The following is a 72,089-nucleotide window of genomic DNA, read 5'->3' on the forward strand; positions in this document are numbered from 1 at the left end:
AAGACTTCAATCGGATGGAAGACCTCTTCTGCCCCGCTTGGATGAAGACTTCTACCGGATGGAGGACCTCTTCTTGCTCCGCTTGGATGAAGAATTTGGCTCAGCTGGGTGAAGACGACTCAAGGTAGGGAGATCTTCAGGGGCTTAGTGTTAGGTTTATTTAAGGGGGGTTTGGGTTAGATTAGGGGTATGTGGGTGGTGGGTTGTAATGTTGGGGGGGGGTATTGTATGTTTTTTTTTACAGGCAAAAGAGCTGAACTTCTTGGGGCATGCCCCGCAAAGGGCCCTGTTCAGGGCTGGTAAGGTCAAAGAGCTTTGAACTTTAGTAATTTAGAATAGGGTAGGGCATTTTTTTATTTTGGGGGGCTTTGTTATTTTATTAGGGGGCTTAGAGTAGGTGTAATTAGTTTAAAATTGTTGTAATATATTTCTAATGTTTGTAAATATTTTTTTATTTTTTGTAACTTAGTTCTTTTTTATTTTTTGTACTTTAGTTAGTTTATTTCATTGTATTTATTTGAAGGAATTGTATTTAATTTATTTATTGATAGTGTAGTGTTAGGTTTAATTGTAGATAATTATAGGTATTTTATTTAATTAATTTATTGATAGTGTAGTGTTAGGTTTAATTGTAACTTAGGTTACAATTAAACCTAACACTACAATAATTGTAATTATTTTAACTATTTTAGCTATTAAATAGTTCTTAACTATTTAATAGCTATTGTACCTGGTTAAAATAATTACAAAGTTACCTGTAAAATAAATATTAATCCTAAAATAGCTATAATATAATTATAATTTATATTGTAGCTATATTAGGGTTTATTTTACAGGTAAGTATTTATCTTTAAATAGGAATAATTTATTTAATACGAGTTAATTAATTTCGTTAGATTAAAATTATATTTAACTTAGGGGGGTGTTAGTGTTAGGGTTAGACTTAGCTTTAGGGGTTAATACATTTATTAGAATAGCGGTGAGCTCCAGTCGGCAGATTAGGGGTTAATAATTGAAGTTAGGTGTCGGCGATGTTAGGGAGGGCAGATTAGGGGTTAATACTATTTATTATAGGGTTATTGAGGCGGATTAGGGGTTAATAACTTTATTATAGTAGCGCTAAGGTCCGCTCGGCAGATTAGGGGTTAATAAGTGTAGGCAGGTGGAGGCGACGTTGTGGGGGGCAGATTAGGGGTTAATAAATATAATATAGGGGTCAGCGGTGTTAGGGGCAGCAGATTAGGGGTACATAGGGATAATGTAAGTAGCGGCGGTTTACGGAGCGGCAGATTAGGGGTTAATAATAATATGCAGGGGTCAGCGATAGCGGGGGGCGGCAGAATAGGGGTTAATAAGTGTAAGGTTAGGGGTGTTTAGACTCGGGGTACATGTTAGAGTGTTAGGTGCAGACGTAGGAAGTGTTTCCCCATAGGAAACAATGGGGCTGCGTTAGGAGCTGAACGTGGCTTTTTTGCAGGTGTTAGGTTTTTTTTCAGCTCAAACAGCCCCATTGTTTCCTATGGGGGAATCGTGCACAAGCACGTTTTTGAGGCTGGCCGCGTCCGTAAGCAACTCTGGTATCGAGAGTTGCAGTTGCGTTAAATATGCTCTACGCTCCTTTTTTGGAGCCTAACGCAGCCATTCTGTGGACTCTCAATACCAGAGTTATTTTAAAGGTGCGGCCAGAAAAAAGCCAGCGTTAGCTACGCGGGTCGTTACAGACAAAACTCTAAATCTAGCCGTTAGTGAATATAGCTGGACTCTCAGTATACAGTTGTGCTCATAAGTTTACATACCCTGGCAGAATTTATGATTTCTTGGACATTTTTCAGAGAATATGAATGATAACACAAAAACTTTTCTTTCACTCATGGTTAGTGTTTGGCTGAAGCCATTTATTATCAATCAACTGTGTTTACTCTTTTTAAATCATAATGACAACAGAAACTACCCAAATAACCCTGATCAAAAGTTTACATACCCTTGTGATTTTGGCCTGATAACATGCACACAAGTTGACACAAAGGGGTTTGAATCGCTATTAAAGGTAACCATCCTCACCTGTGATCGGTTTGCTTGTAATTAGTGTGTGTAAAAAAGGTCAAAACGTTTCTGGTATCCTGACAGACCCTTGCATCTTTCATCCAGTGCTGCACTGACGTTTCTGGATTCTGAGTCATGGAGAATGCAAAGGAATTGTCAAAGGATCTGCGGGAAAAGGTAGTTCAAACTCTAATCAAGAAGTGGAAAATGAGGGGTTCTGTTTGATAACATACTGCATTCATCTTGCCATCAATACTGAACAAATTTCCTGTGCCTTTGTAGCTCACACATCCCCAAAACATCAGCGATCCACCTCCGTTTTTCACAGTAGGAATGGTGTACCTTTCTTCATAGGCCTTTTTAACTCCTCTCCAAATGTAGCGTTTATGGTTGTGACCAAAAAGCTAAATTTTGGTCTCATCACTCCAAATGACTTTGTGCCAGAAGGTTTGAGGCTTGTCTCTGTGCTGTTTGGCGTATTGTAAGTGGGATACTTTGTGGCATTTGCATAGTAATGGCTTTCTTCTGGTAACTCGACCATGCAGCCCATCTTTCTTCAAGTGCCTCCTTATATGTTCTGTATTTCACCTGAAGTTATTTGTGGGTTTGTCTTTGCATCCTGAACAATTTTCCTAGCAGTTATGGCTGAAATTTGAGTTGGTCTACCTTACCGTGGTTTGGTTTTAACAGAACCCCTCATTTTCCACTTCTTGATTAGAGTTTGAACACTGATGATTTGCATTCTCAATTCCTTGGATATCTTTTTATATCCCTTTCCTGTTTTATACAGTTCAACTACCTTTTTATGCAGATCCTTTGACAATTCTTTTGCTTCCCCCATGACTCAGAATCCAAAATCGTCAGGGCAGCACTGGATGAAAGATGCAAGAGTCTGTCAGGAGTCCAGAAACTCAATGACCTTTTATACACACTGTCATATATTACATTCCTTTATGACCTGTTCTGTTCCTTTAACCAGGAGGTGTGTTATGTTCATACACCTGTATAAAAGTGCCTCCCACTGTTCAGTCACTGCTTGGTAATTTTGTTTCACTATGTTATTGCTCAGCCTGACGCTTTCAAGCTATAGGAAATTATCCTTGGTATTCCTGGAAGTCTGCTTACTTGTTTTCCACTCTGCTGCGGTTCCATGAACTTTTAACCTGTGCAAACCGCTGATCGAGTCTTTTCCTTCCAGCCGTTGCTGCCTGAAGCCTTCCTGTCAGCCTTCTCTCACACATGCGGTGACGTCACACGCCGACTCTTCAGAGCGACTTCGGCTCACTCTGCAGCAACAGCCTCATACGGCTTCTCCTACACTCCAGATCTAAAGTAAGACTTTTAAATACAAAGTGGTACCTAAATACCCTCCGGATTCACTATCTGTTAGCATAATACGTTACACTATCTGTTCATGCTCAATATTAAGTTATATCTTATATTTACATGTAAACCACTTAATAATTCCTAAGGCCTTGTTATATCACTTGCTATACATAATAGCTTTACTTGGTGCTATAGATGTGTGTTTCTGTCATTCTATGCTGCCTCCCAAAATGACAATAGAAATACCCATACATATACTTACCATACACTAAGGTTAGATTTGTTGCTTATTATATGATTTCACATATCATATGCTGCCGATATCCTTAAAGCAACATTTCTTCCACACCACTACTAATTATATCTTAAAGGATTGTTATCACAATAGTGTTTAATGCTACAGTTGGATTCAAAAGCTTTATCCTCATCTCTCTCTTTTAGGAACTATAAATAACAGTTCCACAACTCTTGACACACACACACAAATTACAAGCAAACAGATCACAGGTGAAGATGGTTACCTTTAATAACCATTCAAACCTTTTTGTGTTAAATTGTGCGTATGTTCTCAGGCCAAAATCGCCAGGGTATGTAAACTTTTGATCAGGGTCATTTGGGTAGTTTCTGTTGTCATGATTTAAAAAGAGTAAACACAGCTGATTGATAATAAATGGCTTCAGCCAAACACTAACCATGAGTGAAAGAAAAGTTTTTGTGTTATCATTCATATTCTCTGAAAAAATGGCCAAGAAATCATAAATTCTGCCAGGGTATGTAAACTTATGAGCACAACTGTAACCCATTGGGATACATTGGTATGTATATTGTTCTGGAGAGCCAAACCCTAGGACGTAGGTGAATGCAATTAAGTACTGGCTGTCAGGGTGCAATGGGATACTAAAGAATGCAGAGCTCAGATCTATCACTGAAAAATATTTGACATCTTCTGGTATGGATGAGATTATGGTAGCGGCATTGGGCACAACTGGGAAAGATGCTTTTACAGCAGCATTCAATGCCCTTAATTCCTGCACAAACCTGTACACAGGGGGGTCAGTATGTGGTTTGCAAACTGGGAGAATAGGAGTATTACAGGGGCTTACAGTTTCTTTTAGAACTTCTTGTTTTAGCAATTGTTGTATTATATGTTTAATACCTTCACTGACCTCTTTACTTAGGGGGTACTGAGGAATGCAGGGTAGTTTGGCATTGTCTTTGAGTTCAATAACAATTTCCCCTGATGATTTTATTAATCCCACATCATCACCCTCTTTAGCCCATAGGGATTCTGGTAATTGATCAAATTTAGGAGGGAGAGAAAAGTCACCATTGCTTGCTTCTAGCTGTTCCAAGACAGAGTAATCGCTGTCTTGCTCCCCTCTGGGCATATCAAGGAAGACTCCATCTGGTGTACAATATACTGTACACCCTAGTTTACACAATGGCATCTATTTATCAAGCCGTCAACCCGCAAATACGCTGGAATTCCGCTGCGTATTTGTGGTGAGCCTGATTCCCCTTAGTTATCAAACCCTACAGACCAGCAAAAGTAGAATTTTGTGACGTAACATACGATCCGCCGGACTCAGTCTGACACAAATCAATGCTTACGTCATTACACATGTTCCGAATGCAAATCAGCCAATCAGAATTAAGGTAGGAAAAATCCTATTGGCTGATGCAATCAGCAAATAGGATTGAAGTTCAATCCTATTGGCTGATACAATAAACCAATAGGATTGAGCTTGCATTCTATTGGCTGTTTGGAACAGCCAATAGAATGCAAGCTCAATCCTATTGGCTGATTGGATCAGCCAATAGGATTGAACTTCAATCCTATTGGCTGATTGCATCAGCCAATAGGAATTTTCCTACCTTAATTCCGATCAATCGGAATTGAAGGGACGCCATCTTGGATGACGTCTCTTAAAGAAACCGACATTGTTTAAGAAGTTTAAGACATTGTTTAAGAAGACGTCAGATGAAGAGGATGCTCCGTGTTGGATGTCTAGAAGATGGAGTCGCTCCGCGCCGGATGGATGAAGATAGAAGATGCTGTCTGGATGAAGACTTCTGCCCGTCTGGAGGACCACTTCTGCCCATCTGGAGGACCACTTCTGCCGGATTCGTTTAGGACTTCGGCCCATTTGGGTGAAGTCTTCTCACGGTAGGGTGATCTTAAAGGGGGTAGTGTTAGGATTTATTAAGGGGGGATTGGGTGGGTTTTAGAGTAGGGTTGGTTGTGTGGGTGGTGGGTTTTAATGTTGGGGGGGGTGTAAAAAATTTTTTACTCGTAAAAGAGCTGATTACTTTGGGGAAATGCCCCGCAAAAGGCCCTTTTAAGGGCTATTTGTAATTTAGTGTAGGGTAGGGCTTTTTTATTTTGGGGGGCTTTTTATTTTGTTAGGGGGATTAGATTAGGTGTAATTAGTTTAAAAATCTTGTAATTTGTTTATTATTTTCTGTAATTTAGTGGGGTTTTTTTGTACTTTTGATAATTTTATTTAATTATAGTGTAGTGTTAGGTGTAATTGTAACTTAGGTTAGGTTTTATTTTACAGGTATATTTTTATTTATTTTAACTAGGTAGTTATTAAATAGATAATAACTATTTAATAACTATTGTACCTAGTTAAAATAAATACAAACTTGCCTGTAAAATAAAAATAAACCCTAAGCTAGATACAATGTAACTATTAGTTATATTGTAGCTAGCTTAGAGTTTATTTTATAGGTAAGTATTTAGTTTTAAATAGGAATAATTTATTTAATGATAGGAATATTTATTTAGATTTATTAAAATTATATTTAAGTTAGGGGGTGTTAAGGTTAGGATTAGACTTAGGTTTAGGGGTTAATAAATTTAATATAGTGACGGTGGTGTAGGGGGGCAGATTAGGGGTTAATAAATATAATGTAGGTGGCTGTGGTGTAGGGGTGGTAGATTAGGGGTTAATAAGTATAATTAATGTGCGGATGGTGTATCCTGCTAAAATAATAGTTGAGTACAAAGGAGCTCGCCTGGTCTTTACGGAGGTGGGGGAGGTGAAAGATTTTCTCAAAGATAAATGAGACTTAGTTCATTCCCTCCCACCCCAGGTTATATAAGTCAGGATTGGCATTTTAAAATTGTTATTTTTTTTGTTTCAGGTACTCTCATATATGTATTCCTCCCCCCTTTTTTCTTTTTTTTTTTGTTGTTGTTCTTCTTCCCCCCTCGGGATTTCTAGAGTTTTTATTGAATTGTAGTTTATGGAATTGAAGTTAACTTCTTGGAATGTGGGGGGGATCTCTTCACCCTCTAAATGCAAATTAATTGTAAAACTCTTAGCTAGACATAAACCCGACATTTCTTTCCTACAGGAGACCCAACTAGAAGAACGGGAGGCTAAAAAACTCAAGTTCAAATGGGTAGGTGAGGTGGTCACTTCTAATACTGGAGGTAGGAAATGTGGGGTAGTGATTCTTATAAATAAGAACCTAGACTATAGGATTACACGGACAGAAGTGGATCCAGAAGCCAGATTAATTATTTTGCACATTTTTATAAATAACATAAAATTTGTTTTCTGTAACATTTATGGCCCTAATAAATTCGATAGGAAATTTTGGGAGAAGATTAAGTGTAAATTGTTTCCTTTGGTGAAAGAAAATTTAGTCATTGGAGGTGATTTTAACATGACTTTACACCCGGTACTGGATCGTCTTGTAGGTAGAAATTTTTTAGAGAATGTTTGGTAGGTTTAGACTGTCTAGCTGGTGGGGAATCTAGCACACCTGAAGTAAACTTTATCCCAAAGTTTAAAGAGTTATAGTTAGTTGTAGTAGGTGGCGCAAAACAAGTTGCTATTCCCAATGTGTCTTACTGTAAATATGTGTGATAATATGTGGGCTCAATATATGTTAATGTTTTGATGAGTCCTAATTTTATATTCTCTTTTGGAAAAAATGGATGTCGAAACTATTTAAGAAATAAATATGATCCTTTATTTGATTATGGTAAATTTACCCAATAGTAGTGATGCTAAAAGTACAGTTAAACAAAAATTATTACAATTCCTTCAAAGTTTAAAAAATGACACCGGTGTCTCTATGTATAAAAATGTACATAATATATAAAAAATAAATTAAATTAAAATAATAACGTTGAAATCTTATAATTTATACAGTTTTGGGTTTATCACAAGTTGTAATTTCTAACAGAATGTTTGTAGATACAATTTTATAGTGGATAAAACAATAGTTGCTGTATAGTTCATATAGGATACTTTGTTTCAGGTTCAGCTATGCAATTGAGATCTTATCTTAGGCAACTATATATCAAATGTAGAGGTATGTTGGTGCGATTTTTATCACACTATAATATAAGTATAAAAATTAGTACCTTAAAGTGTATCTGTTTGATATCACTTTTGTGAGATAATTGCGGTTAAATAAACGCCGCTATTCCAGTGTTTTGATTAAGTTTCAAGATCAAGCTGGTGGCAGTTCTATATGAGCTGCTGGCGGTTAAATAAATGCCGCTTTGGTTTCCTCTTATTAGGTGGGCTTATCTGTTTGCTGCGAGAAAATTCACTTTTATATAAGTGTTTGGGTAGTTGTCGTGGCCGCTCAGTTACCTTATCCTTTGTCGGTCAGTGACCGATCGTGCTCTTAAGGGTTTCTTGGTGGGATCTTCGTTGCGGTTAAGTGCTAACCGTTTGCTGATGTTTTTTCCAACAAACACATTTCAGCACCCAGATCGGTCACTGACCGACATCTAAGAAACCTGGGAACAACAGACCGGAAAGGCACGCAAACATTTCACATCAGGAGGTTATCCAACAACCATACCATCGTGATTGGTCACTGACCGACAGACAAGCCACAGAATAGAAAAACCGGAGATACTTAAAAAACATCAGCAAACGGTTAGAACTTAACCACAACGAAGATCCCACCAAGAAACCCTTAAGAGCGCGATCGGTCACTGACCGACAAAGGATAAGGTAACTGAGCGGCCACGACAACTACCCAAACACTTATATAAAAGTGAATTTTCTCGCAGCAAACAGATAAGCCCACCTATTAAGAGGAAACCAAAGCGGCATTTATTTAACCGCCAGCAGCTCATATAGAACTGCCACCAGCTAGATCTTGAAACTTAATCAAAACACTGGAATAGCGGTGTTTATTTAACCGCAATTATCTCACAAAAGTGATATCAAACAGATACACTTTAAGGTACTAATTTTTATACTTATATTATAGTGTGATAAAAATCGCACCAACATACCTCTACATTTGATATATAGTTGCCTAAGATAAGATCTCAATTGCATAGCTGAACTTGAAACAAAGTATCCTATATGAACTATACAGCAACTATTGTTTTATCCACTATAAAATTGTATCTACAAACATTCTGTTAGAAATTACAACTTGTGATAAACCCAAAACTGTATAAATTATAAGATTTCAACGTTATTATTTTAATTTAATTTATTTTTTATATATTATGTACATTTTTATACATAGAGACACCGGTGTCATTTTTTAAACTTTGAAGGAATTGTAATAATTTTTGTTTAACTGTACTTTTAGCATCACTGCTATTGGGTAAATTTACCATAATCAAATAAAGGATCATATTTTTTTCTTAAATAGTTTCGACATCCATTTTTTCCAAAAGAGAATATAAAATTAGGACTCATCAAAACATTAACATATATTGAGCCTACATATTATCACACATATTTACAGTAAGACACATTGGGAATAGCAACTTGTTTTGTGCCACCTACTACAACTAACTAGAAATTTTTTAGAGAATAGGAGAAACGCAAAATTCTTTTTGCTATTCTGCCAGAAGTTACAGGTTCATGATATATGGCGCAGGCTGAATCCAGATATTCAGAACTTTACATGTGAATCCAAAGCCCATAGAACGTTTTCACGTATAGATTTATTTTTGGTTGCAGAATCTATACCAGCGGTAAAAATGGAAGCAGAGATTGGTGAGATCTTGGTTTCGGACCACGCTATCATCTCTTTAGGTATTTCCTTCCAGGATAGGAGGGATATTTTATCTCCTAGGTTTGTCTACCCGAGGTATCTTTATAATGATCCAAGATTTTTGTCCTGGTTATTAGTTAAGTGGAAGGAGTACTGTGGGTTCAATTCGGGGCACCTGCACAAAATTGAGGTTTTCTGGGAGATGGCCAAGGCTGTTTTAAGGGGAGATATTAAGGGGTATATGGTTACGAGGAATAGGAAATCCCGGTGTAGGGATACTCAACTGTCCAATCAAGTTAGAAATGCCTTCAAGAAATACTGCAGGGACCGCTCCAAGGCTAATTGGAACTTGTATATAGATAGCAGAAGGGAAAGAGATGCCTTTCTGCTACAAAAAAACCAGCAAGAGGAGACAAAAATTAATTTGCGGTTTAGGGGGTATCCATGGTAGTTCCGCTAAACATCTAGCCAGATTGGTTAAAGCTAGGAAAAAGAAGAATTTTATTTCAGTAATACAGACAGAAGATGGATGTACCTCGGATGTTGATAAAATTTCCGGAACCTTTTTCCGATTTTATCAGCATTTATATTCTGAAGGGGAATTTAACCAAGATAATCAGCTGAAATTCTGGTCTTCTATTTCTGTTCCCAGAATCCAAAAAGAGGAATTAGAGGTGCTAAATGCGCCAGTCACGGTGGAAGAAATAAGTAAAGCTATTGCACGCGCTAAACTTAACAAAGCGGCAGGTCCAGATGGATTTCCATCTGAGTTTTATAAAAGTTTATCTGTTCAGGTTATACCTATCTTGGAGAGATTGTTTAATAATTATTATACATCAGATAACACAATTTCTTCTCTCTTTGCCGCGGCCAATATCTCCCTGATTCTAAAAAAAAGGGAAAAATCCGGAGGATCCATCCTCTTATAGGCCTATCTCAGTCCTCAATGCGGACTATAAAATCTTAGTTTCCATTATAGCCCAGAGATTAGTGTCATGTTTGGACAGGTTGATTCATACGGATCAGGTGGGTTTTATGGCAGCCCGTAGTTCCTCTAAAAATATAAGAAAATTAATAACGCTAGTGGATTATACCTGGAATATAGAGCAACTTGATGAGAACCTGAAATTTAAGGACTTAGCGGTCCTTACATTAGATGCGGTCAAAGCGTTTGACTGCATCTCTTGGAGACATCTTTTTGCAACTTTAACTAAATTTGGTTTTGGGGGTAGTTTTTTTAATTTCGTAGCCAAAATATACCAGAACCCGGTGTCTTATTTGCTAGTGAATGGTAGGACTTCTCCCGGCATTCTCTTGCAAAGAGGTACAAGGCAGGGATGTCCTCTCTCACCTCTGTTGTTTAATATTGTCCTAGAACCCCTGGCGATTAAATTGTGAGAGGTCCTGCCTGGGATCCCGCTGGGTGGACAGAACTTGAAAATTCTCCTCTATGCTGATGATATTTTACTATTCTTGAACGATACATCAGTCATCATCCCGAGAGTCGTTGGCACGATAAAGCTTTTTAGTACATTTGCGGGCTATAAGATCAATATGGGAAAGAGTGATTTGATGTGGCTCGGGCGTCAGCATAGGGATCGCCCCATTACTTTATTTCGTAATCTCAATGCAATTAAATATCTTGGGTTAGAAATTAATAGAAATCCGAAACAGTGGTATCAGGCCAATTTTAGGACACTTTTTCAGAAAATTCAGGAGGATCTTAAGCTTTGGGCGGCCTTTCCTTTATCACTTACAGCCTCGGTCAATTTAATCGAAACTATAATTTTTTCCCAAAATCCTTTATTATCTTCAGAATCTACCTCTTATGATACTGAGTAGGGACTTGAAGAATTTATCTTCTTGGTTTTCGAGGTTTCTTTGGAAATCTAAGAAACCCTGAATAACGATTAATAGGCTAACTCAGAAATATACGGAGGCAGGCTTAGCTCTGCCCAGTATTAAATTATACAATTGGGCAGCTTTGATTAAAATAGCATTGGATTGGATTGCACAGTCTAACTTGGTTACTACATATGAGTTGGAATCGCATATGGTTAAACCTTGGTCCTTAATTGAGCTTTGACATTGTCCGCCGAAGTCCTTACCGACGAAGGTATCCGCCCTTAGTTCAGTTAGGAATATAGTGGTGATATGGCATAAGTTTTGCAAACTGGCTAAAATAGACCCTTCTTTTTCTGACTATTTACCTATTAGAGGGAACCCTCTTTTTCGGCCTGGAATAGATCAAAAATGCTTTCAGGTTTGGTTGGCTGGAGGGCTCGAATATCTACATCAACTACTTGATAATGATCTTCAGATACTCCCGTGGGTGACCATTAGGGAGAAGTTCTCTCTACCCAGTTCTAACCGGTTTGCATATTTTCAAATCCGCCATTTTCTTTGCGCTCAAAATTGGTATGCGACTAGAAGATGGGAGTGGCCCGATATCAAGGTCTGTATCAGAAAATTTATTGCAGGTTATGCATCAATCTCTCTATTATACGATATTATGCTTTCCAAACAAGGTATAGGGGAGAAGGATAAACTGACTCAATTCTGGTTATTCTATATCCCAGCTTTAGATTTTGAGTTAATATCTAAAAGCCTGGCGACGGTGGCTAGGTACTCGGTCGCAGAGAGCTGGAAAGAATCCCATTAAAAATTATTAAACAATTCTTATTATTCTCCGGCAATATTAGCTAAATATTACCCTGGTAAACTATTATATGTGAATCACTGTTCGTATGTCCGGGCGGATATCCGCCATATGTTATGGGCCTGTCCTAAAATTTTTCAATTATGGCAGAAGGTCCAATATTGGTATAACAGAGTATTCGAAAGTACTATTTCCCTTTCTTTTAAAGATGTAGTGTTACTTTTTATAGATGAGGGAACCAGCCTTAGTCGGCGGGTCTTAAATGCCATTATATTGACGGTGAGATATAATATTTTTAAAAATTGGGTGTTAAAGACTCCCCCCTCTCTCTCCTTAGTGTTGAGGGATATCCAAGCTCATATCATTTTCGAATCCTTTCATATACAGCATGTATCTGAAAAAAGAATTAGAGAATTTTTGGTTGGCTGGGCTCCGGTAATTAAATCCTATACCTCTAGCCTCCAGAAGCAGATCTTATTGCCTTTTCTAACCTCAGTGAGTTTTGCGGAGCTGGTCATACTGCAGGTATTTCCTGAAACTTGGCTTAAGAATGCTCGTGATATAGATTAAGAAGGGTTAATGGAAACTTCCTAAGGTAACCAATATATTCTAGTATATCGGATTCAGTGGGGGGCTTCTTTTCCTTTTTTTTTTTTTTTTCTCCTTTTTTTGTGTGTTCTCTCCCTTTCCTTTCCTTTTCTTTGGTTATATGGTTATTTTTGTTTTATGGTGTCTTATTTGTTGTCTATATGCTTATAAAATATTAGCCATTATGATGTTAGCTGATCTGGACTATTGGATACGGACAAATTATAGTCCGAAAACTTAGTTTTACCTTGTGTTTTGATTGAATTATCTACATATAATTTGAGACATTTTTTTATTTGTTGATATCTTGGCTGTCCTGTGTGACAGTAACCATGTTGAGAATCTGGTAAAAAAAAAATTTGTGTGTCCTGAATGGCTAAGCTTAAATAAAGATTTTAAAAAAAAATAAGTATAATATAGGTGGCGGAGGTGTAGGGGGGGCAGATTAGGGGTTAATAACTATAATGTAGGGTGGCGGCAGTATAGGGGGGGCAGATTAGGGATTATATAAATATAATTGTAGGTGGCGGCGGTGTAGGGGGGGCAAATTAGGGGTTAATAAGTATGATTAGGTGGCGGCGGTGTAGGGGGCATAAGATTAGAGGTTAATAAGTATAATGTAGGGTGACGGTGGGCTCCAGGAGCAGCGGTTTAGGGGTTAAATACTTTATTTAGTTGTGGCGGGGTCCGTGAGCAGCAGTTTAGGGGTTAATACATTTATTAGAGTCGCTGCAGGGTCCGGGAGCGGCGGTATAGGGGGTAATGTATTAACCCCTAAAGCTAAGTCTAACCCTAACCCTAACACCCCCCTAAGTTAAATATAATTTTTATCTAACGAAATAAATATAACTCTTATTAAATAAAATTAATCCTATTTAAAGCTAAATACTTACCTGTAAAATAAACCCTAATATAGCTACAATATAACGAATAATTATATTGTAGCTATTTTAGGATTTATATTTATTTTACAGGAAACTTTGTATTTATTTTAACCAGGTACAATAGCTATTAAATAGTTAATAACTATTTAATAGCTACCTAGTTAAAATAAATACAAAATTACCTGTAAAATAAATCCTAACCTAAGTTACAATTAAACCTAACACTACACTATCAATAAATTAATTAAATAAACTACCTACAATTATCTACAATTAAATCAACTAAACTAAATTACAAAAAACAAACAAACACTAAATTACAAAAAAAAAACAAACACTAAATTACAAAAATAAAAAAAGATTACATGAATTTTAAACTAATTACACCTACTCTAAGCCCCCTAAAAAAAATAACAAAGCCCCCCAAAATAAAAAAATGCCCTACCCTATTCTAAAATAAAAATTTAACAGCTCTTTTACCTTACCAGCCCTTAAAAGGGCCTTTTGCGGGGCATGCCCCAAAGAAAACAGCTCTTTTGCATTTAAATGAACATACAATACCCCCCAACATTACAACCCACCACCCACATACCCCTAATCTAACCCAAACCCCCCCTTAAAAAACCTAACACTAAGCCCCTGAAGATCTCCCTACCTTATCTTCACCACGCCGGGTATCACTGATCCGTCCAGAAGAGGGTCCGAAGTCTTCATCCTATCCAGCAAGAAGAGGGCATCCGGACCGGTAGACATCTTCATCCAGGAGGCATCTTCTATCTTCTTCCATCCGGCGCGGAGCGGGACCATCTTGAAGCAGCCGACGCGGATCCATCCTCTTCTTCCGGCGACTCCCGATGAATGATCGGAACAGCCAATAGAAAGGGAGCTCAATCTGATTGGCTGACTGGATCAGCCAATCGGATTGAACTTGAATCTGATTGGCCTCTTCTTGCCGGATAGGATGAAGACTTTAGACCCTCTTCTGGACCTCTTCTTGGCGGATAGGATGAAGACCTCGACCCTCTTCTGGACGGATCGGTTATACCCGGCGTGGTGAAGATAAGGTAGGGAGATCTTCAGGGGCTTAGTGTTTTTTAAGGGGGGTTTGGGTTAGATTAGGGGTATGTGGGTGGTGGGTTGCAATGTTGGGGGGGTATTGTATGTTTATTAAATGCAAAAAGAGCTGTTTTCTTTGGGGCATGCCCCGCAAAAGGCCCTTTTTAAGGGCTGGTAAGGTAAAAGAGCTGTTAAATTTTTATTTTAGAATAGGGTAGGGCATTTTTTTATTTGGGGGGCTTTGTTATTTTTTTAGGGGACTTAGAGTAGGTGTAATTAGTTTAAAATTCATGTAATCTTTTTTATGTTTTGTAATATAGTGTTTGTTTGTTTTTGTAATTTAGTGTTTGTTTTTTTTGTAATTTTTTTTTTTTTTTTTTAGTTTAGTTTAGTTGTAGGTAGTTTATTTAATTTATTTATTGATAGTGTAGTGTAAGGTTTAATTGTAACTTAGGTTAGGATTTATTTTACAGGTAATTTTGTAATTATTTTTAACTAGGTAGCTATTAAATAGTTATTAACTATTTAATAGCTATTGTACCTGGTTAAAATAAATACAAAGTTGCCTGTAAAATAAATATAAATCCTAAAATAGCTACAATATAATTATTCATTATATTGTAGCTATATTAGGGTTTATTTTACAGGTAAGTTATTAGCTTTAATGGGATTAATTTATTTAATAAGAGTTAATTTATTTCGTTAGATAAAAATTATATTAACTTAGGGGGGTGTTAGGGGTTAGGGTTAGACTTAGCTTTAGGGGTTAATACACTTATTATAGTAGCAGCGAGGACCGGTCGGCAGATTAGGGTTAATACTTGAAGTTAGGTGTCGGCGATGTTAGGGAGGGCAGATTAGGGGTTAATAAAATTTATTATAGGGTTTTTTGAGGCGGGAGTGAGGCGGTTTAGGGGTTAATACATTTATTATAGTAGCGGCGAGGGTCCGGTCGGCAGATTAGGGGTTAAAAAGTGTAGGTAGGTAGCGGCGACGTTGGGGGGGCAGATTAGGGGTTAATAAATATAATATAGGGGTCAGCAATGTTAGGGGTAGCAGATTAGGGGTACATAGGGATAATGTAGGTTGCGGCAGTGTACGGAGCGGCAGATTAGGGGTTGATAATAATATGCAGGGGTCAGCAATAGCAGGGTTGGCAGATTAGGGGTTAATAAGTGTAAGGTTAGGGGTGTTTAGACTCGGGGTTCATGTTAGGGTGTTAGGTGCAGACTTAGGAAGTGTTTCCCCATAGGAAACATTGGGGCTTGCCGTTAGGAGCTGAACGCTGCTTTTTTGCAGGTGTTAGGTTTTTTTTTAGCTCAAACTTGCCCATTTGTTTCCTATGGGGAAATCTGTGCACGAGCACGTTTTTAAGCTGGCCGCGTCCGTAAGCACCGCTGGTATTGAGAGTTGAAGTGGCGTAAATATGCCTGTATGCTCCCTTTTTGGAACCTAACGCAGCTCTTCTGAGAACTCTAAATACCAGCGTTGTTTAAAAGGTGCGGGGGGAAAAAAACACGCGTAGCTAACGCACCCCTTCTAACGCAAAACTCTAAATCTAGGCATTACTTTTTACACTAGATAATCACAATTATTTTATACTGAGTTGATATGAACTCACTTTTCACAATCTTTGTGGACACGTGTAAATTATGTCACAGGGAATTTTCATATAAGAAAATTGTTAACTCCTCAGCTAAATGTTTTTTTCAGTATTGAGGGTTAAAATAATTTTAAAGATGATTTTTTTTTTTGTTATAATGAGATATATTTTTGTGTGTATACATCTAAAAAGTCTGAAATATATTTGCAATCCAATTTTGTATATATTTTTCTTTCTACTGATTTTTTGGACATGTGTAAACTTGACTCTATTGGAAATGTTCACCTGCAGTTTAAGACTTTTTAAGAGGTCCTACTTCTCTGATTACTTATTTTTTACACCAGATAATTACTTACAATTGTTTTATATTAAGTTGATATGTACTCACTTTTCACAATCTTTGTGGACATGTGTAAATTTGTCACAGGGAATTTTCATATAAGAAAATTGTTAACTCCTCAGCAATTTTTCAAGAGGATTTTTTTCCCTCGGTCACCTGTCTTTTATATTAGATAATCACTTATAATTGTTTTATATTAAGTAGATATGTATTCACATGCGCAAATTTGTCACAAGGAATATTTATATAAGAAAATGGTTAATAATGCAACGAAATGTTTATTTTGTATTGAGGTTAAAATAACTTTAAAGATGACTTATTTCTTCTTCTTTTTTTTTTTTTTCCTCTCCCTCTCGGGCCCCGTCCTCTGTCTATAAAATTCTTATATAATACTTAGACATAAAGGTACTCACATGGAATGTGGGGAGGTATCCATTCCCCAGTTAAGAGGAAGGCAATAGTAAACTTCTTAAATAAAAGGGCTATGGAAATAATATGTCTCCAAGAAACACATCTCTCTGAACACATTAAATTTAAAATTCGGGGCTATACGCAATCTTTTTTTTCTTCCTATAAAAAGGCGGCAAGAGGAGTCATAGTCCTAATTCATAAAAACTTTGAACATGAGGTACTTAAAGTAATAAAAGACAAAGAAGCAAGATACTTGCTGCTTAGAATTAAGGTTCAACAACAAAATTATTTAATATTAAATTTATATGCCCCTAACAACCCAAATGAAGCATTCTGGAATCACTTAGTGAGGATCATACTTAAATACGCACAAGATAATTTAATAATTACTGGTGATTCCAATATCACACCAAATTCATTTTTAGATAGATGTAAAACAGGAGAGCAGACAAGAAAACCTAAGTATACGAAATATCATCTCAATTATGAGAAGAAAATAATCAACATGTTTGCGGACGCAACAAACGTAGTTGATATTTGGAGAAATTTAAATCCCAATTCTAGGGAATTTACCTGTTACTCTAAAACCCACAATACCCTTTCCAGATTAGATTTATTTTTGATATCAGAAACACTAGCATCTAGAGTTTCTAAAACAGTTATTTTGGAACCCATCTTGTCAGACCATGCCCTAGTGACTTTAACAATTCAACTAAAGAAATCACGATCATTTCTTTTTTCCCACATACTTATTAAACTCTGTTAAATTTAAACTTTTTCTAACTAAAGCATGGCAAGATTTCTGCAACTTTAATAAACACTGCAGAAGTAATGTTCCCATTTTTTGGGAAACAGCCAAATTATATCTTAAAGCAGAAATTATTTCCTACATTGCAAACATTTAGATTTAAAGTGATGGTAAATTCATCTGCTGTTCAATACATAATCCTTTTTCTTTTACCTTAACTAGCACATCGATGTGCTTATATAAATAAAAAAACATTTATTCACGCTGTAATGCCGATTTTATTTCCCTCTCTGTACAGTGTTTTTAACAGCCTCTCTAGAATTTTTTCACCGGGGCAGCTTTGATTGACAACGATTTTAGCCAATCATCAGCTAACCATGCACCCTATGTGAAATATGAACCGCACTCTCCCGACATCTACACTAACTCTTTGCTACTTACTGCGCATGCGCACTTCTTACGCTAACTGCGCATTGCTATATGACACTACGCACCGATCAGCTACTACTTACTTCCATCCTTGCAATCGTGAAAACAAGAAAATTTATGATCTTCGCTCAATCGAAATATATATATATATTTTAATACGGTGAGTTATATTTTTAGATGAATAAATTATACACAATTTATTTATTACATTCATATGTTTTGAATCCTTGTTATTTTCGCGCTTTATTGCATACTATAAATATAATATATATATATATATATATATATATATATATATATATTGTAATATTTAGCAATGTATACTATTTATTTCATTGTAAGTACAATCTTTTTATATGAAAATTATACTTTTTAGTTTGTGATCGTTTTTTTTTAATAAATTTAATTCAACACTACTTTTTTGGTCAATAATGACAGTATTGACCACTTGCCCCAAATATAATCCTGATCATCTAAAAGTTATCTGTTGTTAATACAATTATTAGAAAAAAAACAACTTATATTTTCAAATGTGTTTTGTTCTATTGTTAACCCTTTTTGTAAAATTAGTGCAATTCTGATTCATAAGAAAAGTATAACAAAAGAACAAAACAAATTTAATAATAGGAGTTTTTTTGCAAATTGTTGAAATTTGTCTGATCTTTTTAAATTTAAATTTTTGTATTTTATCAATTTTTTATTTGATTATTCTACTCTGTACAATGAAAGGAAAGTGCTATTTTTATGCACAAAGTGGTCATCAACATCTTTACTAAAAGATATATTCTGCCTCTTCAACGTATACTTTATTCCAAACTTTAAAATGTCAATATTCAGATAGTGCATGTATTTTGAAACCAATTTACTTATGTACAGTAATTTGCATTGTTATTTTTTTATTAGTGATTGTTAGCTAAACCTAGGTAGAGTTATATGCTATTTTCTTAAACCACAAGGGCCTCCACTTATTTCATGTAATTTTTATAGTTTTTCACGCCATATCCTCCTTGCTCTGTATATACAATATAAGTGTACATAGGTCTTGTGAAAACGTTGTGTTCAGCACTTGTTGGTTTTAGGAAAACTGCAATGATGGCTGCTTTCATAATAAAAGCCTTATATATACAGTATAAAAAAGACCCCAAAAAGTGGCTGTCTTAAAAAAGTGTTAGTAAACTACAAAATTTTATTTTTATGTTTCAGCTAGAACTTACAGTTTTAAAAAACTTTCCAATTTAATTCTATTCTAAAATGTTCTTCATTCTCTTGTTATCCATTGCTGAAGTGACAGCATTGCACTACTGACAGGAAGCTGAAATGATCTATTTAGCCAATCAAAAGTTAAAAAATTATGCAGGCACCAATTAGGATCAATTCCCACTAGTTTATATGTGCGTATTCATTTATTTAACAAGGGATAATAATAGAACGAAGATCATTTTGAAATTATAGTGAATTTTAAAGTGTCTTAAAATGCCCTATTTGATTCATACAATTTTTTTTTTTTTTTTTTACCAGACTATACTGTAAACTCCACAATTTTGAAAACACACAGAGTACTACAATTATTCCAATCTGATTTCCATGTGTTTATTCTTTTAACCTTGCAGCATTCGGTCATTGATCATGGCTTTGTATTTTTTAGTAGCTTATGATCATTACAAATTACAGTCTGTAAGTGCGTCCATTTCTGTGTTTATATATATATAGACATTCCAACCATCAAAAACTCATTTCATGGTTGGTGGGTTCTCCCGCTACTGCGCCGCCACCCCCACTCTCAGTTATATATTTAACACCTGTAAAACCCTTAATAAGATAGAGACTTATCAATAAAGCATTAAAGTAGATTACCACAAAAGTCACATTTTAAAAAAAATAGCTTTATTGCCCAACTATATACAACAAACCTATTTTCCAGTGAGCGTACGCTTGTTGAATGCTTAAATATTTTAGAATACAAAGTTTAATTATGTGCAGTAAATAAGGTAGCATTTGTGTTTTATTAAATCATGGGGGCTTTTTGGTTACTGATGCTTTTAGTGTTCTATAGCGTCCCAGCAACTAAAAGCATTCCTTAAAGAAGCACTTTTGCCGGATTTGGGTCACATTGAATAATGGTATTTGTATTTTCAGGGAGATTGCATTCCATTTGCTGGCATCAGGGAGCCGCTATAACAATCAGTGAGACTCCCTGAACTTCTGGGAGAGTTGGGAGGTCTGTATATATATATATATATAAAGAAGCAGCATGTGAAACAGGAGTCCGGTGTATATACAGCAGCATAACAAGCCAGCACCAGAGAATAAATCAATCACCTTTATTCAATGAATACATATGTATTCATTGAATAAAGGTGATTGATTTATTCTCTGGTGCTAGCCTGTTATGCTGCTGTGAAGCTACTGGTATATACACCGGATTCCTCTTTCACATGCTGCTTCTGTTTTTGATTGATTCTTATGGCCGTGAACAGAGTGTATGGTGATGCTGGTGAGTGCTGATCTTACTGTCAATTTTATATATATATATATATACACACACACATACACACATATATATATATATAAATATATATATATATCTACACACACATGCACACATATATATATATATATATATATATATATATCTACACACACACATACACACACACACACCATATATATATATATATATATATATACACACACACATATATATATATTATATATATATTACACACACACACACATATAGTAGTATATATATACACACACATAAATAATATATATATATATATATATATATACACACACACATATATATATATATATATATATATATATATATATATATATATACACACACACACACATATATATATATATATATATATATATATATATATGTATATATATATATATATATATATATATATATATACACACACACATATATATATATATATATATATATATATATATATATATATAAATTTTGTTTTAAATTGAAATAATTATTTATAATCCTTATTTATCTAAAAATCATTTTTTCAATTTTTTATTTTCATATGTATTGTTTAGGTCAACAAAATGTCTCAACAAGCAGGACCATCGGACCGAAATGTTTTGGATCTTGAAGAAGAGGAGATATCAAGATTGGTAAGATTAAAGTGAAGTTCAATTTTCATCAATTAGTTATCGGTTTTTGAAAACACTTTTAAAAACTGGGGCACTTTCATTTATGAAAATTTACATTGCACCTGAATTGTAGAAATACATACATTTTACTTCTTAAAAGCAGGATTGATGAACCGCCGCCTTCTTCTTCCTGATGTACAACTACAGCAATGAAGGAATCATCTTCCTCAAATCACAGCCGTGCATCATGAGATGGATGCTCTGGGGTGCAAGCAATGATTGCATGAATACGGTTTTGTCATTTTTTCAGTCAGTACAGACCAATTGAGGCTGTGATCGCCGATCTGGGTTTGCAGAAATAAAAGTTTTTTATTACTATAAATCAGATGCAATCTAAATTTTAAGCATTTGTATTTCCAATGTTTTAGTCCATTGTCGATATTTTCATAATCAGATTTTGAAAGCTTTGAAAAACTCCTCCTATTTCATATTTATTAATTTTTTCACCCTTATACAGTTCAAGTTCATGTGTCTAATTTAGATAACATTGTACTCACTTCCATTGATTTATTATGATTCTGCATTTATTGTTTACAATGCAAGTCTTTAAAAACACTGAGATCGTGTTAAGTCTGCAGATGATAAAATACAAGCTAATCGTTGTGTTTTAAAATATATTGATATAACTTTGTTGGTTATGCTATATTGGTGAATGGCTAATAAAGGGATTATCTACCTTTTTTAAAAAACAAAAATTATGTTGTAGACTGTTCCTTTAAGAATCAAATTATGGATGCCCATAAGATGTCTGTAGTGTTTAAATCCAAATCTTATTTTTTTTTAAAAAGGGTTTCGTTTACTAGTAAAGACACTATTACACTACTGAGATCTTATGCTTCAAAATATATTTAGCAATCAATAAAAAGTTAAAAAGAAAACAAATAATACATTTGATAACCGAATAAAGATTTAAAATATTTTGAAAAATGCATGCTCCATATAAATTTTAATTTACAATTATTTACATTTCAATGATTTTAATTTTTTTTTTTTTAATAGATGATGATTTTAATGGAGGAGAGGCAATCTGAACCGATGCTATTTGATTATACACAGACGCACCTTTGGGATCCGATTGATGAAGCTGTTGAAATCGGCTTGTCTAATGATACTGTCTTGGTTCAAGAAGAAGGTGCATCTGCAGATGTGGATGAGAGAATCGGCAACACCGATTGGTGTGTTTGCGGAAATTGTCAAGCTATGACAACCCAGGTAGAGTCAATTTGCTGCCGTGAGGTTGTTAACATAGATTCTAAAATTGAAGATGGTGCAAGCTGTATTATAGATGATCCATATGTGTCGACATCACTAACTAGCAGAGAATATCTTCTTCAAGTTTATCGGATTTTGGCAAGTTACAAAAAAATGCGTCTATCAAGACCAAACGATCCCAATAACAGGTATCTATTCTATTATTTTTAAATATTTTTTTTTTATATATTTATAGTGAATGTCATGTATGTTTGATTTCATTTTTTTTGTTCATCCTAAACACATCATCGAGCATCTTCTAGATGTGATCCACGTTCAATGGACCATATAGAAGGCTTTAATTTAAATATTTCTTACTATTGCAACTTTTCGAATAGTAAAGTTAATTGTTTTTGAATTTTTTTTTTTGAAAGATTAAACTTTATTCTTTTGTGTTTTTAAATTTTTAAATTTTGATTAAAAATAGTATTGAACATTGATAAAAAGGGTGCTTTTATCAATGAAACATAAATCAATTTAAAATGAAAGCAACTTTTTTTTGTTTTAAATGATAGTAAACCGTAAAATTTTCATTTATGATTCAGATAGAACATACAATTTTAATACACTTTCAAATTTAATTCTAATACCAAATTTCATTAATTCTCTTGTTAACCATTGCTGAAGGAACAACCATGCACTACTGTCATGATGCTAAAAATATCTACAGGGAGTGCAGAATTATTAGGCAAGTTGTATTTTTGAGGATTAATTTTATTATTGAACAACAACCATGTTCTCAATGAACCCAAAAAACTCATTAATATCAAAGCTGAATATTTTTGGAAGTAGTTTTTAGTTTGCTTTTAGTTTAAGCTATTTTAGGGGGATATCTGTGTGTGCAGGTGACTATTACTGTGCATAATTATTAGGCAACTTAACAAAAAACAAATATATACCCATTTCAATTATTTATTTTTACCAGTGAAACCAATATAACATCTCAACATTCACAAATATACATTTCTGACATTCAAAAACAAAACAAAAACAAATCAGTGACCAATATAGCCACCTTTCTTTGCAAGGACACTCAAAAGCCTGCCATCCATGGATTCTGTCAGTGTTTTGATCTGTTCACCATCAACATTGCATGCAGCAGCAACCACAGCCTCCCAGACACTGTTCAGAGAGGTGTACTGTTTTCCCTCCTTGTAAATCTCACATTTGATGATGGACCACAGGTTCTCAATGGGGTTCAGATCAGGTGAACAAGGAGGCCATGTCATTAGATTTTCTTCTTTTATACCCTTTCTTGCCAGCCACGCTGTGGAGTACTTGGATGCGTGTGATGGAGCATTGTCCTGCATGAAAATCATGTTTTTCTTGAAGGATGCAGATTTCTTCCTGTACCACTGCTTGAAGAAGGTGTCTTCCAGAAACTGGCAGTAGGACTGGGAGTTGAGCTTGACTCCATCCTCAACACGAAAAGGCCCCACAAGCTCATCTTTGATGATACCAGCCCAAACCAGTACTCCACCTCCACCTTGCTGGCGTCTGAGTCGGACTGGAGCTCTCTGCCCTTTACCGATCCAGCCACGGGCCCATCCATCTGGCCCATCAAGACTCACTCTCATTTCATCAGTCCATAAAACCTTAGAAAAATCAGTCTTGAGATATTTCTTGGCCCAGTCTTGACGTTTCAGCTTGTGTGTCTTGTTCAGTGGTGGTCGTCTTTCAGCCTTTCTTACCTTGGCCATGTCTCTGAGTATTGCACACCTTGTGCTTTTGGGCACTCCAGTGATGTTGCAGCTCTGAAATATGGCCAACTGGTGGCAAGTGGCATCTTGGCAGCTGCACGCTTGACTTTTCTCAGTTCATGGGCAGTTATTTTGCACCTTGGTTTTTCCACACGCTTCTTGCGTTGACTATTTTGAATGAAATGCTTGATTGTTCGATGATCACGCTTCAGAGGCTTTGCAATTTTAAGAGTGCTGCATCCCTCTGCAAGATATCTCACTATTTTTTACTTTTCTGAGCCTGTCAAGTCCTTCTTTTGACCCATTTTGCCAAAGGAAAGGAAGTTGCCTAATAATTATGCACACCTTATATAGGGTGTTGATGTCATTATACCACACCCCTTCTCATTACAGAGATGCACATCAACTAATATGCTTAATTGGTAGTAGGCTTTTGAGCCTATACAGCTTGGAGTAAGACAACATGCATGAAGAGGATGATGTGGTCAAAATACTCATTTGCCTAATAATTCTGCACTCCCTGTATTTAGACAATCACAAGAGAAACAATTATGCAGGCACCGATTAGGACCAATTCCCAATAGTTAATATGTGTGTATTCATTTCTTTAACAAGGGATACTAAGAGAACGAAGATCATTTGGAAATAGTAGTGAATTTTTAAGTGTCTTAAAATGACATGCCCTATCTGATTCATACAAGTTTAATTTTTACCAGAGTATTCCTTTAATATTATCAATGTTCTTAGCTAATGCTGCATCCCAGGGCAGATCATTTTTTTTTTTTAATATAGGTACATTTTTCTTATATAATGGCGTGGACACACTGCAAAAAATAAGGCATGAGTTGAAGAAAGTGATTATTAATGTGTCATATTTAATACTATTTTAAAATATTCCATCTCTGAGCACTCAGTGAAGCAAACAGACTAAGTAGAGTGCTTAGAGATGAAAAGACAGTACATATTCATCTTGCACAGCGGTATCTACAAGCTACACAACAATCAAATAGCAGTGTATCCTAACCTTTATCCATTACCAATGCGTAAAATCTGTATTTGCTTTATTGTAAGCATGATTTAACGCACAGCTATTGGCTTTGCTTTAAAAAGTTAACCTCTTTATTTTTAAAAAATATTTTTTTTAAAAAGAAAGTCACGACACACCATTAATCTCAGTAAATCTCACTCCTGATCAGTCTGCACTAAGAGTAATGGTGCAGTTAGGCCAGGATGTGACTATACAGGTGTCCAGATGCACTCTGTGATACAAACAGACCCGCTCAGAAGAGCACAGAGAGCGGGTCTTGAAAAGAGTATTTGTAATATAAAAAATTCTCATGGAATATTAGGTTTAAAAAGGCTACTGCTAAAACAATGTTATATAATTATGCACTATTTGCTAAATTATATAAAATTATTTTTTCGGTTTAATGTCCCTTTAAGGTGTTAAATTCATAATGAAGCATTGATTGAATATTCTTATACTTGTATATATGTTATTAATAATTTAATTTTTTATTAATTTAATTTTTAATTAATGTTATATTTTTATTTTTTTTAAATATAGGGATGTAAGGAAGATATCATATCGAGCTTTCACAGTATATGCTCATGGATGCCTTGGCCCAAGGAATCGAAAGGTGATACCATCTTGTGTGGTTTCAAAGATAAGGAATGTATTTCCAGAACAAGATGGCTTGTATATCTGATTTTACCCAGCTGAAAAAGAAGGACCTGCCATTGATATGTTATATGATTAAAAAGAGAACACTCAGAAGTTTAACATATGTTTGAATAAAGAAATAATAATCCAAAACATTTAATTTGGAATGTTATTTTTTTCAGTTTAACAAATATTTTAAATGTTTATTTTCATGGAAATAATAAAAACAACTTCAGTTAAATAAATTGTTGTTTTTTTGTATATAACTAAACAATATATTTAGATTAAACATTTGTTAAAAACATAACGATATGTAACACATACTTATGACGATAGTAAGTTCTCTTAAAATGTTCAATCTAAAATTCTAAACAAAAAACACTTTTAATTTTAGATTGCACATGTTCAATTAAAAATGCTATTTTAGTTATAGTAAAATAATTTATTATAAAATATATAAAACAATATGCATTTGTTATATAAAAACCGCAATAAAGCATTTAATATTTAAAACATCCATGGATCCATGGTGCACATGTGAATAGATTGACATTAGATTAAAAAATGAGACAAACACAATGGTGGGTAGTATGAAGCAATAGTGTCACAGCATAGACTATACCAAGGCAGGTTACACAGATAATAATTTTTTAGACAAACGGATAGCTATAACATACACTGAATAGATGTGCGTCCAAGTTAGAATCAAGTGGTTATAGGTGATAATAAATCTGTACATAATCTCCAAAAATAAAAAATATGTACAAATATGTACAAATATGTACAAATTAAAAAAAAAATAAAAAAATATATATATATATATATATATATATATATATATAATCAACAAATAAAATCAATAAATGTAAAAATAAATCTTTCATAAAATGTCCAACTTTGTCCATTATCTCAAATAGAATATTAATGTACAACACAAAATGTCTGATGAATAAGCCAAGTTATAGTCTATGCTGTGACCCTATTGCTTCATACTACCCACCTTTGGGTTTGTCTCATTCTTTTAAATAATCTAAATCTATTCACATATACTCCATGGAGGTTTTAAATTTTCTATGTTTTATTTTTTTTATATTATTTTTTATAATAAATTATTTTAATATAACTAAAATAGCATTTTTATTTGTAGTGCTCACTTCAACACTATTCTCATTACATTCAAAAAATGTTTTTTTAACAACTTTTAGTTTTTCTTTTCTATCTATTTCAGATTAACAGTTATATTTCTAAAGAATACAATCTGAATCTAAATTAATTTTAGAATATATAAAGAAAAAATCTTTTAATTATTTTTGTGCAAACAATACTTAAATTTTAGTTAACATATTTGTTGATATTTTTGGATCCGTGAAGAAAATTACAAATATAGGAGTATATTCTTATTACAAATACTAAATTACATTAAAAGTTTTTATTCTATCAACACGTATAATTTATACTTTACGATATTTTATACCAAATCTTGAACGTAATTTCTCAATTAGTAGCTTTTTATCAGGACACGGTGTAGAAGCAATGTTTGGCGGTAACATTTCATTATGTGAATGCCATGTATGTTCAATTTCACCTTTACTCATCCTCACAACATCTGCAAGCATCTTATAGATATGATCCATGTTCATTGGACCATATACAGGTCTTATTTGCCATTGTTTCTTTCTTTTCGGAAAAAAAGGTGTGAATTTCAATTCTCCGAAAAGTGCACTTGTTTTGGTTGGACATTTTATCTGTTGTTGGATCCGGTCTACATTATTGTTGCGGGTTAAAATGGCAAGTTTAGTTCTAGCCTCCATAGAGTTCATTTGAAAATGAACACGCTTTGGTCGGTACTTGAGGACAAGACTATGAAACACCTCAATGTTTCCAGTATGACAGAACATGTTGAGGTATTTCATGTCCTTTTCCATCTGTTGACTGAAGACTATATTGCGAAGTTCATTGTAAGAAATGCTTTTTTTATCTATCCATTTTCTTTTTCTTTGCTCTAAATCGTTTAAAGTATCATGACAACAAGAATTTATATGTATTCCACAATCCCATTGGTGGATATTTAGAACATGGAACATAGTTGATCTCCAAATTTCTGTCATTATCTCCTCATTTCCATGGCATAACATGCTTGAGGTCCACAGATGATTCACTATGGCTGAAACCCATGGTGAAAGTTCGGCACATGGCTTTTTTCTACTTATCCCGTGAAGCTTCTTTCGGAGGCTCTTGGCATAGTGCCAAATGTCAAACTGATGTTTTATATTTGAATAATCTTCACGCATAATTTTACGAATGCTGACATGTCTGTCAGTAGCAACAATCATGGTAGTTAATCCGCATTTAGCACACTATTCATAGATTTTCTAAAAGCTTTTGTTTCCATAGCCACATACGATTTTGCCTCTGTTACTTGGACAATTTGAAAATCAAGAATTTTCTTTGTACGTTGCTCCATCATGGTATAGGTGCAGAATTTAGCAGAATAGCCTGGGCTGTCACATTGACTGTCCCCACATAAAATAATTGATTTGTCCTTCAGAGATGATATTATAGATTCTTTATCCAGTTCTTGGGTCCAGTGTAAATCAATAGTTGGATAAAGATTTTGAATTTTATAGAACGTTTGTTTAGATATGCCTTGCAATCCTAATAAGTTGAAAAATTAATTTATTTTGTCAAAATGATTGCCACTGAATAGTATGGCTGATGATGTCAATATGTTACCTAGCAGGCGATCTCCTACGCAAGGTTGGCTTTCCCATAGCTTTGTATTATGACCATGCTCACATTCACCGTGAACTACTAACATGGTTCCAATGCATCTTTTATGCATGGAGATCATGGGTGCATGACAATCATTTGAAGCATTGCAAGTTATTAATTTCAATAATTGGTCAAGGCAATTCTCGAAAACTATATATTTATTTTCTTTGACTAAATCTTCGGGTGAAGGTTCTTCAAGAATTGAAAATCTGCATTGCAACATCACCCATAGTCCAAGTGTAAACATCTTTCTTAGTAATAATATTTTTTGTGGACGTAGATTTGTTTTTCATGCCAAATTTTTTTGATGTTTGCAGTTTCACACTTTTAGTACCATGAAACGGTTGAAATTGTGTAATTTTTTCATTTAATTCTATTGTATCTGTTTCAGTTGTTGCTTCTTTGTAAATTAAATTTATCTTATGACCACAATGTTGACATATGCTACCAGTTTCTGAAGCTTGGAAAATATCGATTACCCTTTCACAAGGTTGGCCATCTTTAAGTGATACGATAATTTTCTTTTGAATTGATGTATCTTCTTCATTTCTAAAAATTGATGGATGATTTTCACTTGACAATCTGTCATCATTAGTTGATTTTGATTTAGAAAACACAGTTGGTACTGCCTCGTTCTTATGATATCTTCTTACTCCATGAGTAAAGTATGCATCATTTTCGAAATGTAAAGAACACGTTCTAAATTTATGGTATCTGTTGGTCTCAAATACATACTCCACCATATACTCTAACTGTGAATCAAATTGTTTAGTCTGCTCTAACCACAGACATATTTTTTCTTTTGATTTTGGAAATATATGCATGGATACATTAGGGTTTGACTTCCACTTTCTCGTGCTACTTAAACAGCCATTTACTATACAATTTGACATTTCTTTTGAACCTGTGTGGATATTTTAAATACATTATTATTTATTTTGCGTATTATGTTTATAATTTTAAATTTATATATTTTAAATTAAATTGTTATATATTTAAATTTAAAAATATTTCTTTTTATTGACATATATATATATATATATATATATATATATATATATATATATATAGACACACACACACACACATACAGAGAAGTGCGCTCACAGGAACGAACAACTGGCTCAATACTATTGCTAGCCTGTTCTATATCGATTTACCACCTGGGTGACAATGCCCAATGAAGGCCGAAATGATTGTCTGGGGTTGCTATGTTCCTTGTTCAGACTGCTTTGCCTGTTATTTCAGTGCTGGAATGACTGTAATAGGCGGGATAAGACTGATATACTACCGGAAAGTTCTACTCTGAGAAAAGAATTACTGGGCTAAAAGAAGCTGCAGCCAGGTTGTAAATCGCCATAGAACAGGCTAACAATAGTATGGTAAATAGTATGATAAATATATATATACCAAAGATGAAAAAGTATGATAAATATATATATACCAAAGATGAAAAAGCACAATCAAAAAGGTATTTCATCAAAAGGAGTATTCTCAACCAAGGCTGTCGCATACAGATATTTGTAGTTCACATTGAATAATTCTTATATATATATATATATATATATATATATATATATATATATATATATATATATATATATACAAAACACAAAAAACCCAGCACTCACTAGCAGATTCACAGCAATGTTTAAAAGCAAAACTGGGGGAAGTCAGTTACATTTGGCGCCAAAGGATTAAGCCCAGGACCACGACAAGGTCTCCCCCTTCCTGGGACCCTAACCAGCACCCACACAATGCATACTTCCAAACAAACCAACTGGGAACCTCCCAGGGTGACACAGGCTTTTGTAACCTCCCCTATGTAAATACAAAACACAGGAATGGACCGCACTCACAGACTGGACTGGGTACACATCCTAAGCCACTGTTAACTCCACAGCCCTGAACACTGACAGCAGCTGCAAAGTTCCCAGCAACCCAGGGCAGTTAACCCCCGAGCAACCTGGGTGTCAGGTCCGCAGGGGAGCATTACAATCATTAACACAAAACACAAAAAAAACCGGCACCTCACTAGCAGATTCACAGCAATGTTTAAAAGCAAAACTGGGGGAAGTCAGTTACATTTGGCGCCAAAGGATAAGCCCCAGGACCACGACAAGGTCTCCCCCTTCCTGGGACCCTAACCAGCACCCACACCAATGCATACTTCCAAACAAACCAACTGGGAACCTCCCAGGGTGACACAGGCTTTTGTAACCTCCCCTATGTAAATACAAAACACAGGAATGGACCGCACTCACAGACTGGACCTGGTGTAACACATCCTAAGCCACTGTTAACTCCACAGCCCAGAACACTGACAGACAGCTGCAAAGTTCCCAGCAACCCAGGCAGTTAACCCCCCGAGCAACCTGGGTTGTTCAGGTCCGCAGGGGAGCATTACAATCATTAACACAAAACACAAAAAAAACAGCACTCACTAGCAGATTCACAGCAATGTTTAAAAGCAAAACTGGGGGAAGTCAGTTACATTTTGGCGCCAAAGGATTCAGCCCAGGACCACGACAAGGTCTCCACCTTCCTGGGACCCTAACCAGCACCCACACAATGCATACTTCCAAACAAACCAACTGGGAACCTCCCAGGGTGACACAGGCTTTTGTTAACCTCCCCTATGTAACTACAAAACACAGGAATGGCACCGCACTCACAGGACTGGACTGGGTACACATCCTAAGCCACTGTTAACTCCACAGCCCCTCAACACTAACAGACAGCTGCAAAGTTCCCAGCAACCCAGGCAGTTAACCCCCGAGCAACCTGGGTGTCAGGTCCGCAGGGGAGCATTACAATCATTAACACAAAACCACAAAAAAACCCAGCACTCACTAGCAGATTCACAGCAATGTTTAAAAGCAAAACTGGGGGAACTCAGTTACATTTGGCGCCAAAGGATTAAGCCCAGGACCACGACAAGGTCTCCCCCCTTCCTGGGACCCTAACCAGCACCCACACAATGCATACTTCAAACAAACCAACTGGGAACCTCCCAGGGTGACACAGGCTTTTGTAACCTCCCCTATGTAAATACAAAACACAGGAATGGACCACACTCACAGACTGGACTGGGTACACATCCTAAAGCCACTGTTAACTCCACAGCCCTGAACACTGACAGGACAGCTGCAAAGTTCCCAGCACCACCCAGGCAAGTTAACCCCCGAGCAACCTGGGTGTCAGGTCCGCAGGGGAGCATTACAATCATTAACACAAAACACAAAAAAAACAGCACTCACTAGCAGATTCACAGGCCAAATTTTTAAAAGCAAAACTGGGGGAAGTCAGTTACATTTGGCCGCCAAAGGATTAAGCCCAGGACCCACGACAAGGTCTCCCCCTTTCCTGGGACCCTAACCAGCACCCACACAATGCATACTTCCAAACAAAACCAATGGGAACCTCCCAGGGTGACACAGGCTTTTGTAACCTCCCCTATGTAAATACAAAACACAGGAATGGACCGCACTCACAGACTGGACTGGGTACACATCCTAAGCCACTGTTAACCTCCACAGCCCTGAACACTGACAGACAGCTGCAAAGTTCCCAGCAACCCAGGCAGTTAACCCCCGAGCAACCTGGGTGTCAGGTCCCGCAGGGGGAGCATTACAATCATTAACACAAAACACAAAAAAAAAAACAGCACTTCACTAGCAGATTCACAGCAATGTTAAAAGGCAAAACTGAGGGAAGTCAGTACATTTGGCGCCAAAGGATTAAGCCCAGGACCACGACAAGGTCTCCCCCTTCCAGGGACCCCTAACCAGCACCCCACACAATGCATACTTCCAAACAAACCAACTGGGAACCTCCCAGGGTGACACAGGCTTTTGTAACCTCCCCTATGTAAATACAAAACAAAGGAATGGACCGCACTCACAGACTGGAACTGTGTACACATCCTAAGCCACTGTTAACTCCACAGCCCTGAACACTAACAGAACAGCTGCAAAGTTCCCCAGCAACCCAGGCAGTTAACCCCCGAGCAACCTGGGGTGTCAGGTCCGCAGGGGAGCATTACAATCCATTAACACAAAACACAAAAAACCCAGCACTCACTAGCAGAATCACAGCAATGTTTAAAAGCAAAAACTGGGGGAACTCAGTTACATTTGGCGCCAAAGGATTAAGCCCAGGGACCACGACAAGGTCTCCCCCTTCCTGGGACCCTAACCAGCACCCACACAACTGCATACTTCCAAACAAACCAACTGGGAACCTCCCAGGGTGACACAGGCTTTTGTAACCTCCCCTATGTAAATACAAAACACAGGAATGGACCACACTCACGACTGGACTGGGTACACATCCTAAGCCAGCTGTTAACTCCACAGCCTGAACACTGACAGACAGCTGCAAAGTTCCCAGCAACCCAGGCAGTTAACCCCCGAGCAACCTGGGTGTCAGGTCCGCAGGGGAGCATTACAATCATTAACACAAAACACAAAAAAACAGCACTCACTAGCAGATTCACAGCAATGTTTAAAAGCAAAACTGGGGGAAGTCAGTTACATTTGGCGCCAAAGGATTAAGCCCAGGACCACGACAAGGTCTCCCCCTTCCTGGGACCCTAACCAGCACCCACACAATGCATACTTCCAAACAAACCAACTGGGAACCTCCCAGGGTGACACAGGCTTTTGTAACCTCCCCTATGTAAATACAAAACACAGGAATGGACCGCACTCACAGACTGGACTGGGTACACATCCTAAGCCACTGTTAACTCCACAGCCCTGAACACTGACAGACAGCTGCAAAGTTCCCAGCAACCCAGGCAGTTAACCCCCGAGCAACCTGGGTGTCAGGTCCGCAGGGGAGCATTACAATCATTAACACAAAACACAAAAAAAACAGCACTCACTAGCAGATTCACAGCAATGTTTAAAAGCAAAACTGAGGGAAGTCAGTTACATTTGGCGCCAAAGGATTAAGCCCAGGACCACGACAAGGTCTCCCCCTTCCTGGGACCCTAACCAGCACCCACACAATGCATACTTCCAAACAAACCAACTGGGAACCTCCCAGGGTGACACAGGCTTTTGTAACCTCCCCTATGTAAATACAAAACAAAGGAATGGACCGCACTCACAGACTGGACTGTGTACACATCCTAAGCCACTGTTAACTCCACAGCCCTGAACACTAACAGACAGCTGCAAAGTTCCCAGCAACCCAGGCAGTTAACCCCCGAGCAACCTGGGTGTCAGGTCCGCAGGGGAGCATTACAATCATTAACACAAAACACAAAAAACCCAGCACTCACTAGCAGATTCACAGCAATGTTTAAAAGCAAAACTGGGGGAACTCAGTTACATTTGGCGTCAAAGGATTAAGCCCAGGACCACAACAAGGTCTCCCCCTTCCTGGGACCCTAACCAGCACCCACACAATGCATACTTCCAAACAAACCAACTGGGAACCTCCCAGGGTGACACAGGCTTTTGTAACCTCCCCTATATAAATACAAAACACAGGAATGGACTGCACTCACAGACTGGACTGGGTACACATCCTAAGCCACTGTTAACTCCACAGCCCTGAACACTGACAGACAGCTGCAAAGTTCCCAGCAACCCAGGCAGTTAACCCCCGAGCAACCTGGATGTCAGGTCCGCAGGGGAGCATTACAATCATTAACACAAAACACAAAAAAACAGCACTCACTAGCAGATTCACAGCAATGTTTAAAAGCAAAACTGGGGGAAGTCAGTTACATTTGGCGCCAAAGGATTAAGCCCAGGACCACGACAAGGTCTCCCCCTTCCTGGGACCCTAACCAGCACCCACACAATGCATACTTCCAAACAAACCAACTGGGAACCTCCCAGGGTGACACAGGCTTTTGTAACCTCCCCTATGTAAATACAAAACACAGGAATGGACCGCACTCACAGACTGGACTGGGTACACATCCTAAGCCACTGTTAACTCCACAGCCCTGAACACTGACAGACAGCTGCAAAGTTCCCAGCAACCCAGGCAGTTAACCCCCGAGCAACCTGGGTGTCAGGTCCGCAGGGGAGCATTACAATCATTAACACAAAACACAAAAAACCCAGCACTCACTAGCAGATTCACAGCAATGTTTAAAAGCAAAACTGGGGGAAGTCAGTTACATTTGGCGCCAAAGGATTAAGCCCAGGACCACGACAAGGTCTCCCCCTTCCTGGGACCATTCCTGTGTTTTATATATATATATATATATATATATATATATATATATATATATATATATATAAAAAACTTATATTATTATATATACATTAAGTTTTCATATAATTATACATTTTGTTAAAGAGTCCACCTATCAAGAATATTTATATATTTTTTTTTTATTTATTTTTTTTAAAAGGATGTACTGCACTTAAGGGTCAAATCACCATGACTTCATTTCCACCTTACCCAATAAAAACACAGACACATAGTTGGAGGTATAAGACCGTGAAGCAAGGTCGCGTTTATTAAACAAAACCAGGCAAATTCTAAACTTATTTAACTTGTGAAGCATAAGGCTTATATCAATAGGTGGCGGCATCTGAGACTAATCTATATCCTAAAACTAGCAATAACTTAGTATCTACAGCAAGCATAGTGAGGTCACCGGCCCAGATCGGTTGTCGCAATGCTCCTGCCGAACATTGCCCTTCAAAGGCTGGCATCATCCACAAGGGGTTTCTAGGTCAGCAGGCCCGCGGGGAGAGGCATTACAAGCTGCGACTTGCAACATCATGCCCCTCCCATTAGCTCGACCACACCCTCGCGGAAACCATAAAAATTATTCGGCCGGGACCCCGCCACGCCAGCCGGTAATTTCTACCTTCATTCCCAGAAAAAATTGCTCCAGACCCAGTAAAGTCGACATCAGACGCAAGACGCACAACAAACGCCCTTGATGTGAAGCCAAAAATTGTTACTACTTTGGGCTTACGATTAGCTAGCCTGATTAGGCATGCCCCCGCCAAAGTCCTGCAACCACCCTAATGGCAGCCGTTCCCTCAGTGCCGCACCTCCTGAAAAACAACAATTCAACATGTTAACAACAAGGGAGGGATGGGCGGGGAAAAAACCTTTCTCCAGCAGTTGCAGACAAGAAAGAGGAAGTGTACCAGCATGCATGCAATTTTATAAGAGGTATGAGTCCCCACCCCACATATTGCAACAAATGTTGCAAACTCACACACTGCACAGCTTCACATTTCAGTCAGGCAGCATAACCCTTAAGACGTTACATGCACAATTATGCCTTCCACTACCATAAGGGCCAAATCACCATGACTTCATTTCCACCTTACCCAATAAAAACACAGACACATAGTTGGAGGTATAAGACCGTGAAGCAAGGTCGCGTTTATTAAACAAAACCAGGCAAATTCTAAACTTATTTAACTTGTGAAGCATAAGGCTTATATCAATAGGTGGCGGCATCTGAGACTAATCTATATCCTAAAACTAGCAATAACTTAGTATCTACAGCAAGCGTAGTGAGGTCACCGGCCCAGATCGGTTGTCGCAATTCTCCTACCGAACATTGCCCTTCAAAGGCTGGCATCATCCACATTGGGTTTCTAGGTCAGCAGGCCCGTGGGGAGAGGCGTTACAAGCTGCGACTTGCAACATCATGCCCCTCCCTTTAGCTCGACCACACCCTTGCGGAAACCATAAAAATTATTCGGCCGGGACCCCGCCACAAGAGATACTGCATATATGCCCACACAATGGAGCTCTTGCCGCCACCCCAAGAGGCTAGCTATAAAACATGCCTCCTAATAGCACCAGACAAATTAGCCACAAATAACTCTAAGCCCTCTTCCGTTAAATGGACCCCGTCCGGCCTATACAGCCGCTTGCAGTCCCCCAAAATGTTATCATGCCTGATTGTAAAACCACCTTCCTCCACGATCAACCTCCCCACATCTCTGTTCAGCTTTTTCTGGATACGGTAAGCAGAACGGTGCACCCTCACATGTCGCCACTGCAAGCGAGCAATTACGTTCGACCAAGCCACTCGCACCCCTGGAAAACGAGCTTTCAACCACCTCACATCCGACTGGATGATAGCCACCAAGTTCAACACAGGCAAACGCCCCACATCATTGCCTCCCAGATGCAGCACTATCAAGGAAGGCCGCCCCAACGAAGGAAGGCCTCCTCCAAACAAGCCGGCAAGTCACTCCACAACATTCCCCTCTTCCCCAGCCATCTAATGGAAACCGCATCTGGACGAAATCCCAGCTGCTGGCCACCCGGGCGCTTCAAAGCGTGAATGGCCGCCCAGTGGACGTACGAGTGGCCAACTATCCACGCTCTACAAGGAGGGGTTCTTAAACCTAAAATAAACGAGAACCATCATTACTAAAAAATGGAAACACACGCCTATAACTCTATTCTGTCTATACTTTACCCTTAAGGGGTCTAATGTACAACCTATACCTTTTGGAACTCCACCTCCCTAGTCTCTTAATCTCCCGCTCTGATGCCCCAGCCGCAGCCGCGCTGGTGGCCGCTCCGATGCGAAAGGAGTGTGGCGCAATAACCCCGGGATCTAGGCCAACCCGCTTAGCAGCTTCCTCCAACACCCGCCTAAACTGAAACCGAGACAAACTAGACCCATCCGCATGCATGAAAAACTGCCCAGGAGTCGCCGGCCTCCTAGCCAAGAACTCGGACGAGAGCCGGACAGGGCAACATTCCGAATAATCCTGCTGCTGTATGGACAACCATACACCTTTCTTCTCCTGATCGGTCTTAGATCTGGGAATAAACAACAATAGTGCCTGCATGTCAAACCTGACATGCTGCACTTGGATACCACAACCTGCTGAGGACCTAGTCGGACTGACTAGCTCACCAATCCTCAAAGCCCCAAAGAAAGCAACCGCGAACGCCGCCCTGAACAGACCTACCTCATACTCATCTGCACAGACCTCCGGAAGCGCCGCTAGCAGAGCCCCTAGCCGCTGCACCGTAATGGGCTTCGCGCCTATCCGCTACCTTCGCTTCAATTCTCCCCCAACCCTTCATTACCTGCTTAACGAGAAAGGTATTTGTCCCATCCGGGATACCGTTCCACTTAGCAAAGAAAGACAAGGCTGCCAGCCTCCCCTGCATCGACCCTTTCTTGCAACCAGCCTCCTTCAGACACACCATCCATTCAAGCAACAAAGTCGGTGATCCAGATTCCACCGGAACACCCTTACCCCTGAGGAAGATTTCCGATTCTGCCCAGTATTTGACGTAGGCTCTCCAGGTAGCAGGCGCCAGCGACGCCTGTACCAACAAAGTCAGCACGTCCCCCATTCCGCCACCTGCCAAAGAAAGGAAGGACAAGGAGTACCAACCCTTGCCGCCCCCGGTGCCAATCTCCTAAACGCCTCCCACTGGCCCCGGGACAGCGCATCCGCCAATACGTTATTGACCCCGGGCACGTGCCATGCCCTAAAGTCAATGTTGTTCCGCAGGCATCGCAGTACTAACCATCTAAGGTAACGTACTACAATAGGGGAAGAGGCAGAAAGGTTGTTGATTGCGAACACAACGCTCATATTATCACACCAGAATATCACGTACCTATCCGCCAGCTGCTGCCCCCATAATTCAACAGCCACTACAATGGGGAACAACTCCAGGAGTGTAAGATTCCTGGTCCATCCCTCTCAAGTCCTCTCTCATATCTGAGGACACCACACACGCCTTGCGACCCCCGTTACTTCCCTTCAGCGGGCCTTCCAACCTCCTGTTGAACACCCTGCCCATTGGGATCACCTTGCAAGCGAAATTCAACAGACCCAGTAACGACTGTAACTCCCTTATCGCGAGCCGGTCAGCCGCCGCGGCCGAAGTAACAGTGGCGAGCATACGCTCCACCTTGTCCTCTGGCAGCCTGCACCTCCGCTCTATGGTATCGATCTCGATTCCCAGAAACGTCAAGCGAGTGCATGGCCCCTGGGTCTTGTCTTCCGCCAATGGTACCCCCGAAATGCGCAAATAGGGGCCCTCATTACCGACATAAGCCGTGCGCATTCTGCCGCCCCGGCTCTGCCGATCAGCAAAAAAATCATCCAAGTAATGGGCTATAAGCCCACCGCTGCGCCTTGGAAAAAAACCTGCCCAGTGCAGAAGAATTACTAGAACATCTCAAAGAAAGCGCATGAGACCGAGCCCAACCCATTGGGAGACAACGATCCACAATAATATGCCCCTTCAAACCAGCACCCCATCAACCTAAAGGAAAACCGGGTTGTATTGGCAGCAAGCGAAATGCTGACTCAATGTCAAGCATCGCTAGGAGGGCCCCGACCCCTAGCCTGTTGCACCAAAAACCATAGCTTGGTCAAACGAACTGATTAGAAAACGGAGCTAACCTCCGGGTTGATAGCGTCATTGATCGAATTACCTTTCGGATACGATAAATGCTGGATCAACCGGAAATTTTCCCCCGCTTCCTTCTTTGGGGACAACCCCCAGCAGGGAAACCACTAGCCCTGGACATTGGTGGGGTTCTGGAAAGGGGCCAACCATGCGGCCCAATCCCAGTTCTTTACCCCAGCTTTTCCCCTCACGATATCGGGGTATTCATTACGCCGACTTAAGGTTCAGCTTCTGCCCGCGCCCCCCGACACTGGCCCATCCACCAGAATGATGAAACCCTCGCGAAGCCCAGACAAGTGAAGCTCCCCTGCGCGCCTGTCCGGGTAGACCCTGAGCCCAAGGCTCAAGGGCGTCCAGCCTCAGCGGCGTTGGAGCCCTTTGACCCCAGCAGCCCCTCTGCCAGCACCCCGGCCCCCCATCTCTTTGCGGTTTTCCACACTCGGACCCCGGGGTAAGCCCGCCGCCCCCGCATGTACAGGCAAGAGTGTCGAAAGGACAGTTTGCTCCCCCCGATCACACTTCCCATCGTTGAACTTCCATTATTCCCGGCCTTTTCTCTTAACTCCCCCCAGCTGCCATATTCCCCCCCCGACCCTTCACTGAAGGGGGGGAAGGGGAGCGCTGCCATAGATGGACATCCGTAGTGCCAAAGGTCACCCACCCGGAGAAAGCCTCAGTTCCTGCCTCTGCTGCCCAGCCACCAATCTACGCAAGTACCTTAGCACATGTTTTTGAGGTTTGGACACCGGCCCTAAGGAGTCATCACTCCCCGAGCCAGAATCACTAGATGAGCCCCCCACCGTCCCCCAACCCCCCGTGTAATGCAATCTCACCTGCTCCTGGTACTGTAGGGGGAAGCGCCTCCTGTCCAGCTCCGGTCCCCTGAGCTGACGCCTGACCAGCCTCCTGGTTCACTGCCACCAATGCAACACTGCTCACCTGTGGAGAAAAAACAGAGCCGTGAGTACTGGGGATCGCAGGAAAGGTGCCACCCCCAACATGGCTAGCTTGCTGCCCACCCCCTTGTGCTCCACCAGCTGACTGCCTCTCCCTGCCGCCCCCTTCACTCCCAAGTGCCTGTGCTGGCCCATGGCCACCCACCCCCCCGTGACTGGTACCAGCCTGACTGGGCCCCAAACCCCCTGCACTAAACCAGTGCTGGGTGCTGAGGTATGCCCTGCTCCAGAAGCCAACGGTTGCACCCCCTTGGGCTAGCAACGAGGCCAACCTAAAGAATTTCCCCAAGCACATCCTGTTGCCCTCTCCCCTAGAGGTTCATGCCCACTACTAACCATTCCCCCAGCCACATCCAATTGCCCTCCTCCCCAGAGGTTCATGCCCCCCACTGGCAATAGGCCTACCTACGGCCGGCTGACTCCCAGGCCTGGTATATCCCAGCATGTTTGCAGACGCAGGCCCGCTACCCCAGCCTGTTGCCCCGCATATCGAGTACCCCCAGGGCCAAAACCCCCAACACAACCAAATAAGACCCCCACATGAGTCTGCATCTGCCCGGTGCTGACCTCCCTGTTGACTGCCTGCCATGCCGCCCTCAAGTGCGCCCCCAGATGCCAAGTGCCTGCCCCCTGAGGCCCTACCCGCCAGCCCACCTCCTGTCCGGTGCCGCCTTGCCCGGATCCCCAGACCCCCGACTCACCTGTGCCGACGCCATGCCCAGACTGGAGACTCGCCTGCACTCGACCGCACCCAGAACCGGAAATGCCAATATCCAAGCGGCGCCCGGAAGTGACGTCATGACCGCGACCGCCGGCAATGACGTCACCACCGCCCGACACAGACCGGAAGACACCGACAGAAGAGGACGCTCCACTCACCGCTCCCGAGGGGACCACGCCGCCTACCGCCGCAACACTATGAACGACGCTGGACTGCCCGCCACCTGCCGCGATGCTGGGACTAGCACCCGCCGAGAGGGCCTGGATCAAGGCCGCAACCGCCGCCCGCGCTGCATCCGGGACAGGTAAGTCCGGTAAGTACCCGGCCCTGAAGGGGGCCGCGCCGCCACCGGAACCACCAATGTGAAAGGGGGCATTCTGTAAACCGCGATCCGCATCCCCCAAGACCACCAGAGGGGGGGAGGGATCCACTAGGCTGCCAGGCGCAACCACGCGGTGCAGGCCCGAAGGCCCACCGCTAACTCCCAAACCTTCTTGCCCCACTAGGCCGCCAGGCGCAACCACGCGGTGCAGTCCCGAAGGCCCGCCGCTCGCTCCCGAACCTACTTGCTCCCGGGCCACAGGTGCCCCCGCAGGCCCCGATGTGGGCCCGCTGGCCCGCCCGCGACCCTGGGAAAATTGCCCACACTCGGCCACAACCTGCCCCTGAGCCCCCGGCACGCCCGCAGGCCCCAAACCGGGCCCGCCAGCCCGCCCGCGGCCCCGAGCATCCTGCCCAGCTCTGAATACCTCCGGGAGGCCGATTGAGCCATCTGGAGCCCCCACCTCGACCACGCTGCCCCCAGCACCACTTGAACCCAACCCCGAATCTGAGGGACCCTCACTCTGAGACAGGGGAAAAAGGAGGGGGGAAGATGAAACACTGGGAGGCTCCCCTAACCCCCGGGAAGGAGTGGGGCCTACCTCCTGGGAAGGACTAAGGCCTACCTCCCCAGTACCTAAACTAACATCTCTCCCCTCATAGATACTCGCCGTGACACAGGCGGATGACTCCCCTACAACCTCTTCGGAGAAGGAACCGAATGACGCCTAGGCCGCACCATCACAACAGAAAAAACCTTTCTCTCCAGCAGTTGCAGACAAGAAAGAGGGAAGTGTACCAGCATGCATGCAATTTTATAAGAGGTATGAGTCCCCACCCCCACCTATTGCAACAAATGTTGACAAACTCACACCACTGCACAGCTTCCATTCAGTCAGGGCAGGCATAAACCTTAAGACGTTACATGCACAATTATGCCTTCCACTACCATATTTATATATTTTTAAAATGAATCTGACCAAAATGGAAAAGCCCAGGTACCACGTCAAGGTCTTTTCCAAAACCTGGGTCCCTAAACAGTCACACATTTCAAAATCTCAATAGAAATAAAAAAAAAAAGAATGGTGCACTAACTGAAATAAATGATGAGAAATAAAAAAATTCTTTGTTGACGTGCATTATCACAATTGAAAGTTTAGACATGACTTTACCCATGCAGCATTATTGGTTATCCAATTTGGCCATATTAAAATAATATACTTGTGCAGCCTCAATTTCTAATAATATGTTGTAAATTACTTCATACATTTTCAGACCAAGCATAAACATTTTAGTTGTGAAGGAAAATAGCTGTAATTTATTTAAAACCCGTTAACATGAGTTCATACTTTTTAATTTGATTGTATGATATATATATATATAATATATATATATATTTATAATTATTTTTCTCAAATTTATATAAAAAAAAAATTGTCACACATGCATACAAACAATATACATATATACCATCTACAAAAAATTCATATACACATACATATACACAAAAAAAACATATACAAACAAACAAACATATATATATATATATATATATATATATACACACACCCACATGTGGACATACACAAGCATGCATATATACACACACACATACAAGCATATATATATACACAGGCACATACAAGCATAAATAACATATGCACAAGCTATTTCATCATGACCGGCACGCTGCCTGGCATATGCTGGGATGAAGTAAATTTATCTGGAAAAACACTTACTCATGGCATATTGGGCTGCAGTTGACAGTGAGATGGTAGTTTTACGGGCACATACATTTTTAAAGGTACATTGATATAAATTCATGGTCTGTACACTAAAATCTATGAGGTCTGTTGACCATATCATAAAAACACACAGACCATAAAATAGAACAAATACACAACAAACACAATAAAAAATAAAAATACAACACATACAGACAACACACATTCAGGTATAACACACAAAAAAATATCTTTCTCTGTCTCTCTCTCCCTCTCTCTCTCTCTCTCTCTCACCTCTGTCTATTTCCCTGCTCTCTATCTATCTAAACCAAATTTATCGCTCTATACCCTATACCTCTCTCCCCTATATCTTTCTATCTCTCACCCCCTCTCTAACTTTCTCTCTATACTATCTCAACCCCAAATATCTATATCTCCCATATCTATCTTGTCCAATATCTCTATTCCTCTCTCTACCCTGTATCTCTTTCTCTCTCTCCTCTCTCTCTTTAGACTCTCTCTACCCTGTATCTCTTTCTCTCTCTCCTCTCTCTCTTTAGCCTCTCTCTACCCTGTATCTCTTTCTCTCTCTCCTCTCCATCTCCTCTCTCTACCCTGTATCTCTTTCTCTCTCTCCTCTCTCTCTCTAGCCTCTCTCTACCCTGTATCTCTTTCTCTCTTTCCTCTCTATCTCCTCTCTCTACCCTGTATCTCTTTCTCTCGTTCCTCTCTATCTCCTCTCTCTACCCTGTATCTATTTCTCTCTCTCCTCTCTCTCTCTAGCCTCTCTCTACCCTGTATCTCTTTCTCTCTCTCCTCTCTCTCTCTAGCCTCTCTCTACCCTGTATCTCTTTCTCTCTCTCCTCTCTCTCTCTAGCTTCTCTCTACCCTGTATCTCTTTCTCTCTCTCTCCTCTCCATCTCCTCTCTCTACCCTGTATCTCTTTCTCTCTCTCCTCTCCATCTCCTCTCTCTACCCTGTATCTCTTTCTCTCTCTCTCTCTCCTCTCTCTCTCTCTAGCCTCTCTCTACCCTGTATCTCTTTCTCTCTCTCCTCTCTCTCTCTCTCTAGCCTCTCTCTACCCTGTATCTCTTTCTCTCTCTCCTCTCTCTCTCTCTAGCCTCTCTCTACCCTGTATCTCTTTCTCTCTCTCCTCTCTCTCTCTAGCCTCTCTCTACCCTGTATCTCTTTCTCTCTCTCCTCTCTCTCTCTCTCTAGCCTCTCTCTACCCTGTATCTCTTTCTCTCTCTCCTCTCTCTCTCTCTAGCCTCTCTCTACCCTGTATCTCTTTCTCTCTCTCCTCTCTCTCTCTAGCCTCTCTCTACCCTGTATCTCTTTCTCTCTCTCCTCTCCATCTCCTCTCTCTACCCTGTATCTCTTTCTCTCTCTAGCCTCTCTCTACCCTGTATCTCTTTCTCTCTCTCCTCTCCATCTCCTCTCTCTACCCTGTATATCTTTCTCTCTCTCCTCTCTCTCTCTAGCCTCTCTCTACCCTGTATCTCTTTCTCTCTCTCCTCTCTCTCTCTCTAGCCTCTCTCTACCCTGTATCTCATTCTCTCTCTCCTCTCTCTCTCTAACTTCTCTCTACCCTGTATCTCATTCTCTCTCTCCTCTCCATCTCCTCTCTCTACCCTGTATCTCTTTCTCTCTCTCCTCTCTCTCTCTAGCCTCTCTCTACCCTGTATATCTTTCTCTCTCTTCTCTCTCTCTCTAGCCTCTCTCTACCCTGTATCTCTTTCTCTCTCTCCTCTCCATCTCCTCTCTCTACCCTGTATCTCTTTCTCTCTCTAGCCTCTCTCTACCCTCTATCTCTTTGTCTCTCTCCTCTCCATCTCCTCTCTCTACCCTGTATCTCTTTCTCTCTCTCCTCTCCATCTCCTCTCTCTACCCTGTATATCTTTCTCTCTCTCCTCTCTCTCTCTAGCCTCTCTCTACCCTGTATCTATTTCTCTCTTTCCTCTCCATCTCCTCTCTCTACCCTGTATCTCTTTCTCTCTCTCCTCTCTCTCTCTCTAGCCTCTCTCTACCCACTCTCTTTCTTTCTATCTATCTGTCCTTATAATTTTATCTATCTCTCCTACTCCTCTCATGTAAAATGTAAATGGAGTGTTGTTGAACCTCCACTTTAACCTCATGAAAATAAAAATTAAATCTTTTATATAAACATTAATAAATTAGCTCTTCTTTGAATCTATTTCTCAGGATAGAATAGATAGAATAGATAGAATAGATAGAATAAATAGATAGATATAGATATTATATAATAATTAGAATATTAATATTAAAATTAACAGATAAAATTTAATTGTAATATATTTAATGTTGTTATTAAGAAATAATATAAAGTGTATTAGGATATATAGATGGTTGATATATGAGGGTATATGGTGGGAATTGCTAACTGAGGCGATATTTGAGAAAGTTGATATATGATGCTATATTTTGGGAGTTGCTATATGAGGCTATTTTGGGGAGATATCCTATATGATGCTTTATTAGGGGGTATTTGCTATATGAGGTTATATAGGGGGGAGTTGTTATATAAGGTTATTGGGGGGGTGAGTTGCTATAGAAGGAAATATTGGTTGCAATTTACTATATGAGGATTTATTGGGTGGTAATTGTTATAAGAAGATATATTGGGGGGAGTTATATCCAGTATAATATATCTTATATAAAGGTATAAAGACATAATATGGACAGAACAAATATAATTACATGTTTAGCACATAAATTGAACTTAGTAGAATACTTTGAAAATAAATGGTTTTCTTTTGTAGGTTTAAATTTTTTGCCCAAAAAATACTTACAATTATTTTATATATGAAGCGAGAAATTATTCATGGTAGAAATTAAAGCAAACATTGAAACATATAGACATCGAAAAATACTTGCTGATGAGAGAAATGAAAGCAAACAGTGAATCATTACTAAAGGAATGATTTACTGTTTACTTACATCGGCTAAAACCAGGAGCTGAGTATTCTCATATAGCAATGCGCAGTTAGCGTAAGAAGTGCGCATGCGCAGTAAGTAGCAAAGAGCTAGTGTAGATGTCGAGAGCGTGGGGTTCATATTTCACATAGGGCGCATGGTGAGCTGATGATTGGCTAAAAGCGTTGTCAATCAAAGCTGCCCCGGTGAAAAAATTCTAGAGAGGCTGTTTAAAACACTGTACAAAGAGGGAAATAAAATCGGCATTACAGCGTGAATAAATGTTTTTTTATTTATATAAGCACATCGATGTGCTAGTTAAGGTAAAAGAAAAAGGATTATGTATTGAACAGCAGATGAATTTACCATCACTTTAACGAACTATCAAGTAATTTAAAAATGACTATGCTTGTTACTTAAGTAAACCAAACAGAATAAATAGAAACAAATATCTCTCAAGTAAGAAGGAAAGAGATCAGTTTCTCTTGACGGATGCTCAAGATTCACTATATAAAAGAGCAGCTAAATTCAAGAGATATGGAAACAAGGCAGGGAAAGTTTTGTCCTCTATTTTTAAGAGGCAATCTCAAAGGAAATCAATAGTAGCTATTAAAAAAAATAATATTATTACTTTGGACCAAGAACAAATAGCTAATACCTTTCAAAGTTATTATACTGAACTTTATTCCTCACAGAATCCTCAATTAAAGGATATTGATACCTTTCTAACAGGTACGGTTCTTCTAAGGTTTCAGAGGAAGAGAGTGAGAACTTAAACAATCCCATTACAACACAGGAAATACTTAAGGTTATTACTTCATTACCTAAAGGCAAGGCTCCGGGCCCGGATAATTTGCCTTTGGAGTTTTATTTGATACTAAAGGATTAGATTGTTCCAGTTCTAAAGGATCTTTATGGATCTTACTTTGAAGATAATGTTAAGATCACAGAAGATTTTAAAAGAGCTAATATAGTATTAATCCCTAAACCGAATAAGGACCCCTTGGAGGTAACAGCATATAGGCCGATATCGCTGCTTAATCTCGATTATAAGATCTTGATGAAAATAGTGGCAGAAAGAATGAAGTCAATATTACCGAAACTAATTCACCCTGACCAAGTCGGTTTTGTAACTGGAAGAACCTCTGAGAAGAATATAAGGAAAATTCTCCATGGGATCTCTTATTTCAGGGCCAATAAATCCGCTCTGCCGGAGGCCTTCCTGCTATCTTTGGATGCAGAGAAGACCTTTGACAGAGTGGAATGGCCTTTTTTGTTCAGGGTACTAAGGAGCTATGGATTTAGGGACAACTTTGTTAATTTTATTGGCAAGGTTTACTCGGACTCCAAGGCATCGCTTTTGATTAACAGCGATATCACACAATCTTTTACACTTTCAAGAGGCACCCGTCAAGGGTGTCCTCTTTCCCCGTTGCTGTTTAACTTAGTCTTAGAACCATTGGCCATTAGACTGAGAGACTTACTTCCAGGAATTAATATAGGTAAATCAATATTAAAAATCTCCCTATTTGCAGATGATCTTCTTCTCTTTGTTTCCAATCCAAAGGATTCTATTGATTGGGTAATGGATCTTTTAAATACATATGGTGCTATATCGGGATATAAGACCAACTTTCTGAAATCAAAAGTAATTTGGTTAAATAGGGAAAATGATCAGACCAAATACCAGTTTCTTGATTCAGAGGTTTTGAAGTACCTGGGCCTGAAACTTTCTATTGATCCGACACTGGTATCGAGATAATATTCTCTCAGCTTTAAAAGAATCTAAGGAAAAAATGAGGAGTTGGGCATCACTTCCGGTTGCACTTTCGGGCAAAATAAATCTATTCAAAATGTTTATAATTCCAAAAATTTTATATCCATGTAGAATGTTCCCCTTCCTAATTTAAAAGTTGGGCCTATGGCGATTCAATCAAGCCCTGAGATATTTCTTGTGGAGCAGGCAAAAACAGAGAATAAAGCTAGATGTGCTATATCAGAATTACTCGAAAGGAGGTCTAGACTTGCCAAGTCTGGAACATTATAATCTTGCTACTATTCTTCGCTTCCCAATTGACTGGTTATTCAAATTATTTAAACTGTCTGATAGAAATCTCAAGGAAATTTCTTGCTTTCCTTATGCACTAGGATTTTTGGTTCATGCCCCGAATAAACTTTTGGGGAAGGAAATCTTTAATCATCCCTTATACAAAGATATTTTAATAGCTTGGAGGAAAGTGATGAGATCCTTTGGCTATCCAACTAGCTTTTCTACCTGGTTCTACCTGTTCAAGGGAACCATTTCTTTCCGTTAGTCAACTTAGTCAACGTTTTTAAAATATGGTCCCCGTTTAAAGATCTTATTCTTAAAGACTTTTTGAATCATAAATATAAAAAGTTGTATAACTTCTCTGAATTTCAACAAATGAATCCAGTAGTTCAGATTAAACATAAATTCTTTTTTCTCCAAGTAAAAAATATGTTTATAAAATTCTAAAATTGGCCCCACAGATCCTTTTGGAACATCCTTTATTAGATCTTATTATACCGGAAAAATCTTAGTTATCTAGTATCTATAAGATATTTAAAACAATGGAGAGAAAACATAATACATCAAAGCTAGCCTCTGGAAGGAGATCCTAAATATTATTGATCCTTTGTACCAATTTTCTTGTAGTCTAAAAAAAAGTTCAGTCATTAAAACAATCAACTTACCTAAGGGAAACTCAGTTTAGGTTATTTAACAGAGACTATTTAATACCGCAACGAGTGGCCAAATGGAATCCTAAAGTGAAGAATCAGTGCTCTAAATGTTCATACATCGACCCAAGTCTGGCTCATCTATTATGGGAATGTCCAAAGGTGAACCAGTTCTGGCTAAAAGTAGCCCACTACCTGTCTCAGGTGATAGGATTTAGAGTGAATTTTTGGATTGAATCTATAATTCTACTTTTAGGTAACAGGGAATGGGGAAACAAAGAAAAAATCATTCTAATAGCTATTATCGCTTAGGAAACTTCTGTTCATTAACTGGACCACCCCCAGAGCACCTTCTATTAAGGAAGCAAAAAATTTGCTAAAAAATTAGGTAATCTTAGCAGCCCATGACTATAGATTGGAAAACAAAAAAAAACAATAATTTTCTAAAATTGTGGAAAGACTTCATTGTCTATCAAGATACAAGCTTTACAAACTATATACAAAGAATCAGTAATGTTAAATTGTGAGAGGTGGGGCCAGAGAGGGAGTTTTTTTTTTTTTTTTTTTCCCTTCCTCCTCCAAATTAACTTTGACTGTTATGTCTTAAAGAAAAAGTACAGTTTAGAACAACGTCTGTTACTTAGATCATAATACTCTTGCAGTGTACTTCCTTTGCTTGTTTTTTTAGTGTTGTAATATTTTTTTTTCTTATATCAATAAACAATATTAAAAAAAAAATAAAAAATTATATTCGAGTATACTATTATAATATTTTAACTTGGGTGGTCACACCAAGAGCCATTTATGACAATTTTATGTTTGGTATGGTATATATTAACCGCCTCTCAAAAGAAACTAGAGACTCATTTATTTTTTTGCAGAAAACATATGCATATATATATATTCACTGTCTCTGTAAGCTTGTTAACTTGTTTATTTGTTTATTTACCGTATCAGTTTGCTTGTAGTAAGCACCAATGTATTGCTGTAAATGGAAGTTTATTATATATTGTCAATGCCAAAAATCTCAATAAAAGATTAAAAATAAAAAAGATTCTTATATGCAATGTAATCACAGAGGTAAAAAGTATCTATACTATAATTGCGTTTGTAATGTCCGTCACCGTCGGTAGTTGCGCACGCACTCTCAAAGAAATGTTGGCAGCTCGAAGCAGCCAACAGAATGTTGGCTGCGCGCAGCCAAAATAATTCACCAGGATGCAGCAAAGCTGTATCCAGGTGGATTCCGAAAATGCCAGGGTGGTGAAAGAATCCACCGCAGGCAAACGGAGCATTACAAAAACTGCCCGCAATAAGTATTTAAAAAGAAAAAAACCTAACCGACCGCACAAAGTATTAAAAAAAACCTACCTAATAAAATTATTAACCCCACCCCAACATTGCAAGCTACCTAATACATCTATTAACCACTAAACCGCCAACCTCCCACAACAAATTATACCTAATTTAACTATTAACTCCTACACCGCCAACCCCCACAACGCAAAAAAATAATTTAATGACTAAGCCCCCTAACCTAACCTAACACCCCCTAAATTAACCCCTTAATTACAATAAAAATAAATTACTACATTACAAAACAAAATATAAAAAAAATACATTACATTAATCTAATTACAGAAAATAAAAAAGGCTAACATTACAAAAAATAATAAACACATTATCCAAAATAAAAAATAAACCTAATTCCTATGAAAATAAAAAAGCCCCCCCAAAATAAAAACACCCCCTAATCTAATGCTAAGCTACCAATAGCCCTTAAAAGGGCTTTTTGTACTGCATTGCCCTAAGTTAAACAGCTCTTTTACATTAAAAATAAACTAAGTCCCCCCAACAGTAAAAAAAAAACCCCACCCACCACACCCCCCCAAAATAAAATAAAAACTAACACAAAAAAACCTAAACTTAAACAACCCATTGCCATGAAAAGGGCATTTGTATGGGCATTACCCTTAAAAGGGCATTCAGCTCTTTTTCACTGCCCTTAAAATGGCATTCTGCTCTTTTTCAAAGTGCCCAAAAAATCCTCAAAAAAACTCATGGTTCCTAAAGTCCGGCGGAGAAGGTCTTCTTCCAGAAGGGTCCATCATCTTCATCCACAGCGAAGGCGGTGTGGAGCGGAGGTCCAGAGTGGTCTTCCCAGAAGTGGCGATCCTCCGCGGCAGTCATCCGCGGTGGTGGCGCTCCTCAGTGGCGGCGGTCCTTGGCGAAGGCATGGAGGTTCCTCTTCATGCGATTGTCCACCGCACACTGAAGAAAGAATTCAAGGTACCCCATATTTATTGGGGTACCTTGAATTGCTATTAGCTGAAATGTTCAAAATCAGCCAATAGGATGAGAGCTGCTGAAATCTTATTGGCTGATTTGAACAGCCAATAGAATTTCAGTAGCTCTCATTCTATTGGCTGTTTTGAAAAAAATAACAGTCAATAGAATAAGAGCTACTGGAATCTTATTGGCTGATTTGAACAGCCAATAGGATTTTAGTAGCTCTATTGCTATTGGCTGTTTTGAAAAATTCAGCCTATAGGAATGCAAGGTACCCCAAATTGATTACAGTACCTTGCATTCAATATTCAGTATAACACGGACATCGGATGAAGAGGAGCCTCCATGTCGCCGAGGACCGCCGCCGCTGGGGACTGCCGACAAGGATCGCCACATCTGGAAAGACCGCTCTGGAACCTCCGCTCTGCTGATGGACCCGCCTCGAAGAAGACCTTCTCCGCCGGACTTCTGAAACATTTAGTACCTATTTGGGGCTGTAGTGTTAGGGTTTTTTTTTTATTTTTTAGGGGGTTTAGTTTTTTTAAATTTTTTGGGGGGCTAATCAGTGAAAAAGGGCTGAATGCCATTTTAAGAGCAATGCCCACCATACAAATGCCCTTTTCAGGGCAAATGGGTTGATTAGGTTTATTAGTGTAAGAAACAAACACAATAGCTGAAGCTGCGCTTCTTACCGTGTGTATAAGTGACTATGTGGAAATATAATAAATAGATCAAATTTCATGTAGCCAAGTATTTAAAAGTCATAAACCACGTGCTCAATAAATCATATGTCCATACTCAGTGAATCATGCGTGAATGTGGTATAAACACCAAATGTACCATATACATATCTACTGATTGTATAAAATACAACCCACTTGTGCTGTTGTTAAAGTGAGTTATAATATATTGTTAAATACTATACTTCCCAAGTGGTGTTGGGACCTGTGGGTGCTGCTCTCATGTAACGATCAGGGCTGTGCTCCTGATTCTCAAAGATGCTGTGAAAAGGGAAAAGACAGAGAGCGCAACCCACTCTAAGAGTAATACAGCTTTAATAGGGCCCAACATACACGTGAAGTGAATACACGTACAATGTTAAAAATTAATTAAGCACAATCACCACTCCTCCGTTTCAGTCACCGGAATCTGTTTGTGTCAAGATGGTAGTCAGACTTCACGCTCCTTCATCCGGCTTCCGGAAAGCCTCAGGACGTCGTGTAAGAGAGAAAGAGTCCCACTGCAGTATGTCCGGACGTCGTCGGGCTTGTGGTGTGCAAGGAACTGACAACCCCTACTAACTCTTGAGAAAGTCAGGCCGGAGCCTGACGAAACGCGTAGAGGTTGTCAGTTCCTTGCACACCACAAGCCCCCGACGACGCATCCGGGACATACCGCAGTGGAGTCTTTCTCTCTTACACAATAGTCCTGTGGCTTTCCGGAGCCGGATGAAGGATGCGTGGAAGTCTGACTACCATCTTGACACAAACAGATGACAGTGACCTGAACGGGCAGGAGTGGATGATTGTGCTTAATTATATTTTTAAATTGTACGTGTATTCACTTCAACGTTGTATGTTGGCCCTATTTAAAGCTGTATTACTCTTAGAGTGGGTTGCGTCTCTGTCTTTTCCCTTTTCACATTTTATTAGTGTAAGGTTTTTTATTTTATTTTGGGGGGTTTGGTGGGTGGGGGGTTTAGTGTTAGTGGGGACTTTGTTTATTTTTAATGTAAAATAGTGTTTAACTTTAGGGCAATGCCCTACAAAATAATCCCTTTTAAGGGCTATTGGTAGTTTAAATTAGATTAGGGGGTGTTTTTATTTTGGGGGGGAATTTTTTATTTTCTATAGAGGTATTAGTTTAAGTTTAATTTTTTTTTATAAGCTTTGTTTATTTTTTATTTTTTTCTATTTTTTCATTTTTGTAGCTTGGTGGGTTGTAATTAGAACACATAGACGGCCCCCTGGACAGGCTTAAAAACTAGTATTAATATAACCTGTGTGCTGGTTATGCAAAACTGGGGAATGGTAAATAAAGGGATTATCTATCTTTTAAAACAATAACAATTCTGGTGTAGACTGTCCCCTTAATTTCTGTGGTATATTATATAAAAATGTACTTAATGCCCCTTTAATTATGATTGAGTGAACTGTGAGATATTGCCCTTTGGGCATTAATGGTTTCTTCCAAATCTTTTACAGCTTGAGTTTAACCATTTAGATATTTTTCAGAGAAAATACAAAATTACTGGATTATTTTTAACATTTTTGCTATTACTCCATTTTAAAAAGAAATAGAGCCTTTGTTTTTTATTTACCTATGAAAACTATATGTATCAAACCCAATTGTACTGACTTGAGGGCCCATTTTGGTATACTTTCATGTCACTATTTGGCCGCCAAATACAATCATATAAAAAAAATATTGTTAACTTTTTGCAAACTTTGAGTTTCTCACTGAAACATTTTACACGCAATTACTGCAGTTCATAAGACAAATGATTGTAAAAGCTTCTCTAGGGTCCCCTTTTTTCAGAAACAGCCCGACATGCATGGCTTTGCTATTGTTTTTGGCAATTAGTACGCCACTAATTGCATCTTTAATTAAGGGTTAATCAGTTAGCTTGTACTATTAATAATTGCTGAAGTGTAGGAATTAACTTGCCACCTGATCCCTTCCAAACAACCCCACACACACACTGGTCACCCACCATCTTATGTACTGGCAGACAGTCTGACAGTATGAATTTAGGGGTTTTAATTATTAATATTTTTATATATTTATTTTTTGAAAATGTCTGTAGTGTAGGGATCTCTCCTCACCCTTCCACCTCCCTCACCCCTCCCACTGCTACCCCGCCATGTTTGTTACTGGACATTAGTCTACCAGAGACAAATTATTTTTATTTTTATTTATTTTATATTAAATATATTTTTTTTCTGTAGGGTAGGGACCCCCCCCCTTCCACCTTCATTTCTCCAAGATAACGTTTTTTCCTTTGTAAAGGACCCAATCCCTCCATCCCCCCTGAATAACATTTTTCCATAGTGTAGGGAACCCCTCCTTCCTTTGTGCCGCCCACCCAGCTCACTCCTTCCCTCACCACTGCTCTTATATGACACCTGACTTCATATGGTAAAGGAGCACTCAATCAGTCCCCCATTAAAGGAACAGTAAACTATAAATAAAACTTCCATGATTCATATGGAGCATAGAATTTTAAACAACTTTACAATGTATTTTCTATTATCTAATCTGCTTTGTTTTCTGGTTCCTTTGTTGGAAAGTATATCTAGGTAGGCTCAGAATCAACAATGCACTACTGGGAGCTTGTTGCTGATTGGTGGATGCACATATATGGCTCTTGTTATTGGCTTGACTGATCATCTAGCAACAATGGTGCATTGTCGTTCCTTCAAAAAAAGGATACCAAGAGAATGATGCAAATTAGATAAAAGAACTAACTGGAAAATTGGTTTAAATGGTATGCTCTATCTTAATCATGAAATTAAAAGAATGGGTTTCATATCCCTTTAATTTCTTTGTGAAGCAGCTTTTAGTCTGCTTAGGGTTTAGACACATTTTTTTTCTAAGTCCGCAATGTATTTGTGATATTTTAGCTCCAGAGAAATATCTCTACTATTGCTCCGCTCCCCTTTGGTCAGCCTGACAAAATCACACCATGACCTGCATGAAAATCTCTGTATATTTATGACAGTCTTTACAAATATTGCATCAAATTTCTCTATATATTTTAAATCCCCTTTGCTTTGTCCTGATAAGCTGCTTTGCACAATATGACACTAAGCACCTATTCATATTTATTTATTTTATTTTTTTGTCTGGAGGGAAAAAAAAAGCTCATTGGAAATGTTTTTCAAATATTTGCAAATTATGCAAACCTTTAATACACTGGGGAACATTTTATTAACACAAGATCATGTTTCTCCCTATAATAAGGTGCAAGAGATTAAAACCACATACAAAACATGATATCATAGAAAGTAAAGAGACCTGAGAGATTTAACAAGCTATAATGAGACGAAAATGTAGCTACCAAACCCTTTTATTGTATTCATCTTCTGCATAATCTCATTAAAGCCAAGTGGCATCTAGAGGGAATTTCTAAAGGAGACAAATTCCATTAGGGAAAACTTAGGAAGATAGCTTGTTTCCCAATTAAAACAGTACAAGAAGACATTAAAATGTATAACATACAGAAGAGTCAAACATAATTCATAGTAAATAAATATTCATTTGCAATAAAAAAAAAATAGCTTGATTCAAAATAGACTTTTTGTTTTGTGCCAAATTTTAATGATAATGAATGGTAATTATAAACTGTTTTCCTGTAACTTACAGCAACTGTTAAAAAGTAGGAGTAAACAGATGTTACAATTTAATGATAGTTAAATCACTTTAAAAAAAATGTTAGCACTGTGATTATTGAACTGCATAAAACACCAGTGGGTGCGGAAATGAAAAGAAAAAAGAAAAGAAAAAGAAACCTTCACTGAAGCAATATTTAAAAACTGAAAAGCTTCATGATACTTATGAATGAAAAAGAGAATTTTTAATCTATTTTATATTGATGGAACCTGTATTAGTATTTACAGACATAAAGCTAATGAGCCCTAAAAAAGATACAACAAGCTGTCTGTGGGATGCCTTTATGATATGTTATTACTATTTTCTGGATTATTGGCCTAGGTTCAATAACACTCCATTCATGAAACACTTGCTGCAACAGCAACAAATAAAAAAAAATAAAAAAATCTTACAGTCAAACTAATTAAAATGGCAGGAAGACTAGGGGCGGACTCCGAATAAAAAGCACCCCAGGACAAATATAAAGACTGGCTCTATTTTCTGTTGAGTCAGTAGAATGTGCACACACCCAAAGGGAAATTTACCCGCTAGCAGGCACGCAATAAATAATCAGCCATAACAAGTGGCTGATTATTGATGTACTGTATATTTACAGTCATGGCAAAAAAATATTGGCATCCCTGCATGTGTGTCAAATAATGCACCACTTCGCCCAGAATTTTTTTATCTCCACAGGGGCTCTACGGGATTGAGATCTGGACTCATTGCTGGCCAGTTTAGTACTCTCCAGCGCTTTTTCTTCAACCATATCTGGGTGCATTTTGATGTGTGCTTTGGGTCATTGTCCTGCTGTAATACCCATGACCTCTGATGAAGACCCAACTTTCTGACACTGGGCCCTACATTGCACCACAGAATTCTTTGGTAGTCTTCAGATTTGATAATGCCATGCACACAGTCAAGACATCCAGTGCTGAAGCAGCAAAGCAAGCCCAAAATATCAGTGAACCTCCACCATGTTTGACTGCAGGGACTGTTTTCTTTAAAAGCCTCATTTCTTTTTCTGAAACAGTAGATTGATGGGCTTTACCAACAAGCTGTAATTTTGTTTAGTCTGTCCACAGCACATTCTCCCAAAAGGATTTTAGCTTCCCTATGTAAGTTTTGGCAAACTCTAATATGGCTTTTTTATGGCTTTTTTATGTTTCTGTGTCAGCAGTGGGGTCCTCCTGGGTCTCCTACCAAAGCATCCCTTTTGATTCAGATGGCGATGTATAGTGCAAGTTGACACATGTGTACTCTGTGCCTGAAGGTCAGCTTCAATTTGTCTGGAAGTTGATCGAGGTTCTTTAGCCATCATCCGAACAATCTTTGATACATTTTTCTCTTTCATCCATGTCCAGGGAGATTAGCTAAAATGCCATGGACTGTAAACTTCTTGATAATGTTGCACACAGTGGACACAGAAACATTAAGATCTATGGAGATTGTCCAAGCTTTTCCACAGTTTTTGTTCTCAAATAATCAAACAATTCTTTGTTGATCTTACTCTTCTCCATGCTCAGTGTGGCACATAGAGACACAAAACAGAAAGGTTGAGTAAATTATTTACCTTTTTAACTGGTTGCCGGTGTGATTTCTACATTGTCAGCACCTGTTAATTGATACAGGTGAGTTTAATTACAAATTACAGGAGCATCACAAACTTGGAATGCAATTATTTCTTTCAATTTTGAGAAGGTGCCAATCATGTTGTCCAGTCCATTTTGTAGTTTTGCAGGGAATGTGTCACTTTTTTGTGTCATACCAATACAAACAAAATAAAATAAACAAGAGAATGCCTATACATTGCAAATTATTAATATTATTAATATTTTTGGCCATGACTGTATATATATATATATATATATATATATATATACATACACAGTATAAACGTCTTACCACTACACACCCTGAACTTAAGTTCACAACTGGTGCTTGGTCCACAGATAATATAATTTATTCAATACCAGCAGTCAGTCAATGAATAAATGAATATATATATATATATATATATATATATATATATATATATAAATAAAAAAATAATAACTCTAGTGTTGAACTGGTGATGCAGATACAACTGGTCGTAGGCTTGGGGAGTCTGAACTGAATATGCACTGTCTATTATCGTGTTGAATATTTTAATTGAACTTGTGTAATAAAAGTTATATTTTATTATACTCTATAGCGATTGTTGTTCCTCACTAAGGGCTAGATTACAAGTGAAGTGCTAATTTATCGCACTCCCACTAACGGCTGGTTATTGCTACCGCAAGCTTGCGCTTACAACTAACCAGAAGATCAGATCTCTGGTTCATTTTGTAAATCTGCCTTAAATGCCCCCAAAATACTGTCTAGTGACAGCATCGTTATTGTTTAATACACTTATTACACTAGGCAGTATTTTGGGGTTAAAGTTAGTGGTAGTGGGGTGTAAGAAAACAAAAGGCACTGAAAAATGTGTTTACATTGAGGTCAATGGGAACTGTGTGTTCCAGTAATATATATGAATATAAATATATATATATATATATATATATATATATATATATATATATATTTATGTGCTAATATGTGTATATATACACATATTAACACAAATATATATGTATATAAGCGTATACATATAAATGATTGTATTGCACTTAAAATTCAGTTGATTCAGGATTTAATTGTACTTTTGGAGGCAAATCACTAATAGTTTGTGGCTTATTTTTTTAATCAGGTTGCAAGTGTTAAACTATTATTTTCTTGATTATTATGAAATGTGAAATTATGCAGCAGATTAAAACTAATGTTCATTTCTTAAAGAACATTGTTATTCACTCAATCTGTTGCAAATGTTTAAAATGCTAATTACGTTACTAGTATGAATATTAAAAAGTATTGTAAGAAAATTTTAAATCATTGCTATTTGTTCTAAATAGTAATCAGAAAATAAGTTTTTCCATTATATTAAAAGGATATTAAACTCAAAATATATATTTGATTATAAATAGTAAAAAAAAAATGCCCCAATTATTTATTTTGTCCATTTTACTTTTACTCAGAGATTTGTGTGTGGGAGTGATTTACACTGTCCCCAAGAAGGCAAAATTCAAGTTGTGACATTACATTCTGCACAGTGGTTGCTTGTTTATTCAGGAGCTTTTTCCATCCATTCCGATTTGGTAATAGCAATTAATACAATATGAACGTATGAGCTTTTTAAAGGGTATATTTCCGGACTGCAAAACACCCACATTTTGCTAACCAAATAACAGGTTTAAATACTTTAAAAATCATCTATCAAGTAATGTATTGCAATAAATATTTTTTAAAACCATTACACCAACATTTTGTTTTAATCAAGAGGTATTTAGGGATACATGTCCTGATCAACCTGGTGGATTCCATGTTACTGGCCTCCTTTGTTGAGGCCAATCAGAGAAAGATGTAAAAAAGCTTGAGCTAACCAATCACTGTGTAGAATAGTGGATGTCAGATACATTTCACCACACGTAAGCATGATTGAGGCTTTCCAACCTCAATGAAGGAAATAGAACAAGCACACTTTTCAGAGATATTTTACAGCAAAAGCAAGCAAAATGAATCATAGCTGTATAATAAAATATTGTTTTATGTCCCTTTAAAGTAAAAAAAAAAAAAGCAGAAAATGTAACTAAATCATCAGCATTAGAAAATCAGCAGAACAAAGGACAGCAGAGCTAAACTTGATCAGTTAGTATAATATAATAATTGTTGGATCTGGGCAGACAATTGGAAAGCAAATAAATCTAAGTGATATTCATTTTCCAGAAAAGCATGAAATTGTAGCTCGTGGACGAAGTAATATAGTATCAAACAGAGCGGAGCACACAGTCTTTATAACTGTAATTACAGTGAAAATATCAGCTATACACAGACACTTGAATATGTTAATAAAAGAATAACATAACTAAGATCTCCTATACTTGAAAATATTTATAAAATATTGTAATATTGTTAAAGGAACAGTAAACACTTTGCTATTGTAATAAAATGCTCAGATTACAATATATATATATTATATATATATATATATATATATATAATATATATATTTGTATATTAAATAAAAAAATATATGTTTTATCATTGAAATAAATGTATAAAAATTGTTTCAAAGGGTTCTGGTATATGATAAGGTGTTTGACTGGGAAGGGCTCAAATTTATATAAATAAATATATATATATATATATATATATATATATATATACATAATGTAGTAGAAAATGTCAAAGGCACTCACGGTTATGAGCAAAAGTAAATTTTATTTACCATGACGTTTCGGGGTGGTGCCCCTTCTATATATACATATATATATATATACTATATATATATATATATATATATAAATATAAATATAAATATATATATATATGTATACACGTCTGCTGAAGGGGCACCACCTCATATGTTTGAGGTGGAATCTTGTAAGCATACTTTGTTTTGCGCTTTTACTACTGTTAATTAAACAATTTTACACTATCGCTGTTTTCTTTTTTACTCTTTCCTTGTCCTACTCTATTTGGGGTTTACTTCGAGGGACACAGTATAGAGAACCTGGGAGACGTATCTAAAGATCGGAATTTGTAGCGGATTCGGTAAGGGCAGGATCTATCCACATTTCCTCCCCCCCTCTACTTCTGACCGAGCACTATACTTACCTCATAGAATTGAGGTAAAGGCCGGTAAGTACTCGCTTTTCAGCCATTTTGTGTACATCGGGTCTCCAGGACGCAACCATATGGGACTCTATTGACCCTCATTTTGTGATGGCCTTTTTGGCATACTTTGATATCTTTTATTAATATACAGTATAATACATGATATCTCATATGATATAGATTTTTACTAAATATATTGTTACAACATATATTATCCTTGTTTTTCCAAAATACCTATCCTTTGCCCTTAGGTAATTTCCTTATATTTTTATGTTGAACAATTTTATCAAATGATGTTATTATGAGTATAACAGTACTGTATAATGTATTTTTGATGTGATTTGTGACACTTTTTTGTTTCGCAAAACATTTAACCAGAGCTCTGAGGTCACACTAACCCAACGTGTGTTAATTTAATTTGCGCTCAAGTGATCACGTTTAATTTCAACTTCTAATACAGTACAAGCAAAACACCTAACGTGCGCAAACAGCCGCAATAAACCCTTTTTTTGCTTGCACACAACTTTTAGCATGACACTGGTAATCCAGACCTAATTTTGTTTTGACATTTTGCATAGTTTTGATTCTAGCTTATGTTTTGATCATTATTGTCTGCAGTCTCATTGTACTTGTTAAAGCATTTAATATTAAAGGTTCCACACAGCAAAAGGACTGAACTTCAGCTCAATATTTCACGCCTAAGCTTTCCTTTTAGTGGACCTTTTGAGTGACATATTACTTTTGCTAAATCTTGTATGTGTAATTGCCACCCTTTAGCGCCTTATTGTTTACCAGTTCAACTTATATAGTTGGGGGGGGGGGGGGGTTAAGCGCTATTTCAGTTCATTTTCTGCTCATTGCTTTAATACTGTTTAAGATTCAATGTTTTACACTAGAGAGGATGTAATTCAGATTAATGTCTTGAGCCTACACTTTTATTTTTACTAAATCTTTAGAGTGACTTCTAGCTCATTTTCTATATTTTACTATGTAAAACGTCTGGTAATCAGATGTCTCACTATTAGCCTGTGTCAGCTAATTATTTCATCTTGTAATACGCTTTATAGCATAACTAACTGAACATATAACCTCCTTTAATATTAAAATTCTGAATCAAATGATCTGAGGCTAGGGTGTCTACTGCTGGGACAGCTGAAACCTGGACCATCTAGCATCAAAGCAGGGATCATATGGATCACTTTAATTGCCTCTTATGTGATAATTTCTGCATAGATTATAGCCCCTATTAAAGCTGCCAGAATATGATTACTATCTACAGCTTATCTCAGTTTACGACAAAAACCCTGCACATTAGATAGGTTGACAAAATCAACCTTGAGCTTCACTACTAGACTAGGGTGACCCCATCACCCACACATGTTGTTCCACCCCAGAATCCACAGGGTAACTTCCATCAGAGGTTAACCAGCACACTAGAGAATTAAGAACTTCACCAAGGCCACACATTTTGTAACCCAACCCCAACCTTCCCCAGCATACAATCAGTAAACCCCAGCATAGACATATATCCAGCCAAACTTTTAAATTAAAACCGACCGACAGGTTGTTCAACATTAAAAAGGGATAGTAAAGTAAAAATTAAACTCAACTGGATTGGATAGAGCATGACATTTTAAAGAATTTTCTTATTTACTTCTGTTATCAATGTAGCTTAGTTTTCTTGGAATTCTTTGTTTAAGTGTAATTCTAGGAGCGCTTAGGAATGTGCATGTGTCTTTAGCCATCTGGCAGCAGTGTTTGCTACATTGTTTAAAGCAATATTATACACACTGTGGCAAAAACTGCTGCCATAGACTGCTGAAGACACGTGCCTGCTGCTGATCTCCTTTCAGCCTACCTAGCATAACTTGTCAACAGAGGATATCAAGAAAACAAAGCAAATTTGATAATAGAAGTAAATTGGAAAGTTGTTTGAAATCACATGCTCCATCTGAACCATGAAAATTTAATTTTGACTTTACTTTCCATTTAAATTTTAAATGTTATTGTTGTACTCTGTTGTATTATGATACAAATTAAATTGTTCTAGGTTCAGCGCTCCTGTCCATCCCAGAGCTTTACCCACAAACTCCAGCACTGTCGTGAGCTCCCTAACTCCTCCAGGCTTATGGGCTCTCAGGGTTAGACTCTTTGGGAGATTGTGAATTTCACGTCAGTCTACCCCACATGTAGAAAGAGCTGTGAGCTCCTGCAACGCATCCCACAGATGTTTTAGCTCCTCCAGACCCTCCACTTAAACTGCGTCACTGAGCTGCACCAGTGGGAGATCAAAGATAAGGAATTATGGTGAGAAATCAGTAAAGTTCACTTCACTAACCTTGAATACATTGGGGTATATTTACTAAAGTGCAGACGGACATGATATGACGTAGCGTATCATATCTGCCGCACATCGATAAATGCAGACAGCATACACTGTCAGCATTTATCATTGCACCAACAGTTCTTGTGGACTGCTGGTGCAATGCCGCCCCCTGCAGATTCTACTAGCTGGGGGTGTCAATCAACCCAATCGTATTTGATCGGGTTGATTTCTGTCCACCTCCTCAGAGCAGGCGGACAGATTACGGAGCTTGATAAATTGACCCCATTGACTTTTCTTACATCCTCCCCACCATAATCACCTACACAGTTTTCATCCCTTCCCAGGCAGTTTGCTTCCTTGCTGGGTAACAATCGTCCATAAGAGTAGGAGTTGCCTTTATATTGCAAAATGAGAATACTATTAAAGGGACAGTCAACTCAAAAATTGTTATTGTTTAAAAAGATACATAATACCTTTACTACCAATTTCCCAGCTTTGCACAAAAAACATGGTTATATTAATAAACTTTATAACCTTTCAGCCTCTAAATTTCTGTCTGTTTCTAAGTCACTAAAGACAGCCCCTTGATTACATGCTTTGTATTAGCTTTTCACAACAGGGGAGTGCTAGTTCATGTGAGCCATATAGATAACATTGAGCTCACGCACGTGGATTCTAACATCACAGCACTAATTGGCTTAAATGGAAGTCAATAGATAAAGCTATGTGATCAGGGGCCGTCAGAAGATCCTTAGATACAAGGTAATCACAGAGATGTATTAATATAACCATGTTTTCTGTGTAAAGCTCAGGAATGAGTAATAAAGGAATTATCTATCTTTTTAAACAATAAAAAAAAAATGTTTACTGCCCCTTTAACTTTTTATCCATTTCATGATTCTCAAAAAGTGATTTTTATTTTATTCTTTAGGGGACAGCTGAATTTATTTTTTAAACAATCCAAGTATAATCACAATGCTGCACTTACGCAGTGAACCAATAACATTTTGTTACTGTATATTATAGGAGACCAAGTTTTCAACATTCATTTTCTGCATGTAATGAAATGTGAAATTATCCAGCAGATGGAAATAAGTGGGGACTTTTATTCCCATATCTTTGCAACTGCTATTAAATATACTAACTGCTACAACCATAAATATTTAAAAATACCAGCTTAGAAAGAAAAATGAAATTAGCATGGTTGTGGTGTTTAGTGTGTATGATGTGCATTTATAATTGTTTCCTTTATTGGAAGACTCTAAACTTTATTATTTGAAATTAGAATATGACAAAGACAATGGAGCACAAACATTAGCAGCTGCAAGTAATGAAAAGACATCATAGATACAAAGAACCTGTTCATTTTTGTATAGTTATTGAGCTGATGCCAACAATTCCCCATTTAAAGATGTCTGCATTTAAAGGGGACATTACAATACATGTGTCACTTTTCAATCTAAATATATAGTGTAAGTCTTGTAGTGGGGGTGCAATGCCCTTAAAGGTAACTTCCCCTGTAGAAAATAAGAAGCATGTATGTGTGAGTGTGCTGTGGGTAACAAGGCTACACAAGAGGAGCAGGGCTTACTATCTGGGTGTATAGTTTTTGTAGAACTGTCTCCTGTCTCTCATCCTCTGCTGCTGCATTATCCTCACTCTCCCCCTCCCTTTGTTTTGTAGTTTGGAGCAGATGGCAGTTTTTCTGATTCGCATGTTGCTTTAGAAGGGTTTTGATTTCTTAGAATGCTTTAGTTGCTTTTGCCAGTGGTTGGATTAGCGTATCTGGCTTTAATTTTTGGACTCCCCTAAAGGTTTTTGCTTGCTGTAAGGCTTTCTGGGAAACCCATTTATGATTGGAGGTGTTATTACCCTTTTCACACAAAATCAGTTGTGGTTCAATAAGAGAGCAGAGTCTGGAAGGAATCCCAGCCAATAGAGGGTTGAAGCAGATTGTCTAGAGGCCTATTGTTGCTCATCCCAGTACATGCCTGAAGATCTCCCAATGTGTCTGTATGTATGGTAGGCACTGCAGATCACGTAGGTGATTCTGCTATTGATGGTACTGATGACAAGGAAGGGCTGACAACCTTATTTGTTCAGGATTTCTTTGGAATCAACATCTTAGAGTAAAAAAATGTTTGCAAAAGTTTAGAGTTTTTTGTTTTTAATAAATTAATTTGACCATATTTGTCTCCTCTCCAGTTCCATGTTTGTGTTTTGTTCTTGGATTAGCAGGGTTGAATGTACAATGGGTTCCTAAGGGTTTAGATAGTTGTTTTTTAAAATCAGATAAACACCTTTATCTTAAAACATCAAAACACAAACAGTGCCACATGGCATAGATCACTCAATATTCCAATAAGCAATGTAGGAAAAACGAATGTGCAGTCATAAATGCTGTAGCACTCCAATGTGCTCAATGAAGGCTCCATGAAACACGTTGCATCCATTCCAAATTGTTTTTAAGAAAAGCCTATGTTGGGCTTTTTAATGATTCTTTTAAATCAATGTTTTGAACTTTAATTCAGAGTTGATTGGTTCTGAAACACAACAAATCTAAAGAGATCCTGCATCTGGAATATAGTAAGATGAGCCACTAAAACTGCTCAGTCCGCTTCATTCACAACACTGGAGTGCTGTAGCATTTCTGAGTTTGCTCTACACTGCTTGATGGTATATTGGCTTATCTTTACTATTTGGTGCCTTCTGTGATTCTTATAAACAAAATAACACAAAATGACACATAAATATAAAAAATCAATACATAAAAAAATATCACCTAGATTACAAATTTTGCGTTGCGGCTTGTAACGCTTGTAACGCTGAAAATATGGCATTTTCAGCGTTAAAACAGCACTGCAGCTATTACAAGTGTTATCGGTATAAGTGTACCTCACACCTTTTAGCCTGTAACGCAACGTCAGTCCCGCACATGTAAAAATTACGTTTTTTCATGGGATTCCCATGGGATTCCCATAGCGCCGGTATTACAAGTTTTGCATTCTGGCTAAAAAGTGAGCATTACAGCCTAAAACAACAAGATCCGTACAGCCATCTAAAGTCAGTAGTTATGAGTTTTACGCTACAAAGCTGTTACATAAAATTCATAACTAAAGTGATAAAAAGTACACTAACACCCATAAACGTCCTATTAACCCCTAAACCGAGGCCCTCCCGCATTGCAAACACTATAATAAATTTATTAACTCGTAATCTGCCGCTCCCGACATCGTCTCCACAAAAAATGTATTAACCCCTATTTCTCCGCTCCTCGACATTGTCGTCACTATAATACACTTATTAACCCCTAAACCCGCCGCCTTCCCTCATCGCAAACACTATTCAAATATTATAAATTCCTAATCTGCCATCCGCCCACATTGCCCCTGCTATACTAAAGTTATTAAGCCCTAAACCGTAAGCCACTATAATAAACCTATTAACCCCTAAACCGAAAGCCCCCCACAGCAAAATATACTAAATAAAACTATTAACCCCTAAACCGAAAGCCCCCCACATCGCAATAAACTAATGTAAACTAGTAACCCTTAAACCTAACGCCACCCTAACGTTATATTAAAATTATAATTTCCCTATCTTAAATTAAATTAAAATTTACCTGTCAAATTAAAAAAACTAAGTTTAAACTAACAATTATATAACTATTAAACTAAAATTAAACTAACTACCAATTAAATAAACTAAACTACACATTAAAAAATCCTAACACTCTAAAAATTACAAAGTATCTAATTACAAAAAAGAAATAAGTTACAAAAAAATAACAAACACTAAATTACAAAAAATAAAAAACAAAATTATCCAAAATAAAAAAGAATTACACCTAATCTAATAGTCCTATCAAAATAAAAAAGCCCACCCAAAATAAAAAAAAACCCTAGCCTACAATAAACTACCAATGGCCCTTAAAAGGGCCTTTTGTGGGGCATTGCCCCAAAGATATCAGCTCTTTTACATGTAAAAAAACATAGTAAAACCCACCACCCAACCAAACCCCCCCAAAAAAAACTAATTCTAAAATAACCTAAGCTACCCATTGCCCTTTGTATGGGCATTGCCCTTAAAAGGGCATTTAGTTCTTTTACTGCCCAGATCCTAAACTATTTTTAGAGGGTGTTTTTTTTTAGCAAAAGATCTGTTTATCTCAGGGCAATGCCCTACAAAAAGCCCTTTTAAGGGCCCCCCAAATGGCCCTTTTAAGGGTCCTTGGTAGTTGAGGGGTGGGTTTTTGTATAGTGTTAGGGGGTGTTTGTCTTTTTTGGAGCAAAAGAGCTGTTTATCTCAGGGCAGTGCCCTACAAAAGGCCCTTTAAGGGCCCCCCAAATGGTCCTTTTAAGGGCCTTTAGTAGTTTATTCTAGATTAGGCTTTTTTATTTTGGGGTGTTTTTTTTAAAAAAAAAAAAAAAAGGTTATTAGAATAGGAATAATCTTTATTTTTTTGGATAATTTTCTTTGGGTTTTTTTTGTATTGGTAGGTTTTTTATTTTTTTGTAATGGTAGTTTTTTTTATTTTTTGTGATTTTAGTGTTTTTTTATTTTTTGTAATGTTAGGTTTTTGTGTAAGGTAGCTTAGGTTTTATTTCACAGGTAAGTTTGTATTTATTTTAACTAGGTAGTTATTAAATAGTTAATAACTATTTACTAACTAGTCTACCTAGTTAAAATAAATACAAACCTACCTGTGAAATAAAAATAAAACCTAAGCTAGCTGCAATATAACTATTAGCTATATTGTAGCTAGCTTAGGTTTTATTTTACAGGTAAGTATGTATTCAGTTTTAAATAGGTATTATTTAGTTAATAATAGTAATTTTAATTTAGATCTAATTTCATTATGTTAAAGTTAGGGGGTGTTAGAGTTAGGGTTAGGTTTATGTTAGGGTTAGGTTTAAGGATTAATATAGTTTAATTTAGGTTGTTGTGATGTGGGGGCTGGCAGTTTAGGGGTTAATAAGTATTATTAAGTTAATAATTGTAAGTGTAATTTAGATCTATTTTAATAAAGTTAGGGGTGGTTAGGGGTTAATAGTTTAATTTCGGTTGTTGCGAGTTGGGGTGATAGTGGTTTAGGGGTTAATAGGTATTATTTAGGTAATTGTAAGTTTAATTTAGATTTATTTTAATTATGTTACAGATAGGGGGTGTTGGTTATGATTAGGGTTACGTTAGGGCTATGGTTACGTTAAGGTTAAGATTAATAGTTTAACTTAGGTTGTTGCGATGTGGGGGGCTGGCAGTTTAGGGGTTAATAGCTTTATTTAGTGGTAGTAATGTGGGAGGCCAGAGGTTTAGGGATTAATAGCTTTATTTAGGTGGCGGCGATATCGGGAGCGACAAATTAGGGGTAAAATAAATATGCAGGCATCGGCGATGTCGGAGGAAGCAGATTAGGGGTTTTTAGACTCAGAGTTTATGTCAGGGTGTTAGGTTTAAACTGTATTTTAGCTTCCCCGTAGACATCAATGGGGCTGTGTTATGGAGCTTTTGTTTCCGCGATCGCAGGTGTCAGACTTTTTTTTGCCGGCTCTCCCCATTGAGGTCTAGGGGGAAAGTGTGCACGAGCACGTCTCAGCAGCACTTTGATTGTGAGCGGAATGGAGCTCAATGCAACCATATTGCACACAAAAGGCTTATGTTTGAAAACTTGTAATGGCAGCGCTATAGGAAATGAAATAACATAACTTTTGTTGCATTCGTTAATTTCTCTATAGTGTTCAAAACTCGTAATCTAGGTGTATATTTGTTAATAAATAGTTGACACTTCAGATGAAGTGTAGATGTATCAATATAAGAAACTATACCGCATACCTAGCTTTGGGCTAAGTGTTATTACATTAGATTTGTGGATGGTGCTTTTAGACATTTTATACCACTATTTGATATTAATTTATTCAGTAATGAATAAGCAGAAATATTTGTATAATATGTGCAAGTAATGGGGTATCATCACGCCAACTGAATATTTGCACAGTGATACACCAATAAATTGATCATTATTTAAGTAGAATTCAATGTCAAAAAAGCCATGTCCAAATGCCTATCTGCAATCACCTTATAGTATCAAAAATGTATTTGATCAGAAAACTCTAAAATTCAAAATATAACTAAAATGTTAGAATGGAAAGAGGATTTTCTGTACTACTAGACCTCTAATATAAGCATAAAGGAAACTTTATATACTTTATTCAGTGAAAAGATCTACATCCAATCTCTTATTCATACCATCTAGGTATCTAGTCTGTAATTACTTTCCAAAAGACTTCCTTCTTAAGAAGTTTTTTTTTCTTTACCCCCCCTTGGATGTTTTTTAATACAATCAATGGCAATAAATGAGAAATACCTAGTGCCTGGTCCGTGTGACCTAAGTGCCTCTGATGAAGCGCATGTGCTCATGCGTGAAACGCGTCAAGTGTCTTTGATTGCCTTCCTTACACCTGTGTAACACTGCTGAATAAAATATCCATATTCAAGCTTCTTGGCTCTGGTTTTGCACCCTTGTCTTCTTGAATTTGATTGCCGATTAAGCGGTTGGTAATAACGCTATTCTGCTAACTGAAGCCTTAAGTCCTGATTGGTGCACTGTACTCCATACTATTGCCTACCCCAAGATCCACCGCCTATCGTAGGCGTGTATGTTCTGATGTCAGAGAGATCCTGAATCCTACTAGGAGGGTGGCGTGTTCACCGAAAAGATGGACTGTGACTGCACACAGTGGATATTTCCTGCCGATGAGACAGGTGGGTTCCCTCGCCTGACTGGAATCACCACCAGAAGTTGTCCACCAATTATAATAGTATCAGGTAAAACGGCTGATACTATTACAATCGTTGCGAACTACCTGCACCCAGCAAAAAGGGATAAGAACCAACATTGACCAATTTGAATATTGGGACTCAGTCTCATAGCCAGGGACTAATACTTTTGACTCCCACATAAGATATACTGAGATATTCGCCTAATTAAACTCTCATAATAAGGAATTCCTTGATACCAAGAATTCCGCTGAAAGAGTTACATACAAAAGTTATACTCTCTTGGCTTTACTAGAGGTTTTATACACTCAAATATTTTTATTCACATGAGTATTCTTATCTTTGCTAAAATTGCATTCTGTGTTTGTTGAATATATCTTATAAACTGTTAAAGATAATATTGAAGGTAACAGGAAAAGATGTTTGCACAAAGCTCATCCCTAGGGTCAGATTACTAACTGGCTGGTAAAGACAACACCCACAGATATACTGATGTACAGAGACAAGCCTCCAACAGCATAAAAAAGTAGTTTTATTTAGGACAGCCTGCCTTAAAGATATATAAATGCATGTTATAACACTCCATTTCAGATGAAACAAGAAAAATAGTTTTTAATACCTCTATAATGATATTATTTCTATGTACAAGGTTTGCTAATGCAGTTCGTTATCTAAATAAACATGCATTTAATTTTTTGGATGTTTTTCTTTGTAAATGAAATACATTTTTATTAAAGTATTTTGTAACAATAGAAATTACAAGGACATCAATAAAACATATTGGAATAATGTCAGCATATTAATATGGCATTGTATGCCGAACCTTTTCAATGTACCATTACATGTTTTGGCATATATTACATTCAATAAATCTAGCTTTGATGTATACCAATTAACAAATCTCTGTGTAGGAATGACTATATAAATAGGTTGACATTCGTTCTTGCTTATGGTAACTACATTAGATTAAAACTTGACAATTTCCGTATGAAATGAAACACATAATCCTTGAGTTAGGAGAGAAATAAGGAGAGAATTAGGGAAAAGAAACAGGAAAGAAGAAAGAAAGGTATGAGAGAAATGCCTTTGGACCCCCGCGCACCTTGTGGAATTTTCTATATCCTCTCAGACTTATGTGGCTACTAACTGAAAGGTGGGTTTGAGGTATACAGCTGTAGAGACAAGTGACACGTTTTCTTTTTATTGTTATATGGAGTCAAATGTAATCCAATAAAACCAGATCTTGTGGAAAGCACCTTGAGTGTCTTGTAGTATTGCTGCTTGTGCTGACATGTATGTTTTTCTGCACGTCAGGGTCTTGACGAAGCCCCATGAAGCACACAGTGAGGGGGTGAAACGTATATGTTGGGGTGCTATCTGTTACCCTGGGAGGGTTCTACCCCCTTTGACAACTTTACAGTAACTGCCTATGCGTGCATATGATGCATATGAACTGTCTGGATACAGTTTGGATACAGTGTTAATCCTTTGACATTTGCTACCTGAATTGCTGTGATTTTGTGTAACAGCCTTTGCCTGGAGCGACATCACACTGGGCGTTGTGTCAGGACATACTGAAGATGAACTGCTAGTGTGGTGCAACAGGGAAGGAGTCTGAGGTCTCACAATTGCTTGGATCCCTTGATGTCACGGGCCATTCCTTACAGTAAGGTGACTAGGGATGTGTGATGTCACATGTGGAAAAGGAAGTAAGTGAAGAGTTCCCTCTCCTTTCTGTCCTGCTGTGTCAGCTGGAACCTTGAGTGCGGCTTTTCCGCAATCCATTTCTAAATGCCGGTTTACATATCATGCTGCAAAGGAAACCCTGTTTTATGCTGAATAACAAACAAATGATTTAAAGTGTACACATATTTTCTTTTTCCTGGCCAGGAATTTTTTCTTGCGCACAAAGATATGCTCATGTTTATATACGTGGATTGTTTCTACTTGAGGCATGTTTACTTTTATTGTGTGGTAGCTCTCCCTATACATTGGGTAATAAACAAGTTTGTTTGAAGCTTGCACCTGAGTTATCCGTGTCACATGATCATTTGATTAATTGTTTGTAAAAGAGTGCTGAATTCCCTAACTGTGGAGGTGAAAAAGTTTGTATTCCTCCTCTCTTTCTATTTCTGTTTTTGGTATATCGATCTATCTATCTATCTATATATCTATCTATCTAGATAGATATATTTATATACTTTGTATGTATATATATATATATATATATACACACACATATATATATGTATATATATATATATATATATATATATATATATATATATATATATATATATCAGAATGTAAGGTACCTAGGGGGTTAAGAATGAAAAAGTACCCCTCCTTTGCACTGAATAACACCAAGTTTATGGAGGAATGGAACGATAATTTAACTAATTGCTCCATTATCTTGATGAAACAACTCTTGTACCATAAAAAAGAGGAAAGGGAACAGGTCCTTACTGAAATCAATAATGTTATCCTGACTTTGAAACCATTTCGAATCTACTCAGAAACATACAGATTATACAAAACAACTAAACGACACTATTGATAATTTAGACACAGTCCTGTCTGATAGAAAGGTACAGAAATACCAGAGGGACGTTAAAGACTACAAGCTTAATATAGTCTATTCATGGCAGCAACATAAACCGGCTAGATCTAATTGGACACCTAGTAAGAAAAACAAAAATAAAAATAGAAAAGGGAATAAAAACAAGACAAACAAAAATAAACATGTCACCTTTTCCAGCATTGACACAGACTATCAGGACACTAGTGCACATTCAACAGACAGTGAACAGACACATAGTCACACAGTTCCTGACAGAACTAGCTTAGATCCTAGTACTAGTAGAGCTGAATTAAAATCCCTAGTTAAACAACCTAACCAGACGAGTACACCAAAAAAAACACAAACTAAAGTAGGAGCTGAGAAAACTGAATCCTCTTTCCGTTACCCCAGCAGGGTCAGAAAAAATGTAAAGAAATAGCGGTCATTAATCTCTCTGATTACACCTTGTCTAACACAGAATTGAATCTTCTAAATAAAGGTTTGTCATATGCACCAGCTCACAATTTTGATTTGGTTAACACCCTTATAGATATGAATACATTTGTTCGAAAAATAGTTTTAAAGAAACACTTTAAGGATAACATATTTGAACACTCACCTCATTCAGCACCTATAGTCACTCAGCAGGAATCAGTGGGACTCAAATACA

This window comes from Bombina bombina, chromosome 5, assembly GCF_027579735.1.
Source record: "Bombina bombina isolate aBomBom1 chromosome 5, aBomBom1.pri, whole genome shotgun sequence".
Taxonomy (NCBI): Eukaryota; Metazoa; Chordata; class Amphibia; order Anura; family Bombinatoridae; genus Bombina; species Bombina bombina.